Source organism: Bidens hawaiensis, unplaced genomic scaffold, assembly GCF_021521415.1.
Source record: "Bidens hawaiensis isolate Kalapana, Puna unplaced genomic scaffold, B.hawaiensis_p1.1 tig00005179_1, whole genome shotgun sequence".
NCBI classification, from domain to species: Eukaryota; Viridiplantae; Streptophyta; class Magnoliopsida; order Asterales; family Asteraceae; genus Bidens; species Bidens hawaiensis.
Genome location: NW_027491332.1, coordinates 1439713 through 1511801, shown reverse-complemented (window position 1 = coordinate 1511801; position 72089 = coordinate 1439713). Strand labels below are relative to the sequence as shown.

At 37.6% G+C, this 72089-nt stretch overlaps 2 protein-coding genes and 1 pseudogene across 2 annotated transcripts; 1 reads left to right on the top strand and 2 right to left on the bottom strand.

Moving 5' to 3' along the window:
• Positions 1 to 32367: 32367 nt before the first annotated feature.
• On the top strand, positions 32368 to 33540 carry LOC143629217 (peptidyl-prolyl cis-trans isomerase FKBP20-1-like). Its single transcript, XM_077098546.1, has 5 exons — positions 32368 to 32503; positions 32702 to 32835; positions 32919 to 32998; positions 33082 to 33174; positions 33291 to 33540. Exons 1-5 carry the CDS (start codon positions 32395 to 32397, stop codon positions 33436 to 33438), a joined length of 564 nt encoding a protein of 187 aa, XP_076954661.1. The 5' UTR covers positions 32368 to 32394; the 3' UTR covers positions 33439 to 33540.
• Positions 33541 to 33847: 307 nt separating this feature from the next.
• LOC143629218 (E3 ubiquitin-protein ligase SDIR1-like) lies at positions 33848 to 36883 on the bottom strand. Its single transcript, XM_077098547.1, has 9 exons — positions 36727 to 36883; positions 35628 to 35750; positions 35452 to 35506; positions 35294 to 35346; positions 34966 to 35194; positions 34754 to 34868; positions 34484 to 34529; positions 34236 to 34346; positions 33848 to 34154 (listed from the first exon to the last, which is right to left on the bottom strand). Exons 2-9 carry the CDS (start codon positions 35703 to 35705, stop codon positions 34023 to 34025), a joined length of 819 nt encoding a protein of 272 aa, XP_076954662.1. The 5' UTR covers positions 35706 to 35750; positions 36727 to 36883; the 3' UTR covers positions 33848 to 34022.
• A 21803-nt stretch (positions 36884 to 58686) lies between these two features.
• LOC143629216 (aspartic proteinase PCS1 pseudogene) lies at positions 58687 to 60467 on the bottom strand (annotated as a pseudogene).
• Between the last annotated feature and the right edge of the window lie 11622 nt (positions 60468 to 72089).

Here is a 72089-nt window from a genome sequence, read left to right as displayed (position 1 = left end):
GTCAAATCACATGACATGCATGCTCGTGAAGAGGCTAATGGATGTCTGGATAATTGTTTTAGAGGCCTGAGGCACACGGCATACATTCAGTACTACGTTAAATGTGTTGTTGCACGTACACTTAACATAACCAAAAACAACTAGTTTCAAAATTTTAAAATATTGCTTAGTGCCATAATGTGTTACCATTTTATTATATTAGGATGAATAATGTAATGATACATTGGCACTCCGTTCTTATTTCTTTATTTTGTTTAATTGAAGAATATGGGTATGTTTGGCATGAAGCTTTTAGGAGCTTTTAGGAGCTACAAGCTTCAAGCTTTTAAGAAAAAGCTCATACTCAATTAAAAGCTCTGTTTGGTTCAAGGAGCTTGAAGCTTTTAGGTCAGGAGAAAAAGCTTAAAGCTTAAAGCTTCTACTAGTAGTATTTAGAAAGAGCTACAAGCTTTTAGTATGATAATTTACTTAAATAACCTTTCAAAATAAATACGTTTACTATTATTAATTTTAGTTATGCCTATTTTAGTAAGTTTATACGTTTTATTAAAAGCTCCAGCTACTCTGCCAAACATCTAAATATATCTAAAGAGCTACAGCTTCCAGCTACCAGCTACAGCTTCCAGCCACCAGCTTCCAGCTAATAGCCAACAGCTTCCAGCTACAGCTACCAGCTAGTTTTGCCAAACATACTCAAAATGATAATTGAAAAAAATAAGAAATGAAAACAGTTTGGTACATCATTTTCTTTTATACATGTATACAACAAATTTTATAATTGCTTTTATTTAAAGCTACAATTACTTTTTAGTGTTTTTACTAACATAGTTTTTCATATTTCAAAATTTAAATTTATAAAATGAGTTAAAATTCACAAAATTTTATAATTGCTTTTATTTAAAGCTACAATTACTTATTAGTGTTGTTATTAGACATAGCTTTTCAATTTTCTCAATTTCAATATTATAAAATGATTTGAAATTCATAAAATTTTATAATTGTTTTTATTTAAAGCTATAGTTACTTTTTAGTGTTTTTACCGACATAGCTTTTCAATTGGTGGTGTGATTGGAATTTGAAAATGAAATAGTGCGTGTGGATAATATTGACCGATCTAAGATGAATTAGCAGATTTCACACCCCAAATGCATGTCTCATGGTTGGTGTTTCAACTTTCAATTAAATAATTTGCAAAGGGAGACAAATAATAAAAACTTATGTCTTGATTAAAAGGTAGTTGGGGGACAAAACATATTTCAGTTTGTTGCATAGATATGGATAGTGTTTTAAAAACCGGTTCAAACCGGCCGGTTGAGCCGGTTAAATCGGATTTCGCACAGTAGGCCGGCATTTTAAATCCGGTATTTTTGACCGGTTTGCTAGAATATCGTACCGGCGATTTTTGTCTTAAATACCGGTTTTTACCGGCAAAACGGTTTTAAGCCCAAGAAATTTTTGATATTTGCGACCCATAATTTTTCAAAATTATTTTTATCCCAACAATTAATATTAAACGTGTAAACTTTAGGACTATTTTTTTTGAAATTGAGTGCTTTTACATTATTTTTTTTAATATGGATTAACTTTTATATAATTTTTTGTTATAGGAATCATTTAGTTTTAGGTTATTTTTGGATTGAAGTTACATTTATAGGAAATTTTAAGGTAAACTATTAAACCGGTTGAACCTCTCGGTATAACCCGGTTCAACCGGTTGTACCATTTTTTAGCTCAATCCGGTACATGTAAAATACCGGTTTTTAAAACATTGGATATGGGTTAATTGATTATGTGTATTTATTTTCTTTTTTATTAAAAAAAACAAATACATATAGGGTTTCAATTATATATATGTGTCTACAAATACATATATAAATTGATGAACAGTTCCAAATTTCCTAACCGAAGTCCCAATACTCTTAACCAATAAGTTCTACGTATAATACCAACCACGGAGCAGGAGTGTGCGTTACACACGTCGACAACTAGCAGACGCAAGCAGAGTGGGATCGGGAAGGGCTGGATCCGGTCAGTACGACTTGAGGACCTGAACCTGACATAAGAAGTAGCAAGATTCTTTGTTTATAGATACACATTACCTTAATAAATGCATTATATAAGGGTTAATTGATTTTATTAAACATCAAATATGCCAAATGAAAAGTTCAATTGTTTGATAGGTGGTCGGCATATCCTCTTAAAAAACTAGTTACAACTATAATCCAAAGTTTTAATAAAAACAAAACTCTAACTAAACTGAATTAATTACTTAATTGTTTAAGTAATTTTAATAGCTAAACGGCGCATATGGGACAATTTCGGGAGATCCAGTGGTTTTTATAATCATTTAATCACTGTATTAGTTATATTGGCCACTCTTACAATGGATCATGTCAAGTTTGAATAGGGACCGACTTATAACTAAGATTATTTTTTTTTATTAACAATATTTCACCTTCATCTTATACCTTCACATTTGTGACCAATAGATAATGAATTAAAATTATTTCTGCATAACGAAATTGGTCATATATTAAAGTTTTCTTTTAAATTATATCTTTAGGTTTTAAGGTACTGGATCATTTTAGAAGTTTTTTTATAGCGAGAAGTACGAGAAGTGAATGTGTAACTCCATTAATCCCTAATTTCACTCCCTTTCTTATGTGTAGGTGCGTTGTGTATGTGCATATATATGTGTGTAGGTACGTATGTTTGTATATGTGTACGTATGTTTGTATGTGTGTACATATGATTGAATGTGGCTCGGTACATTTATATGTTTGTATGTAGGTTTGAATGTGTAATTAAAACATAAATACAACCAACCTACATATATGTATGTAACATCATATAAAAGGGAGTGAAATTAGGGATTAATGGAGTTATACATTCACTTCTCGCTGTAATATCACTCCTCGCATGATCCATCCCCTAGGTTTTAATATATATATATATATATATATATATATATATATATATATATATGAATGAAAAATTATATATAATAATTTGAGAAAAAATCAAATAAGAAGTTTGATTATCATAAGAAGGCTAGGAAGGAGGGTATTTTTGTCTAATACCTTAATATTGAAAACCCACTTAATTTCATTTCAAAAACCCACTTAATTAAACCCACTTAAATTTTTACTCATCTCCTACAACCACCACCGCCCACCGCCACCACCTTGACGGAAAAGTCTTCGGAAATTTCGTCGAAAAATAAAACACAATGAAAAACACAATGAAAAGACACAATGTAAAAAACACAATGGAATAAACACTATGAAAATAAAAACACAATGAAACATACAATTAAATTACACAATGTAAAAAACACAATGCAAAAAACACTATGAAAAAATAAAACACACTTGTATAACACAATTTTGTAAAACACAATTTTGGTAAAACGCACTTTGTAAAAAACCCACGATTTTTTTTTATTTTTATATAGCAATATGGTACTCATATAAAAGATAAAAAAACACTCGTTATTATGGTGAAATTGTTTTGAAAAAAAAATGTCGTATAAAAAAGTTATGGGCGTTTTAAAATGATGGTAGTAATTGACATGTGCCTTGCATGTGGAGAGAGAAAGTCAACAAATGTGTTATCCATATTATGCTCTTACCCTTGTTTTACATTTTATGATCTCTCTAATCTAATCTCAATCATTAAATTTTATAATGAATAGACAAGATTATTTCATATCCTTCTTAGAAAAACTAATCTTCTTATTATAACTCAACCCATAATAATTTTATAGCCATGCAAATGCTCAAACTGTTAATTGACTGAACATCATCAATGCATGTTGCTAAAAACGTTTATAAATCTCTTCACGTTAGCGATATATCTATATTTTATACATTAAAAGTTAGTGTTTGGCTTTGTACATCTTCGGTATTTTAAGGATTTTATGTTTACTTTTTAAGACCATGTGTTATACGAAATGTGAGTTGGCGATATGTAAGATACGCTTTGCGACATATAAGTGCTTAGTTGGGGCAAGGGGGCAAGGGGCTATCAAAATTTACACTCCACTAGCTTATGGGTGTTCACGCACGCCACTTATCTTGCGCCACCACCCTTAATTAGCGCTCTTTGACGGTGCTCATGTGACATTATTTTGCGCCCAAACATGGCATATATAGTAGACAAATTTGGCACCCCTCTCCTTCCACATGACATGCCCTGAGGATTTAGAAATTCTTCATACGTCACACCAAGTTCTGAATCAAACATAACATTAAGAATCAAACGTACATAACATTTATGAATTTCAATTCTTATTTATCTGAAAGGTAAACTTCATAAAAACCGCCTCATAAAAAGGGCAAGCAAACAAACACAAACAGACTACAACATAATTACATGATATTGAAATTACACCAAAATTCATGAACCAGATACAAAAACATAAAAGAGATTCCCTTTTTAAATGGAGGTAGACTATTTTCTTGTTTATAGTTTTTTTTAATGCCATTAACTTTTATAGTTTTATTCCATCAAAAAAGTTACTAAAACAGGAGGCATTCAAGTGATATAATTGAATACAATGTTTGAAAACTCATTTAAATCGACAAATTATCATTAATTTTTACTAAAAAGAACTATATTAGAAAAAAACCAATATGAGATCTACTTTAAGGCCCCATGTAGTCGAGAACACCGCCCCCGGGGTGATATGGGCGCCATGGAGGATGTGGGTGCTTCCCACACAGCGCCCGGGAGAGGGGGGGGGGGGAATGGGTGGAATGTGATTGATGGGTTCGTTTTTTGTTTATTTTTTAATAAAATAATAATAAAGTAATGATTTGAAAGGTTTCATCCACTACACTCATTTTAACCATAAAGTCTCTATGTTGACGTGACGTCACATGACACATAACACCCCATAAGACTCCATCCAATTCACATGTTCTAAAAAAGTTAACTTTAAAGACCATACAATCTATATATAATTAGTATATTTTTTCTTAACAAGACATAAGCATGGACAAAGATCTAGTTGGTTGAGATATCTAGACACGTGATAGCATTTACTTCAAATGCATGCAAATGTCCGTGTTTGGTCGACATTTTTCATTCCTGTTTGTTAATCCAAGTTTGGATAAAACTAAGGTATGTACATTCATGAATTATGATAGAAAAATAGCAACCATTTTTCTAATAATGAGTGACGCATTGTTGACCATTTAACTTCATCAAGCCAATTTAGATACTGGAGATTTAATAAATACTGCGAAATTGATTGATGTTGAAGGTGTCGAGTACACATATAATCGCAACTTTTATGATTTAGAGTATAATAAAGACACCTATATGGGAGGTGATTCTTAACAATAAGATTAATCATATATATTATACTTTTATGACTTCACCCCATATGTTTCTAGCAAGCATGCAAACTAATAACAAATGATTTGCATTCTTGTCCATCTAGTATTCTAGTTACACATCAAACACATAGTTTCGTTTGCTAGCCCCTTCTAAGGAGTGCTTCTTCACATGGTCGGATTCAGTGTTTTGGTTAGGAGCAGCGTAGGCATCACCTCAAGTTCGTATTTTCTTCAATAAACTTATAATCTTTTAGGTTCAAAGACCCCAAGTGCCCCATTCATGTTTTTTCAAGTGTCACAACCCCAACTTGTCAAGTGTAAGTTTAGTTTTATTTTTCATAGAATAACAATTAAAGATTATTTAATTGTCTAGCCACTTCACTAATTAGTTATTATTATAGTGATAAATTCTTGAGTTTAATTGAACCATTATGACAATTAGACCAAATATGGGATATTTATAATTTCATTTCCTTTTTATAGTTCTACACTATTTAACTTTGTAATTTGTTTATTGGTGTAGTAAGAGATTTGAGCTATAATAATTGTGAAAAGGTTTTCGTCAATTGTTTACATTTATATACGTGGTTTATTTAATGTAATTTGTTTTACCAGACCCATTTTGGTTTGACCCAATTTAGTTTGACCCATTTTGACTTGACTCGCTCTAGGTTGACCATCTTTGACATCCACTGACTAAAATTCATGGATCTGCCACTGCTTCTTTGATCAAAAAATGGTGGGCCTTCATCCGAAGAAGTCTACTTTTAACGTAAGCAACTTATATCGTTTCATACTCGAAACCCGCTTGGTCAGACGACAATTTGTCTTCAATTAATCTTTAGCGCCAATTGACCAAGAAACAAATAAGGGTGCAAATAAGCTGAGCTGCTCGCAAGCTATTCGAGATCGGCTCGTGAAAAAGCTCATTCGAACTGAGCTTAAACGAGTCTGAGCTTCACGTATCGAGCTCGAGTCGGCTCGTAAGCGTAAACGAACTTCATTTTTATATATATTTTTAAATATATATATTATTAAGAAAAAATGACTAACAAATATATATTATGTTATGTATAGAACTGTAATTGAAAAAAATATAGAAATAATTATGAATATATAAAAATTAATTAATAAGTAGTAAACGAGTCAAACTTAAGCTTTAAAAACTATTCATGAGCCGAGTTCAAAACTTGGAAATATAGATTGAAACAAGCTAAGCCCAACCGTTTACACCCTTGGAAACAAACTGTAACATCGTGAAAATTTCGAGTTCAAAGTGTCAATTTTTCAGAGTTAAGGGACTAAAATTGCCTATTTCCAAACTTGAGGGTTAAAAATAAAAATTCTGTTTTCCTGACCCATCGCGCTACGCGATGGATCAGAAGAGACTCCCATCACGTACCGCGATGGGGAGTCTGACAAAGTGTGACACGTGTGCCACGTGGCACACGGTGGCACTATGTGCTGCCACGTGTCACCACGTGGCAACGCTGTCGCCATGTGTTGCCACGTGGAGCGGCGCCTACACGTGGCAGACCTACCCTCTGCGTTATCAGGCCTATATCGCGGTACGCGATAGGCCTGCTCAGGGACCCATCGCGTATCGCGATGGGAGCCAATTTTTCGTCTATAAATAGCAGCCATGGGGTGTTCATTTTACACATCCAAATCTGCTCTCACATCTCTCTAGCCTCTCTCTAGAATAACCCAATAATATAAATGATTTGCCTCGATAAGCGTGCCTCGAACCTTCGTTTGTGTACAACGTTTCCTCAAAGTGCGTGCCACCCTCCACCCACATTTGACCAGGATGGTGTTTGATCTCGAAGTACGTGCCAACATGTGTTGAAGATTGGCGTTCGTCGATTTACGTGACGAGAGAAGTATTGATCGAGAAAAAGAAGCGGTGTTGGAGTGCTGTTGAGTCCCTAGGGTTTTCTAAACGCCAACGAGGTTAGGCGTAATGACAAATTCAATATAATTCAATATTATATTAAAGGCTTAAGCCTTAAATCGAGGTTATACTCGATACCTCGATAAAAGAAAGAAAACATAACAAAGAAATGAATAAAAGAATGAATATTGAATATTGTGATTACATATATGTGTGTGTAAGTATATATGTATATATTCTTTGTTATGAAAATATTATTTGATGAATAATGAGTATTCTTAAATAATAAAAGAAAATGATTACGTTTCTTAGAGAAGAAGAAACGTCGGGTTTCTATATAAACTGAAGGTTTATAATTTACTTTTAAACTAAAGGTTTTCAAGTAAATAAGAATTGAACTAAAGGTTCAATCGAGGTTGAGATATAAAATAAGACTAAAAGTCTTAAGCCGGATCGTGTATCCGACTAACAAATATTTATACCTGTACTATAGGTGCGAGATAAAGAAGGGAAAGACCCTTGGACGGTGAGTGAAGCCGATCCTAAAGAGATAAGGTGAATACGCCCCAAACTTTTAAACTTGTTTTTCAAATGAGTCAAACTTGTTATACGAAATTGTTTACAAGGAACTATGTGTTCCTAAAACCGTTATAACTATGGGTATGCATTTAGCCCTCAGGCTGTGGTATACGTATGTCTAGATCCTTACATAGGTGGTACAATGCGGTGAATGGGCACATCGCACCACCCTTGGCCGTAAGACGCTCTCCTGCAGGGAGTACGACCTTATGTGTTTATTTACGGGTACTTAACTAAGTCGAACGCTGCGGTGTTTGCTGAGGTGACCTAGAGTAGAGGCTCTAGTTTATAATGTGTTATTTGACTTTCTTATTCCTAAGCCACGTTGGGCCGAGGCATGCGTAGTCTCGAGGGGTAATAAAGTAAAATAAGATATTTTTGCGTCAGCGTGTTCACCAACATTCGTTGCTGACGTATTTTCTTACATTTTTGCTGGTGAACAAGTTTAGCACTTGGAATGTCGAAGTGCTACATTTTAATCCGATGGCTCGGATATATTTTGTAATAACTTAAAGTGGTGGTTTGTAATCATAAACAAAGTAAATGTTTTGTTAACTTAAACGGGTATTTTATAATCTCGTCTTTTGAATATATGTAAATATTATATTTCGATCCTTAAAGTTTTATAAGTCTTCCGCACACTAACGCAATTCTGATTTATTTATAATTACGATACCCACTGTTGGGTCGCACTCTTAGGCTTAAGATGGGTGTGTGACACAAACCATGACCATTTGTCGTTTACTTTCGACAATCGCCATTAAGAAAAATTGTCATACAATTAATGTTATAGCATGTATGGATACTTTTAATTGATAAACTAATAATTTTCTCTAATTTATATAAAAAGAACATTCCATTAAAGGTCAAATTTAAGATTTTGTTTATATGAAAGAATAAATGAATAATGAATGTATCGGGCAAACGAAATTTTAGGATAGTTGTAGACGTCACTCATGCCATGTATATATGCCAAATCCGTTGATATTAAGGAAGAGATAATGCATATAAATGATGGACAGATCAACTGTTTTAGCAACTTGTACAAGTAACCGCTACAGGCCTATCCTATACCATGATTTTCACCACATTTAAAAGAAATCGGTTGTTTAACGAAAATATCTCTGTTTTTTCCTAGAAACACGAGCAAGAAATATTTATTAAATTTAATGTTTTCTAAGAAAAAATAACTAAGTGGTTGGGTTACTTGGGTACACGGTTTTCTCCTGGGTGACACTCAAGTTTTAATCCTAACTTATGTGTACGTTTAGAAATATAGATTATACCACTATAAGGAAGATTCGAATTTTTTAAGCTGGGTTGTATATGAGTGGTAAAACTTTCAGAGTTCCCTGATAACCAGTTGCATTTGACCATTTAAAAAAAGTTATATATTTTTAAAGTTAAATGTTATTTTCACACATGTGGTTTGTTTAATTATATAACTTTACATGTCATTTTAGTACTTTATTCTAACCATGTTTATTTAGTCTGTTAAGTTAGGGTAAATTGGTAATTTCATTTATTTTATTTATTTTCACTTTTGCGTTTAGTGTTATTTTCATACATGTAATTTGTTCGATTATTTAACTTTAGTATCTTTTTGAATTTATTGCAACTACATAACTGGATTAGTTTTGTATACGTAGTCAAACCAAAAGAAGCAATATATATTTTAGAATTTTTGTATATACCTTATATTACAAATATTTAAGTATATGTATTATATATTTGTGTTAGATATTAGATTTTGTTTAAAATTGTAACGCGGGTGCTTCCAATCTCATGTAACATTAAGTCCAATGAATTTTTTGTCATGTGTTTCGATAATCCATTCTACATATACACATTTACATAACCTTTACATAATTCATTTTCTTATGTATGTCATTTTATAATTTATGCAAATTTTATAGTGTCACAATAAGCCCTAACCGTGAAACCAAACCATTAGTAATGATTCGGTTTCAATTTTTAACATTTGGGTTTCGGTTAGCGATGATTAAAAACTGATACTAACGATTTGGCTTACGGTTTAACCCAAAAACCGTTAAAATCGGATCTTAAACACACCCAAATTAACTAATTATTAACATTCTCGAAAAAATAATCACAACTTATGTTATGGTTAAAATATAGAATTGGAAAGTAGTTTTAGCCTGTAGGAGATATGGAGAAGTCGATCGATGGTCCCACAGAGAATGGGAAGCGGAGTGAGTAAATAGCATCCGTCAGATTTGACACAGTGGTGGGGCCCACCCATCCACCCTATTTTGATATTTGTCCGACGCAGCGCCATGTCATCACCTCTTTCACTTCACTTCACTTCACACACATTATAATTGTGCTACATTTATTTCAATCTTCTTAACATTAAGCTAGGGAGCACGATAAGACGAACATGGGACATTATATTTCATATATCAATTAATAAAATGTGTCTTATACATGCTATACATGTGTATCGGGTATGATTTTAATATGTTAGAATTCAACTATTGAGATAATTAAGTACGTTTCTTATTATTTAAACATTCATGTAATTTAATTATAGTAAAATAGAAATGTAAATTTAAAAAGTTATTGGATTAGTGGGTTTCTCGATTTCAAATGCTGGCTTCAAAATATTTTATGCCGGAGAGTGTATCCGTAATTGAATCAGACCCAACAGGTTTTCTTGACTTATTCATCAAAACTTTAGCCCAACCATTTCCATATAAAAGACACTAAGAGCATCCATTGTGGGATGCCAGGATGTAAGTCGGATGATGAGGAAGGAGGTGGACAGTTGACGCACGAACAAGGCCGTTATAGGCTTCAAGTCCATAGGCAAGGTCCGTAGGCACTAACGAGATGCACATGAGAAATTAATAAAAGAAATAATTACTTCAAGTTTTTTAAAAGAAGAAAAATAAACAATAAATAAATACTCCTATGTACTTCAAACTTACACCAACAATATTACTCGCAAAACATTCATATATACTTCAAACTTGAACTATAGGCGTCGTCGTCGTCATCATCATCATCGTACTCAGTATATCTCACCAATAGCAAAACTATGGTAGGGTCTGATGAGGGTAATATGTAGACAGCCTTACCTCTACCCTTTAAGAATAGAGAGGCTGCTTCTGGTGAGACCCCGACTCAATAATAGTTTTGCATCAAGCTTTGGACATAAGGCACATAACATTCAACTATCGAGACACCGCCGATTGGTGCATGTACCCTTGTCTTTTGGCTATCAACGCCATCACATGATGCCTGATTAACCTTCCGCCACTTTACATTATTTTCACCATTAATAAAATAACGTCAAAATTAATGCAATTTCACTTTTGCCCACTCGAGGGTTCACACATATATACATTATATGCGCGACTATGGATCGATTACTACCCTCTGAAGTCGGTGTTCCATGATGGCTACTTTAGACGTTGCTTCTGAATCATCATAATTCCATAACACTGTCAACGATTTGTAAGAAAATTATTCATACGTTCAACAAAGAGTAGATGTGGAGGGTAATAGGTCTTTCAACCATCCACAAATATATCACAATGATTTGAGACTTCTAGATCTTTGCTCATGCTTCATCCGGTAATTGAACCTGGTAGTAGTAATCAAATGGGCATCATTTATGTTGGTATCACCTGTGACTGCTATCCATGCTTGTATCTAGCATTCTAGCTTCTGTTCTCATTTAATATTATACAAAGAAATTAGTCAACTTAATTCCTTATTGTATATATGACAATTGGCGTATCTATCTACAATAAAAAAAAGTTACATAGAGCAACATATGCAATATTAATATTGGTTGTACTATTGTAGGATTAAAGTTGCATATTTTTACGTTAAGTTGAGGAAAGAAACAAAACAAAAACATATAATAGTGTGATATAGTTGGTTCCCAATGCAAACGTCACGGTGAGGCTTCTCTATGAGTTTTACGAGAACATTTAACGCCACCAAATTCCCACTCTACGTTACCACTGTCGGCTTCTTACTTTTTTTCTTTTATATAATATTATTGAAAGTTTATAAAATAATCGGTGAAGGATAATTTCTGTTGTGAATTTCGTCTTTATATTAATTGTTATATGCCATACAACGGTCTAGTTGTAAAAGTGTATGGCCTTCAATTAACTCTTTTAATGGTAATAATTTGAATGTCATTTTTGTATTTCCTATATCTCAAGAAAAGAAAATATTTTTAATTTAATTTTTTCCTCAGATAGACCAATCCGTCTACTTGGCATGCTACAGTTTTAGTTATTGGGAGAACCCAAGTATTCTTTTTTGGATTCAGGAGCGAAACGATCAACCTATCGACATTGGAAACCCAAGAATGAGACCCATTATGGGACAGACAAAATATTATAGACGTATAACCATGACGCTTCAACCGGGTTGGTGAGGTAATAGTTTATCAAGACGATGATCAGTAGCTGGTCCGAGAGGATGATCGGCCACATTAGGATTGAGACACGACCCAGATTTTCCAAATAACAACCGTTCTCAAAATCTTACTCAAAAGGTTTAAAAGACACTGAGTTGGAATCTTATTATAATTCTAACTAAGGATTCTTGTTATTCCGAATTGACAACGGATTCGAGCCATAACACTTGGTTTTGGTTCTATAAAGTCACGATTTTCTCGATGAATTCTAGTGACAATTAAAACTTGATGAAAATGTTAGATGTTAAAAATTGGTTATATGTCATGAAAAGACAAATAATAATAAAAATTTTCATTTTTTGTTTGCATTATAACAGACACCAATACCACGTCACGTCACCGAAATCGTGCCGTTGATATCTACAATTGAAAACAACACGATAAAAAGAGAATTCCATTTTACTACAATGGTCCATATATAATATTATATTGATGCTTGATATTTTTAGCGACAAAAATTTGATTGAAAAGAATTCGAGCCCTAGAACTTGTACAGCGGACTGATTGATTACTCCTTTAACAATAGAGGGTGACATTTACGTTTTTGTTTTGATTGATGATTATACACGGCGTTGTTGAAGGCTAAAGGTGAGGCTTTTTGAGTTTTCAGGAAGTTAAAGGCGTTGGTTGAAAAAAAGTTGGAAACAAGATCAAGACGTTTCACACAAGTTCAACCAATTTTCTAACTAGGTAGGCATTCAGAGACATTTATTACCTCACACGAGTTTAACCAATTTTATAACATGAAAGACATTCAAAGACATTTAATGGCGTCATAAGCACCACAACAAAACAAGGCGGGTTAAAGATGGAACCGAACACTTTTAGAGATGACACAAAGTATGCTAAAGTGATAAATGTTCCAAATTACTTATGGGGATAATTTTCACGCAATTTTTATTGAGAATTAGAATTCTAGCCATTTGTACATTGATGGAGTTAACGTATTTTGAGATGCTCAAATAAATAGAGAGAGAATATTAGTCATCTCAAAGTATATTGTCTTGTGGCGTATGCAAAGATGGTGATATCTCGATTGAAGAACCTCATTGATCGATTCTGGGTCAATGTCTACCACCAGATTACTTATTAGCGACCAAAAGCTTTTGTTGTTGTAAGAGCACACTATGGATCAGATTAGTGTTTAGAAATTCTCATCGCAAAAGAACCAAGTTTGAGGAGATGAGGGAATTACATGGTGTTTAGGACGTGCGTAATTTGAATAGGAAATTACGGGGTGATTATAGGTAACTTCGGGTTGTACTCACGAGTCGGTGAATATAGAGGATCCGAAGTTGACAAGCCAGTTAAAGTTGGTCAGGTATCCAGGTTAAACCACAAGTTGGTTTAGTTTTTTTATCTTAGTAATTCATTCACTTGACCCACAAGTTAGGTGGCACTGAGTTTACTTATTACAAGTTGGTTAAATCTTAATTAATTAACAATTACCGGAGTCTTAGGAGGTGTTTTAAAGTCATAGTTTATAGCAATCTGAGTCGTAGTCTAACGTGTTTAGGTCGGTCCACATGTACGAGGTAATGAGGTTATGATTTTTACTACAATGAATTAAGTCCTTTAGTTATATTTTCTTTATTATAATAAAGATTTAGAAGGATCCAATTTCGTATTACTAACACTTTACGACTTTGTTATAATATATGTTGAATATTGCTATAAAGCCATATAATTGTTGTGAAACGCACTTGAGAGGGGGGGGGGGTACGATACATACTAGATAGCATTAGTAAGGAAAAAACAAACTCGAATCAAACTCTTGACTTAAAAGCATTTGGATGGATGATGAGATGGGTGTTTGAGTATGGGACGAGTATGTGATTCTTTTTACAATTTTAGTTGGTCTTGGTGTGTTTAGATTAGATAACATCCGTAACATTTACCTGCATGTCCAAATTATACATGTAATATTTTGTTTTTACTTGTTTTTTTCTTTGGGATAAGAGTACTTTTAGAGCATACTAATGTTATACTTAATGACATAACAAGATAGTGTATCGTAACCAATAGTTAGATCTGCTGAATAAAACAAAACGATAGTCACACTATTAAGAGATCTGTTTGATCAAAACATCCATAAATGATAAAACCATTAGTTGTTGACTGTAACACGTTACTAGGAGTATAAATCTGAATCAACGTGTAAATGGGAACTGGTCCGTCATTATACACGTAATTCGATTCCTTATATATAGTGTTTTTCTGCCTTTATTGAAGATTGCTTATTTAGCAAAGATAAATTGTGAAACATTTATATATTTATTTATATTAATATCGTATAATCATCAAAAAATTGTAAGGCTAGAGAAATTCAACATCCTCTTACTATTTATAATTAAATACTTTAGTACCCAAGTTTTGCATATAGCAATGCGTTTACAACATGTCAATGTCAAGTTAGTATTAGCTAATAAAATATTCTTCTCGGTGTTCTATTATTTTTTGTTTGTCGTCTGGAAACACATACCTCACTTAGTACATGAGCGCCGAGGAGCTTCTACATGCTCTTGTATCGCCCGTTAAGGGAGGGGAAGATGAACGTGTTGGCTATAAGTGTCATGTGGTGCTGAATATGACAGGGAGAGATATAAATAATAAGTCGGATATGCTCGTCAACTCCGACTTATCTTATGACGGGAAACCACCTTCCTTTGTACAAGAAATTAACATTCCATATTTTGGTCACTTAGCACTGTAACCGGTGTTACACTAAGTTGTTAAGAGTTGTAAACAACTCAACCTTGGCTCGTATGACCCTTTAACGAACTAGTCAATATAGAGCAAACCTTTCCCATGCTAGCTGCAAAACTTTTTTAAACACAGCAATGTGAGATATTACACATTTTTCTAGTTACATGATATAGAAGTTAAGCTACATCTTTTTTCAAAAAAATCTAGAGAGAACTTAAATAGTGTTACTTTTGTCGCCTTACATTTTTTATTAATTGGTCCAACAGTTCTTATCTCTACACAAACAGCCCCTTAAATAAAAAAACCGATTAATAAATAATACTAAGACATCGGAGCAAAAGACGTACACATCCAACCTAAAACAAAAATAAATAAAGTAAAGTGAGTCTGTCAACGTTAGACCCAGGTGAGATACCCGCTGCCATTATAAATACCACCCCACACCCACAATAATAATAATAATAATAATCTCAACACCCCCATCTCCGGCCACCATCAATGGCTACACCACCACACCTCATCTACCTCAACGACCGATGGAAGCTCTCCAAGAAAGAATCCATCTCCAGAAACCCTTCCACCGCCTCATCCGCCGCCTCCGCTGCCGGAGTTACTCACCGGCGGTGTGCTTTCACCAGAAAATGTGCTCGTCTTGTTAAAGAACAACGAGCTAGATTCTACATCATGAGACGCTGTGTCACAATGCTCATCTGCTGGCGTGATTACGGCGAGTCTTGAAGACAATAATATTTTCCGGCCGCCGTGTAGGTTAAAAAAAATTGTACAGTTATTTTGGTAAATAGTTTTTTTTTATTGGTAGTTTTTTTTTTTTCTGGTTTGAATATTTTTTGGGTGTCATTGATATGATTGAAATGTGAAGCAATTAACCAGAGAATTATTTAGTATTTGTGTTGGTGTGTTGTGGGTGTTTGAGCTTTTGATATTTTGATGATTGAGGTGATTGGTTTTTTAGAGAGAGAAAGTGTGAAGTGTGTGAGAGAGAGAGAGATTCCAATTAACATTGCAGAAGCAGCACTGTGATCCAGTGTGCTTGCTTGCTGACAACACACATCTTCATTTAATTTTACAATATTTTCATTAAGATTTTGTAAATATTAACTACAATACTCCCAATCATGGTTGTAATATCATTGTGAATATATATCTCAACTAAACATCGATTAATCCCGATTAATTTCAATTCATTTCGATTGATCTATGATAAATCGTTATTCATCACCTCACTGGCTGTTTAACGAGTAGCAATTACTACAACACTGCTCCTAAAATTTCAATATAAATACATTCTTTGTCTTGGTTGGAACCTACTATTACTATGACACTGCTCCTAAAATTTCAATATTAGACTTGGTGCCAGTATTTTGTTTTCTCATGTTTTTGGTTTGTGTATCATTTGGTTTTGGTATTTTCGGTATTTTCAATGATACCGACACCAATAGGACTACCAAGCCAGAAAAATGAAAATTTATTCGGGAAATGGTTTACTCATTTTCGGTATCAGTATTTTCTGATACATTACTGGTACGATAACGATCACGATCTCATCAAGAAGTGGAGCAATAACTTTTACTAAGTGGGCTTTAACAATATTGACAATATAAACTACAAATAACCTTTACTAAGTGAGCTTAAACAATATTGGCAACGCAAACTACAAATAACCGGTAAAATATTATATAATAAATTAATAATATTTTATTTAAATAATATTTTATTAGATTAAGAATCTAGGTGTCTATGGGAAATTAAGTTTAATGGATGAGTAAACTGTGATTTTCGTCTCTGTGGTTTGTCCAAATCTGTAGTTTTAGTCCAATAGTTTCAAACTTGCGATTTTCGTCCCTGTAGCTTCATTTCACCTGCAATTAAAACCGAATTCATTAACCCCGTTAAGTATGGTCGCTAAACCCATCAGCGTACCTTTCACGTGAGGGGCAGTTTTGTCGTTTTTTCCCCAACTACACCCGAGCCCCTCACGTGAGGGGGGGCTTGCGAATTACGACTGAGTTTATTTGGGGAGAAAAGGGACAAAAATGCTCTCGCATGAGGGGCACGCTGATGGGTTTAACGAACAAACTTAACGGGAAATGAATTCGGGTTTAATTGCAAGTGAAATGAAACTACAGGAACGAAAATCGCAAATTTTAAACTATTAGATTAAAACCATGTATTTGGACAAACCACAGAGCGAAAACTGCAGTTCACTCTTAATGGATTAAACGGAAAGTAGGAAGAGGACCACAATAGCGGTTGTAATTCCTAACGGGGATATCTTTGACTATAAAATGGACCACTTTGACTTTGGAAAGATATTAAACTTTACACGTTGGGTAAATCCGTTTTACCCCTAAAGTTGTTACGGGTAATTAGAACCCACGGTTCATAGATCACCTTCACTCCTATTTACTTTTTTGACACTTTTGGTAAAAACAAGCTTCTCTTTTGCTCCACCAAATTTCATCTTAACGTTATTTGGGGCAACTTGTTGCATTTATGTTTGTGTTTTTCACAATGTTTTCCGTTTCCCATTTATTTCATCAACGTTTTTTTTAATATTTTTTGCACAAAATATGTTTATATGAATTTGATGCTTATCCTGTCAACGCCGTTAGATCATGTTACTTGCCGGCGCGGTTAGCCTTTTTGTCTAATGGTATGAGGGTGATTGTTAAGTCTTGGAATCTCATGGTCTCAAGTTCAAAACTAAACTAAAGGGGGGTTTTTTAATGGTGACGAGTTTTCTCCTTAACTGTGTTTTTAGGTAAGTTGGGCTTGGAACGTCAAATTTAGTATGGATTGTTGATATTGCGCCTCAAAAAGACACGATCGGATATTGGGGGTATTTTCAAACACGATCAATAAAAAAAATTTGTTGCCGTGTGACAATAATATGTGATTGGCGTATGACAAAAATACGTGATTACTAATTATTATAGATCTTTATGATTGATGAAGTGCTTGCCAATTTAAATTCCAAAGTAAACAAAATATTACAATTTTGTAACAAACGAACCAAAAGTAACGACATTGGAAAAAAGTCTAGAAATATAGAAAAAGAAGTGTCGTGAGGACTTTGATTTAATTTTAATAAATATGACTGATTTGTTCTTATTTGTTCATTTAAGTTTAATTGAATAATAAAATGAAGCCTTAACGTGCGAATTAACACGATTTCCGTATTGATTAATTAAAAATATAATCTCGTCCATGTTTCTTTTATGTTGGTCGTGTCACCACACATTTTCCGTATATGTTCAATTGTTTATTCAACAACGCATACGTGTACACGCATATTTGAATGATAAGATTCAAGAAATGAGTTTTTTTAGAACAACAATTGCATTTAAAAAGGGACTTCCAAGGAATTAACAAAGTCAATACACACTAATAGGAAAAGAAAAACGAAGAACAACATCAATGTGACCAAGATTAGCTACAAATCTTAGCCCTATTTTTTTATCCATTTAGATGAAGAATTTGATCCCGTTCATCGTGTTCAAAGGAGAAAAAACGCCATGTCTCACAATTAGTTCGTTTCATTTTTCCAAAACAACCTGATAACAGAGTGGAGCCACGCAAATCTCAGCTTGGAATTAGGCTCCAACGCACCTTCTTGAAGAGAAGAAAGATCAAATCGATTTTGAAGGGATGATTGCAAAAGACTACTCCATATCTAAAACTAGCTCCATTTATCAACCAAAAAATCGCATAAAAAGATGTGATCGCATCTTTCTACCAACTCACATAAGGTGCACTTTGTAAATGGAATAGGCACACCTCTTTGGGTAACAATCCGAGCGAGTGAGATTGAGTTGTAAAATACACGTCAATCGAAGCAATTAACCTTCCGGTGAACTATATAGATCTTTTATTGCAAAACATTTTTATTTTTGATAAAGATTTACTGAAAATACACATAAAAACCAAATCGGTAAAAGGAGTCCTCGTACTAACTTTGTGTGGAAGTCATTTTGAACCACGTAATTAATAATGTGGCAGATTAACACATGATGCTAAAATATAAGGACCCAAAACGTATAGTAATGAATACTGTGGGTCTGATTGTAATTACGATTTTGTCCTTGAGTGTGAATTATTGTCCAAAGGGTAGTTCCAGCTGGATTGTTACAGTTTTGTAGGAGTTGGAGTGGATCTGACTTTTTGCTGATCACAATTTTTTTTGGAAACGAAAATAGTACTGATTTAATATTATTTTTCTCTTTCTCAACCATCACGGATCAGAATGTTTCTTACTTTTTATTTTTTAAAATTACACAACAATGTTTAGTAAGGTTGTGTGTAGCGGTGTCATGGAGGGGCGCCAACCGACCTAAGTCAGTAAATCAGGGCGTTGGAACTGTCACGTGGTTGCCAAGAAGGGATGACAAGACCTCCATCATTGCTTAAACGAGCGTGAAGGGGAAGAAAAGGTAGCGGCTTGGGGGTGGGGTGGGGGTACTTTAACAAATCCAAACTATTGTTAAAACGCGGGTTAGTTAAAATCTCATATCTACATAACACTTTAACAACAACCAATACACGTCATCTGAATTTGAACAATTGATAGTTTGATATTTTCCTCTAAATAATAGAGAAGCTCAATATAAGATCAATTATATTATACGATATCATTTAATCTGAAATAAGTTTTTAATTGATAACTGTAATAACCATATAAATATTGTTACGCGTATATGTTTCTTTAAATATGACACACGGGAATGTTATATACCGTATGCGTGTGTAATCATCTTTTTTATTCTCTCATGTTATATATAATATGCACGTACTATGCGCGAATGCTATGTAAATGACTAAATTCACATTATTTTAATTAAAAGAAGGTTTCGTAATAAACTCACAGTAGATAATATAACTCATAAATCTTACATCTCTTAACAAGATGTGAGTTTACAAGAACATTTTTTTGAAAATCAGTCAAAGACAATTTTTGATGTTAAGATTTGGTTAACTTTACATGCTCTTTTTGACATTTTGTTTTCTTTGGGAACAAATACCATAGTCAATGATATGGAGATCTAAGTATGATAACAATGATGATGATTAGATATGATAAGATCAAAAGTGACCCCAAAGTAAGACTCCATGAGAAGAGGCCCAATCAATATAGTTCATGATTAAGTGGATGCATATATAGGCATGCTTTGTAACACTAACACAACTTTTCAACATAAAGCGAAAGCAATCAAGCATGCTGTTGTGTTTTAAATTGTAATCCTCAAGTGTTCATTTCTTAATATAAAATAATTAATTAAAAACTTGACTTTTGCTTAATTGCAAAAGTGATCCTTGCAATTTTGTTATTGTGATTTTGGCTCATTCGCTTTTATTTATAGCAACTTGGGTTAATTTCGCAGTTTTAAGAATTATGTTGGTGATTTGATAAGCAAAAATGCATAAGCATACTTGAATTAACAAGTTGCATATACCGAATGATAGTATGGTGTTAGTATTTGGAAATGATGAACAACTTCGGGCAACATGTAAAGTTGAGGGACCGGATTTAATCGTATAGATTAAGTGAGGACTATTGCTGTTCTCAGTAGTTAATTTTTTAAATTAAGTAGTCTACTAGTCAACCCCTTTAGTTTATTTCTTCACCACTACGAAGATATATGATTTATGTTACCACTTTGATTTTACAAAATAATCTAACTTAAATGATTGAATAAAGATGATGATTGATGAAGAATATTATATTTTTGCATTCTTTAATTATGTCGTTGGTAAGAAAAAATAATTATGTCTATTGTGTTGCGTTGCTTTAGTCTTCTTGTAGTGTAATAACACATATTATTTGTATAAAAATGTAACTAAAAACCTAAAAATGTGAATTTGTGGAATCTTAGACTATTAAAACAAAAAATGTAAAAAGAACAGCATCCAGTAGATGGGTAAAGTAATTTGTATGATCTACCTTAATAAAATACAATACATAAATACATATGTACCAATGTTTAAATCTTCATTGGTAAACATCGTGTCGAAAGATTAAAGACTAAGGAAGCAGGGCTGGCTCTGAGGCCATGCAAGCCACAACATTTGTGTAGGCCAGGTGTAGCCCGGGTCCATTATCAGCAAGAAGACGAAATTTTATTACAATAAAAAGTAAATCAAGCTCACAATCAACTTTTAAGCCATTTTTTAAACAAGTAATGACAATAGAGTAGGGTATTAAGATTAAGATTTAACAACCCGGAAGACCCTTGATATAAGAGAGATTAATTAGCATGCTTTACAACTGACAATAAATTGAGTGTATATAGGTACCAAACTATTTGTGGTTAAATGTGAACAATATTTTGCTACATAGTTGACACATAATACACAACCATTCACAATAAAAATATATAGGATGAACATTTTAACATATATATTTTTTTCTTAAAACAACATTTTCAATTTGAATCCTTTTTGACTAGAACATGTATGATCCGAACTAAAATGATATCTTTTTAAATAATCCGTTTTAACTCAACTAATTTTCATCATAACATGTGTCAACCCGTGAGTACTTTACAGACTTACCCTAAGCTCTCATTCATGGTTCACAATTTCTTTTCTACATTTTATCATGTGTTTAGAATTTAACTATTTGTCATCTAAGGTGATTTATTACTTTAATTAAACATTTATACCACTCATCACTAGTCTAAACTAAATTTTTATACTCATATTAACGCTACTAAGAAAAAGGGAATATATGTATCTAACTATCTAAGGTCCCCATAGAGTTAAATAGTTGAGGCGCTTATCAATATATATGGGTTCCCTTACGTGACATACATGATTCTAAAAAATATTATATGAACTGTATTTGACTTTTTTTTTTGAAAGGTTAAATATATATTTTAAAAATGAGAGGCTAATTGCAAACCGCATGAAGCCAAAAGCGAGTACAACCTACAAAATCGAAAAAGACAATTACAAAGGAAAGTTCACGAGATTGAACAAGCACCAAGTTTCCCGATCTAAATTTTCACCCATAAGAACGAGGTTGCTTTGATGTCACCCACCACCTTATCCACCGAGACCGGGATGCCTCTAAAAATCTTATCATTCAGAGTCTTCCAAATCGACCACAATGGCACAATGTGACAAGTGAGATAGCTTGGATTGTTTTGACATTCCACCTTGTCACTTTTATGTTTATTAGGGAGTTCTAACAACTCTTTCACCGAATGCAACCCCGAAGAGGTTGGAACTTTAACCCAATTATGAATGATGGACCAAATCCAATTTGCTACCCGATGTACCATGAGATGCATTGAAGTCTATGGAAACAATCCGCATAAAGCACAAATATCCCCATCAAGATGAACACACTTATTTATGAGAGAGGTTTTTATGGATATTCTATCGATTAGAAGTCTCCATATGAAGAAATTCACTTTATAAACCTCGGGATCTAATTTCCCCGGGATCTAATTTTCCAATACTTTTCCATGTAGCCCTCAATTGATTTCTTGACTGTAAGCCATGTAACACTTTATAAACTTACTAACTATATGAGCTGTGCAATGTTGACATGATTATATATCTTCATACATTGTTTTCTTTTAACTCTTGTGTAGAAAAAAAAAACGAAAATCATATGTGAATAACTTGAAAACTAAATTCAATATAGCGTGACACTAATAATTAAGTTAAATACATCATTGTGATCACCACCATAGTAAATATAAAATACTTATTGTAATTGGTATCAATACTATTATTATTAACATAAAATAAATAACGACTATAGCTCCTAGCTTACATACTTTAAAGCACGTAAACAGTTATTTCAAACTATCAACTATTTATAATACTATAATATGAATAATTACAGATAAAATATTATATAATCAAAACTTCTAACCATAATAAATCTTATCTATATAATATAAGCCCTATCTAATCAATTAATCTCAATTGATAGGTTGTTATATTTAATTCTTTCATATAGAATACTCTTATGGGACCGTCGAGAAACAATTAATTAACATGTTTGATATAAAAGGAGCATTCAGAGATGAACCATGTACAAATGTATATGATTATAAATGCTCTACGTCAATGCATTATGAAAGATAAGACATAAAAAAGCTTAAATGGACTCAAAAGATCAAGCAGGTGGAACACTGAGACAAAATATGTTTAAAAATTATTTAGAAGCACTGTGGATGGGGTCTAGTTGTTCTTTCATATTTCAACTTAACTCAAGCTTCATCATATCTAGTTTAGTATAAAGAGCAATGGATACTTGTACTCAAACCACAACTAACTATGTGATAATACACTTTAAATAAAATATCATTTAATGACACATAAAAAGTGTCACTAAAAACCATGTTGGAATGAGTGTGACACACAAAAAAAAATGTCACTAGAAGCGTTACCACTAAAATCTTTCAGAGACACTATTTTTTTGTGTCATTACAAACTTTTGGGCTTTTTATAACACATTTTTCGTTTGCCATTAAAAAATTTTTTTTTGAACTTTTAGTGGCACTTTTTAAATATTTTTTATTTGAAATTAGAATAACAATATAAAAATAGTAATAGTAATAATTAATAAAGATAACAATGGAATAATAATGACAACGAGTAACAAACATGAACACGGAAATAACGTGAAGAAGGTCATTCAATTTATCCATCCGTGACTATATAACTATTTATTTAGGCTACATGTTGTAGATTTAATTATTAGAAAATATCATATAATTAAATATATTTTTTTTTGGAATAAGCTTGAATTTGAAGATACCCATTTGAGGATATGATATTTTGGAATTAGTTTGGATAAAATGTGTCGGGACTCGGGTGTTATTGTTCATTTTGTCCTTTAAGCACTTTTATTGTTAGTACCTTTGGTGAGTCACATGTCATTGTCTTAAAGTTGATTCATTTACAACCAATTTATTTTGAAACTTTGTGTGTTGAATAAATGTTTATAAAATACCTAAGAGAAATTTTAAATAACCTCTGGTATTTACAACAAATAAAACCTAAGTGGTTGAAATTTGAAAGTTCTAGTTTTGTTATAAGTAAATTTTAGAAAGAATGGACAAGTAGAACTAAAAAAAATTATAGTAAAACAGAATGCATTTCTTGATGTGTCACAAATAAAACCAAGTGACTGAATCAATGGGTTTCCGGATTTGGGTTATCGTTCGAGCTGAAATCATAATTGATTTATGTGGACTTTGTTTATATCCATACTGTGTTTGAGGTTGTTATGTTCATGGGTTTAGAAGTGGTTTGACTGTTTTAAATGTTTCAAGAAAGTTTATTTCTGATTTTATGTTATACTTATAAATTGATCAACTCAATTTGACGTTCCCAAATGGTAGAGTAAGATACGCATCTTGTTAAGTTTCTTTTATGATGATTCCTAAAAGTTGAATTTTGAACCAAAAAAAAATTGATTCTTTTTTCTAGATCCGAGTTCCATATGGTGTATCTGAGATGTTAGATTTATGTTACATTGTAAGTTTATCAAGAATCATGTGCTAAATCGTTTGAATATTAAAAATCACAATTATCGTTTTCAAATGTCTATGACTTTTGTAATATTTTCTACTGTCATTGCCAAAGAACGACACTGGGTCATCTTTCAAACTAAGTAATTGTTAGAAAGTCAATAACTTGAATGAAACAATATTAGCAACGATCAAACATCGAATCTAAAAGATCGGTATGTTCTTGGAGCTCAATTAGGACGGGCGATTTGGTTTGCTGTAATTATATAACGCTCAGATAAATTGACCGGTAGGGTACTCACGTGTAAGTCAATTTTAGATAATCAACTTATGACATATGAAGATGTAAGAAGCATTAAACTCGAGATTGAGATAATAACTCAGCTATCAAGTCATCCAAACGTTGTTAATCTTAAAGCTTTTTGTGAGGAAGAAGGTTATATTCATTTTGGTTATCGAGTTGTGTGTGGCTAGAGACCTTTTTAATTAGTTGGAACAACAACAATCTTAGGTTTATGAGTAGGAAGTGAGAGTTTTGTTAAGGATTTAATGCAAGTGGTTCGGTTTTGTCATGATAAAGGTATTGTTTGTAAAGACTTAAAGCCCGCAAATATTTTATTAGCAACGAAAGCGTATTCTTTGCATATAAAGTTGTTTGATTTATAAACTTACATTCTCCATTAACCCATAACCTATTATCATAGATGTAGAGTTATGATTGAGATTGTTTGATGAAAGTGTTTAACATGATTCCGCAATATGGATCCTGTTACGTTCAGCCATAGAGTAAACGTTAAAGCAAGCTCACTTCACAAATATCAAATTCCGAAGCATTGGTTTAATTTAGACAGAATTACAAATTTTGTCCTTTAAAATAAGACGAATTACGGTTCGTGTCCTTTTCTAAGTTTCCTTGCAGGCGGTGTACTTTAAACTTTTTTTTTCTACACGTTATGTCCTTTACGCTAACTGGGTTAGAAAAACTCAGTTAAATGCCCTCACGTGAGGTACATGTGAGGGCATTTTTGTCTTTTCACCTATACCTGCAACTTCTTCTTCCTCTTTCCCCATGTTTCTTTAATCTCCCTTTCCATCCACCACCAACAGCCATGAACACCACCACCACCACCACCAAAAACCCACAACCATCCGATCTCCAACCGCCATCTCCGCAAACACCACCATTTCTACCTCCCATTCCCTTCTCCGTATGGTTCGGAGCCTTTATATTAATCTTCACCCGACCATCCACCACCGTAACCACCACCTTTTCTACCTCACAGTTTTCAACCAAATTATCATCATCATCATTATTATTAGTATCATTATCGTTATTAGTATTAATATTATTATTATCGGACGGTCCCGGTTCTACTACTAGGGTTTGGTCGTTATTTACGGTGTCGGTGGCGGCGGCAACGGCGGTTGTTTTCGGGCGTCGGGTGTAAACTTTATTATTATTACCTTCACCCCACTTGCTCTTCTCTTTGCTAATTTTATCAGCATCTAATACCCCTGAATCCATACATATACCAAAACACAAAATTCACAAAATCCACCAAATTCAAACGCTAGAACTCCGATTAACGGAACCCTAGCATCAGATCTACGCAAATCCGAACCGGGTTATCAATTCCCCCAAAAGAAATCAAGAAATCGAACCGGTCAACGAAGCTAGGGTTTCAAAATCACGAGAAATTAAGCATCAAGACGTGAAATTGAAGGCGTATGATTGCAATTAGTTGGGTGATAGTGTCAGATCTGGGTTGAATTGGGTTGGAATTGAAGGATTACGGAGATTGAAATCTGTACGGAATTGGGTTGAATTAGGGTTTTCAACGGGAAGATGAAGATGATGATGGAACCATACGGAGGTGTTTGCGGAGATGGCGGTTGGAGATCGGATGGTTGTGGTTTTTTGGTGGTGGTGGTGGTGGTGTTCATGGCTGTTGGTGGTGGTGGTGTTCATGGCTGTTGGTGGTGGATGGAAAGGGAGATTAAAGAAACATAGGGAAAGAGGAAGAAGTTGCAGGTACAGGTGAAAAGACAAAAATGCCCTCACATGCGCCTCACTTGAGGGCATTTAACTGAGTTTTTCTAACCCAGTTAGCGTAAAGGACATAACGTGTAGAAAAAAAAAGTTTAAAGTACACCGCCTGCAAGGAAACTTAGAAAAGGACACGAACCGTAATTCGTCTTATTTTAAAGGACAAAATTTGTAATTCTGTCTTTAATTTATATGTATGATTTGTTCGAAGTCGGGTTATGGTAGTTTTTTAAGCATAATCTGGAACCCGGATTTAATGCTAATTAAGAAGTTTCGATACGCTTTTCAAATTTCAAAATTAGATTATGGATTTGTAAATAATTTGTTCAAAAGTTAATAACTACTAATGATTAAGTTAGTCATAATTGTTTCTTTAAGGGATCTTACTCCGTGAAATATAGTTGAATTGCCTAGATTTAGTTGATAAAACATAAACCAACCCATAAACACTTAATATCATATATGTGACCCATTTCTCTAAACAAATCAAATCGCTCAACGACTTGTAGATGAGTTGTAATCAAGTTGCAATTTGGTTAAACACGTCATAAAAATGTTGATATTGGTTCACCTTACGAAGAATGCATATGCTTTTATTTTTTTATTTTTATTTTAGGTTTAAATGGATTGAATGGTTAGTTAAATACAATAAACATGTAAACTCGATAACATGATACATTTAAACTGAAAAAAATCGAACATACCATACTTTTTAGCATGGTTAGACATGACAATGATTAAAACTTTGACACACCATACTGTGACATCTGCCCCGATCCGACCCGACCCAGGTACCCGTTTCTCCGATCCGATCTCTTTCTTTTATGATTTAATATTTATACTTATATTTTACTTTTAATAATAATATATATTTTCCTTCCCGCCTCTTTCTCTCTCTTTCTTTCCGCCGTCCCGTCCCTCTCCTTCTCTCTTTCCGCCTTCTTTTCCCTCTTGTCGCCGTCCTGCCCTTACGCCTTGTTTCCCTCTTTCTTCTAACTCTTTGCTTGTCCTTTGTTCCTTCCCGCCTAAGGTTGTCTGCGCAGCTCCACGCGCCAGACCCCTTACAAGGAATCCTGCGTGAAGACCACCTGTTTCAGCGATACGCGAGACGAACTCTTCTCGCAGCGCGCTAAGAATTGTAATTCTTCTCGCAGCGCGCTAAGAACGGTAGTTCTTCCCGCGACGCGCTAAGGATTTGTAGTTCTTCTCGCAGCGCGCTAAGAATCGTAGTTCATCCCTCGACGCGCGAAGAATTATAGTTCTTCTCGCGGCGCGCTAGGAATTTTAGTTCCTCCCGCGGCGCGCTAAGAAATGTGATTCTTCCCGCGGCGCGCTTAGAAATGTAGTTCTTTCCGCGACGCGTTAAGGTTGGTTCTGTCTGCCTTCGCGCTCGCGCTCTCTTGACCTTCTGTGTCTGCCTTCGCGCTCGAGCCTTCTCGCGCTAAACCCTTTGAGTTTTCTTCTGTTTAATCTAGCCGTTTGCTTTTGTGTTGTCTTATCTTTTGTGCTGTTGACCTAATCTGCTTTATGTCTGAAAAGTTACTTTCGGCGCAGCATGCGCACCAACCCCATTGGTTGGCAGAAAAAGTGACTGACATTATCTTTTGAGATCTGCTTTTTCCCTGTTTGACCAGTACCTTTTTCTGAACTGCCCATGCCTTTTTACTGTTCCCTGTCAGCTTTTTCTCTTTTTCCCTGCTGCCATATCTTTTGATATCTTTTGCTTTTGGAATCTTTTGCTTTTTGGAGATCTTTTCCCCTTTTCTAGGGATTGTGTTCCCTAGGGTTTCTCTATAAATAATAATCTTATTTTCTTTCTAACACATCACACACAAACACTTAATTTAACCTCCTCCTTGCTCTCTCTGCCGCCTCCCTCTCTGCCTCCGTCTTCCTCCCTGTTCTGCCCTGCTTTTCCGGTAATATATATTATATATAATAATTTACTTATTAATTATGCAAACTTATAATCAAGACTTAAAACAAATCATTAAAACAATAATCTTTAATTATAGGTTAACTTGTGCTTGTTTAAAGTTGGTTCTTGCTTTATCTTACACCGCATCGTTTATCAAGTGAGTAATCTCGTACCTAATCCCTTTTTGCTTTTAATGTTTTGGGATGATCATGTGTTCATACAAACTTAGAGTCTTAAACTTGTTTATGAACTTTAGTCGCGCAGTATCCCATGTGTTGAGGACGTTTACTTGGCTGTTTATTTGTATGTGTGTATCATTAACCGCTTTGTTCGGCCTATTCCGAAGTTTTCATGGATCCATTAGATGAACACGGGAGACCTATCGTTTACGGTTTTCTTTGTTTACACTTGCACAGATGTTTTCTCGTTTTTGTGCTCAATTGGGAGCACGGATTGAACTATGAACTATGAGCTATGATCTATCTAGGCTTGATCACAATCTGATTGCACCCTTGTTAAACACCAGACATACACGTGTTGCGCGCAGATTTATTGTTATCTATTATTATCTATTAAACTTGATTTCTCACCAACACGCAAGTGTTTGACGTTTATTTTAACACATGTTCAGGTTTGCAATAGCTGTTTTGGAGCTTGTGGACACGTAGGAAGTTTTCATTATTTTGGACCTAGATTAAAATGTATCAAGACAAGTCTTTGCTGTTCGAATATTATGATTTATAATATATTGATTTATGATGTTTTATGTTATCTTGTTTACTTTGCGCGTGCGCGAATAAACGTATTTATTAAATATTGACACCCAATAGTGTCACGAGTAATGAAACAATATGTGGCGCCCCGATGTATAATCCGCCTTTGGTCGGGGTGTTACACATACGGTGTTCACTAAAAAGAATGCACATTACTTAGGACACAAAACACCAAGATTCATATATATGAATATAGTTAAGATAACAAGGGATCATTGCCTTTGTATTGTGGAAATGCAAGTATGGTGGTTCACCCAAATGTTCCTAGGTTAACCTGTGCCTTTCATCCGGGCACACTAACAACGAAAGAAGATTGAGTTAAATGTAGATTTTTGGTAACTTGGCTTAAAAGGGGTTGCGACACAACTTGTTGTCCGTTTGTCTTTTGTTTCGATGCAATCACTACTTTTCATTATTATTAGAAAATAATTATAGGTGATTAAAATTTAGAAAAAATATGTTATAATTTTGTGGGTTATTAAACCAACAGTGATTATCTGGTTACTCCATTTTATTTGTGTGATTTAAATTTGGAAATTGAATCCAAACTCGATTTGAATGCCCATATGATTCGGAACTTTGCTTGAATAAATCAAATTAGCAAAAAACATGTATTAATATTTTTTCCGGCGGTAGTCTGTTGCAGCAACTTAAATTGCCGGTGGTTGGTGGGTTCATTTTCATCAAAATACTTTTTATGTCGTCCGACATTTTACTCATGTTGGCGTGTTATACATCGAGACAAGTGTAACAAGCACATTACGCCCTTACGATGTTCTTTTTTTATTCCAAAAAAAAATAAAATTTGGCTAGCGTATACTACCGCAAGAATGACTTCCCTGGAATATTTTGTCAAACGATGTCACGTGACAAGATTTTAGGTTGTTCACGTGGCCGAAGTAAGGTGCACTTGGTGTCTAAATGTGTCCATGCGTGACGTGTTTATTATTGAAAACTAAAAGGTTACTGTATGTTTTGGTAGGTTTATGTTGTTAAATGTATTATGATGAAGTTTCCTTGTGTAGCATTCTTAAAGGAAAATGTTTTTCATCCATCGTACTCATGCAATGCCTTCTTTCGGACATGAATCATGACTATGGTATATTCTGTGTGCCCTGAGGCCTTGTGTTTATGGGCCTGTGTCTTCCTTTTATACTTTAGTTTAAATGTATTGGGCCTATTAATTGGGTCATCATGCATTTAAAAGGTGTAGAACATTTTAAGAGTGTTGTAAGATATTGATCAACATATGCAACAAATCAAGACTTTTCTTTTCACTTGTGAGTCAGGTATGGAGGGGTTGAGTGGAATTCAAACTCTTGTTTTCGAATAAGATTAATTACTTTGGAAGTGTTATTACGATAAGTATTGATGTTATTCAATTAACAAAACACACGGACAAAGAAAGGGAAAAAAACACACCATAAAATGCGTATTTTTTGTGAACTCTAAACTCATACACCCCTAACTTACTTCTAAATTTACACAATTATTTTACTAATAGTGTGATTTAAACCATCACCACTTTAGGGAGATTTCATCTTATTTAGCACTTTGTTACTATTAGGCTACAAGCCACTTGGTATAAAAGAAAACATATACAATGCATACTTTTAAGTTTTAACCCTCACCAATAGATAGTTAAAATGTTGGATTCGATAATTGTTGTTACGCTAATGAGAGGAAGCTACACCGAATTCCACATCCTAGTAATAACATTGTAAATACTTGTTATGGGGATCCGACGAGGCATGTTTTATTAGTTGAAGATACAGCCGTTGGTCCGTTCAATTATGTTGTTAATGGAGATCGGGCACAAAAAAGGGAAGAAAAAAAACCAACGCTACTAAGCATAGCAGACAAATTGGTGGAAAATCTGCCCTAACCATTATTTTTAATTAATGCATTTCAATCTTCAATTTATGTATTTTTAACCAACAATTTTAGTCTAAATTTGGTTTTGGTTATTAATCGAACTAAACCAAAAACCGACAAGCTAACCAAATAAACTAAACCAATAAACCGAAAACTGATTGATTAATAAACTAGATTAACTTATAACTTCGTTTTCAATTAAAAACGCGAGGGACTGGTTCTGAATATCCATAAATTACCCGTGTAAAACATGAGCACAGTGTGTTAGTAATGACTTTTTTTCAACAACGTTTTGAACCACTCCCGATACCAGGTAAACTAGGGGTGAGTAATAACTGAATCGTTAATCGAAACCGAACCGAAGTAACCGAAATTTACCAAACCGCACCGAACTCTTCATTTTTTTCATATTTTCTAGCTTTTTTTTCTCTCTATTTTATATATTATACGTATTAATAATTTAGTACTGTCATTTTCATGTGTTTATATCTAAATTCCATGTACTAATATCTCAATTTCATATATTTATACATTCATTTCATGTATTTTTAAGTAAACTTTTAGCCCATGTTTGATATCAGTTATTAACAAAAATTAACCAAACCGAACCGATAACCGATCAGTTTGGTTAATGCTAATAACCAAACAGAATCGAACCGTGCACACCTTTACGGTAACCTTTTTAAAACGGGATGTCAATTGTTGGTAACTTGGTACCGATATTATTCCGAGTATAAAAGAAGATATGCCGCACCTTAAAAAAGGTAGAATCGGAAGGAAGGGTATGGCCATCGATTTTTCCGTCAAATCGTCGCTCCGATTTCTTCTTCATCAGCAGCAGCCTTTCAACGCTTCTTTCATCGTCTACTGCAACTGGTATTTATTTATTTATATTTCACACTCTTAATTAGGGTTTTTAGATGTAATCTATACTTCACACTGTTAATTAGGGTTAGGGATTAACAAATTCGTTTATTATTTATAATCTATATACATTCTAAATAATAATTTATATATATTTTGAAACGAGCCTAAGCTAGGTTCGAGCTTGTGTGCAGTACCTGAAACAACGAGTTAAAGTTTGGCTCGAGCTTGGCTATGTAGTGTGAAATTAATACATAGAAGCCGAAAAGAGTTGAAACATGAATGTTTAGCTTTCTCATAAGGAAGAGCTAGTGTCTGTTTCGTGCGTAAATAGTAGCAAAAACAAATGATGTTGCATGTTTGAATTCTATCTAATACTAATACAATTCGATCTTCATCATCAGGCCTGTGAACATTTAGGTGATATGGCTGAAACAATTGATTTGACTGGAGATGGAGGTGTCTTAAAGACAATTGTCAAGAGTGCTAAACCTGATGCGATTGCTCCTTCTGACAGCCTTCCTCTTGTTGATGGTAATATTATTATTCAAAACTTCTAAACTAATGTGAGCCGCTCTTAATGATTCTTACAAGGCACTAATCATGTTGATGGATTCAGTTAGTTCTTATTATTTGTATGACTGACACACAACAAAACCATGTGGATAATATTAGTGCACCTGTAATTATGAAGATGAGTTCTCACTGGGGTGTGTGTGGGCTTTTGTGCAGTGCATTATGAAGGGAGTCTGGCTGAAACAGGTGAAGTTTTTGATACTACGCATGAAGACAATACAATTTTTTCCTTTGAAATAGGCAAGGGCTCTGTTATAAAGGCATGGGATGTTGCTCTAAGAACAATGAAGGTTGACCAATTTATATTCTTTACCAGGAATTAAAACCACACTTTCAGTTTAGATATGCTCGAGTTCATATCGTTAATTTTCAGGTTGGGGAGATTGCCAAAATAACTTGCAAGTCAGATTATGCATATGGTAGTGCTGGTTCCCCTCCAGAGATTCCACCAGAGTAACTACTATCTTATAACCCTTATTGTATTATGACCGGCCATATTATGAATATGGCAATTGAGTTGACTTCGAAATGTGCAGTGCAACTCTTATCTTTGAGGTAGAGCTGGTGGCTTGCAGGCCAAGGAAAGGTTCTAGTGTGGCTAGCGCCTCAGATGAAAGGGCTAGATTAGAGTAAGTCATTTGTGAAACTTAATCTTGTATTGTATGTATGTATGTGTGTGTGTATATATATATATCTTTCTTTTTTGGTTATTTGGACGCTTAAATGTGTCATGTTATATAATTAGTGAGTTGAAGAGGCAAAGGGAATTGGCAGCAGCACAGAAGGAAGAAGATAAGAAGAAGCGTGAAGAAGCAAAGGCAGCAGCCGCCGCTCGTATTCAAGCTAAAATGGAGGCTAAGAAAGGAGGCAAGGGAAAGGGCAAAGGAAAGTAGTCGACAAGGCAATTTGTTGACCATTAATAAATAAAGCAAGATTAGTCTTGTTTAGATAAAACATGTTTCAGACGTTAACTTATCTTTTGAGACAAGTTTCGTATTTTCTATACATGAACATGGTTCGTTTGCTCTAATCTCGGTGTATGACGTTTTACGAGTCTTAGATAAGTGTAGTTGTGACGTTATGATTTTCGGCACATCTTATTAGCTAAGAAGTGTTCTTACTTAGCAAAAAGATAATCTGTAGTTGGTGATCAAAAGGTTGAAGGTTATGATAGAAAACTAGTGAAAGTCGTTTTAAATTTGAAACATTTTAAGTGAAATAGGATGTACTGTTGTACTATTTTCTAAATTTGAAACCTTCAACGAAAATAAGATGTCTACTGTTGTACTATCCCCCCCCCCCTCAAAACGAGTTTGCGCGAATGACATGCTAAAATTCTTTGGCTCTTATGCATTTACGCAGCCAAGATGCAACCAAGTATTTCAAGTCAATTATTGTCTCAACATCAAACATTTTCTTCCCATAAGAAACCTAAAAGTAGTGTACACCAACCAGTGCCAAGAGGCAGTTAAATGTATCAAACCCTAAGCAAACCATCCATCTCATCCATCTCTTCGTCATTGTCTTGCCACGCCGATCCAACTCTGAACTTGCAAACAGGGCAGGTTCCTTGCTGGCGTAGCCATGGATCAATGCAACTTGCATGAAACTGCAACATGTACACACATATTACTATCTGTAGTAAAATGCTTTTGTATTACTATCTGTTATATATATACATAAAGCATACCTGATGCAAGCATGGCAAACTGCGAACTAGTTCACCTACATTAACTTGCTCCAAGCATACACTACAAGTCAACTCATCTTCTGAAGTTTTTCCAACGCCACTCTCAACTTTCTGCCACCACAAAAAGCATAATCAATAAAATTGCAGTTTGTAACGGTGTTAAGATGTACATGTGACAAATTTCAATGCTGGAGTTTCAATAGTAGCATATCAAATACTGCCATAATATAATTAAAAAAAATGATTACCTCAGATGTGTCTGAAGATGAACCTTGTTCCACTGATGAACTACCACTGTTATTAAAACAAATATCAAAACCTTGTTATCTAAAGCATACATCTAACAACCAGGTTATAAAGCCAGCAATTAAAATTCAAAAATGTTGATCGGATAGTTAATTTACAATATAAAGATATTAATGTAACATCAAACTTTTCACATTGCATGTTGTACATGTTAAATGGAAGTAGATTTGGTACAGGTAAGCAATCAATAAATCATATAAGATATAACGTACCTTTTAGAGTTGGCTACCTTGTACTTATAAATAGGAAGAGAATTTACATCTTCCTCACTCATTGAGTTGGCAGTTGGGGCATTGTCAGTATCCAATGCTCTCAAAGTTTCATAGTCTGAAAAACACGTAACAACCCACCTTATTAAATTTTAATATGCGAATCTCACAGGCCAGAAACATAACATATTAATAAAACCACATAAAAAATGTACCTAAATCATCAAACTCCCTGTCAAGAAGTGCCAGTTGTAGTCTGAGTCCTTGTAACCGCCCTCGTGTTGCAAGTGCTATTGAGCGTGGCATTTGCAGCCTAAGTTCAGTATGGCCAAGAAGACCACTAGCTACCACAGCATTTGCTTGAGCCTGGGCTTGGAGTTGCTGACAGGTGGCATACATTCTTAAGCTTGTAGCCATCAAAAACACACCAAGTACTAGCCAAAGCTTGAATCAAGAAAAAACAACAAAGATACTTAGATAAATAACATATACAAAAGAACAGTAAACATAAAGATAATCAAAATAGTTGAAGTGGATAGTTACTAGGAAGTTTGGTGACATTTGGTGTGAGTTCAATATCATGAACAGCAAGAGAACTGTAACATGAAAACAAGTAATTAGTGGAATTGTGGGTATTGACTAAAACCACTATTTATGAAATGCTAATAAAAGTAAGTTGAAAACTAAAAAGCCTCATGTACCTGTGACAAGAAAGGCAAGAGAATTGGTATTTACAGGTCGAGGTGCATGAATTCGCTGATAATAATATCACAAACAAAATACATAGCTAGAATAACATAATGGTTTAACCCATGGATACTCAAAGAAATAAGCTCCAAAGATAAATATATGAAAAAAAAAAAAAGAAAGGATATACCACTGTCCGACGTTCAGGAATAAATCCAGGAAACCCGGTTTCAATGTCTCCCCTGGTTCCTCGAAATACAAAGCTCATGATTGTTAAGTTTTATGTTAGTCTTTTGTCAGCTAATAACCAGTCCTGCATCATAACATTCAGCAAATCAGCAAATTCTTGAACACATTCATAAAGCAATCAAGATCAATCATAATCTATTTTATACAAGTTAAATGGCTTTAAACTCAAAACAGCTCCAAGATACTGTTAAAAATGCAGAGATTAACAACTTCTAAAACAAAGTCATTAAGTTATAATATTCAATCACAATCAATTTTATACAAATATGCCTTTTTAACTCAAGATAGCTCCAAGGCATTGTTAAAACGGCACAGGTTCACATTAACCACAGATATATCACTTTGTAAAAAACTAAATGACAACTCAAGATTTACATTAGTCTAAACAAACAGACGTTCATAATTAACTCAACCAAGTAGATCACGTTCTATGCCAAGAAACAGCCAGATATGAGAGACTAACAAATGATCATATGAAACTCATGACATGATTCATGAAGTAATTAAAGTGTGATCAGCTAATTAATGGCCAATTTAACTTCAATTATTAAAAATGTGCATAAACTAACTCTGTCACTGACACCTTCTGCAAACCAAGTACACCTACACAACAGTCAGGACCGGACCATCGTAATCCTTTCCCGATTATCAACCAAATCACAGTCCGTGCCAAGAAACAGCCAGAGATAGATAACACTAATGACATTAAATATTCAAATGTGTTAAAACTTTAATAATTGAAAACTTGCATAAACTAATTTTGTCACCAACAGCTTCTATGTGCCAATTTGTATAACTGCAAGATCCAACAATCCATCATGACATCAGCATTACTCCAACATTCACAAACAAGAAACTGATCCGTACGATCACAATAAACAACTGAAACAACCTAATCAGTCTACACAAATCATTCACCTGCCGAATTACAAACAAACCCTAATTCAATTTGATGAAAGAACAGAAACAGAAAACCCTAATTCAGCAAGATAATTGCAAATTTGAGTTAACGAAGAGAGCAATTAGAGGTTAATACTTACAGAATTGAGTGATTTGTGATTAGAGAATCAAGCGATTATTATTATTTATGAAGTTGAGAGATGATGCAGTTGTAATGTGTTGTGAGTCGTAACGGTGGCTGTATGTATGTGTGTAATAATATGTATCAGTTTCGTGGACAGCTCTTTTGGACACTAGATAGATATACATTATACATACATCTTAAATAAACATGACTTGTATTATTAATATTTAGAAACTTAATGATATTAAATCAAATAATTAATCAAGTTTGTTTTTCCTTGGACCAAAATTATTTATGGAAATCACTATATCAAGGGGTGTTTGGCCTAGCTTTTATTTTTTGGCTTGTGTTGATATTTTAAAGTCACTTATAACTTATTTTTAATTAGCTGATAAACACTTTTTAAGTGTTTAAATTAGCTTATATTCTACAAGTTGTTTATGTGCCTTAATAAGTTAAATCCATCATTTTTTAATTTGTTATAATAATAAGTTGCTTCAATAATTATTAATCCATCATTATTTTGAGGACAAATAAGTAACTTATACCATTACACAAATAAGCTAAAAAACCATCTTTAAATAAGTTTCTTCTAATTAGCTTATATAAGCTCATAAGCATAAGCTTAAAAAGCTAAACCAAACACCAAGTTAAGCTTATTTAGTAAAAAAAAAAAACTAAAAAAGCTATGCCAAACACCCCCCAAGTGTAAAAGGCCAAAATGAAATGAAAATAATACGCGTTGCACTAATTTTTTTTAGAAACGGGGTATATATGAGATTCCTAATCACTTGGGGGCTGACTTTGTTTTTTAATCACAAATAGGGTACTAGTTTTTAATAGTGACGAATAAGAAATTTGATATATGGTGTAAGAGAATGTAAGAGGTTGTCAGGTAAGAGAATCTTATTTGTATTTGATAGTGTCGAATAAGATTAGTACCATACGAACTTTAAAATCCTCCACTAACTAGAACCATTTTGTGGTCTCACGCTTAGGTTTCATTTTTGTATAACTATTAAAAAATAAAATTTTAAAGTATTTTATGAAATATAAACAATCTGTAGAATACAAGCAGAGTCTGGCCTCTTACTCACCAATATCAAGAGATATTAAGGCTATTCGTCAATACTAAGTGCAAAGGGTACCTGGTCACGTGACATCACTCTTACTCGCCACTATCAAACGAAATTAGCCTTACTCGCCACTATCAAAAGAAATCAACCTTATTCGTCACTATCAAATACAAATAAAATTCTTTCACCTGACAACCCTCTTGCGTTCTCTTACACACATATACCAAAATACTTATTCGCCACTATTAAAACTTCTATCCTATTGTGATTAAAAAACAAAGTCAACCCCCCAAGTGATTAGGAATCTCATATATATACCCCATTTTTTAACAAAAATCCGCGTTGCACGGGTTTCTTAAAACAAGAGTATTCATAATGTGATACTCGACTAAAATGTTTGGGTTGTAGAGATTTTATCTGATAGTTGAATTTAGAGACGGACCAACAATATGCTAACACGTGTCATTTTTTTAGAGGAACGTCAACCTAGACGCCTTGTGAGAAGATCTATTAAAGCCTTAGCCGGCAAGTGGAGATAGATTTTGAGCCCTGTACGTTAAGTGGAGGTAGCTTTGAACCATAGACGATAAGTGTAGATAGCGTTTGAACCCTAAACACTAAGTGGAGTTGATATCTGGATTAATTCTTTCACCAGAATAATTTTTGTCACTTAGTTTAGTTATGAATTTGTGATGGGCTGCTAAAAAAGGTTATTGTTTTGATACTTTTGAGTTACTCACTTTTGATTCTGTAAAACTACTTAGTTGAGTGTAATTGACTATGCATGGTAATGTTATAACTCAAAGATAAATCAATATATTATAGTTTATAAAAGACTTGGTTTTGTAATCCAAAATATGTTAGCGACGCAAATGTTTGCAAGTTAATTGGCTTCTATTTCGACGTAAAAGAACTAGTGATTTAGTTGAAATCATATAATAAGACATTTCCCGGTTGGAGTGGTGAGATTTTCATCTCCCCCTCCCCAGACCCCTCCCCCCTCATTTTAAGGTCGATTCCTTACTCAATTCATTTTACTTGGTTCAACTCTATTTATGATATTTTCTCGTTGTTAAGGCGTATCAAATGTTAAGGTACTTGAATATTTTAATTGATGAATATCTGCTAAATAATCTATAAAACAGTTTAAGATCAGTGAACATAAATTAACTAATCAAGTTTTTTTTTCTTTTACCAAAATTACTGCAAATGCATTTTTGCCTAATCATAAACAAATTTATAATGAAATTTGTTGATGCAACATTTTGAGTTTTTGACAACCATCACTATTATCTTTTCATATCTCTTGACTCTTCTCTATTTAATATTTTTATTGTTCCACTATTTGTGTACCGTTTCACAATTATTGAAATCTTTTTGTTTTCATTTGAGAACTAAATAATGCATACACAACTACAAGTGACAAGACCCTGATCCTTCAAAGTTCAAATATCATAAATTAACACTTCTATCGATCTACAAATTCTAGTTTGAAACATTTCACATCAAATTATAAGTAATAAACTTAAAGATTTATTTTGTCAAAGGATTATATTCAAGATTTCAAGTCAATAACCATTGATTAAAATCTTCAAGCGCATTGACCTTTGACAAGCCTTAAAAGAAATTTAAAGTGCATTGATATTTTATCAATTTCAAACTGAGTGAAAAAAATCAATATATACAGCTAGTTATTTCTTATAATAAGAATGTATTTGTTTAGTTTTTTTTATAAATTACAGTTACTTATTTTGGCCCAACTCGTTCTAACTTGGCTTGTTTTGACCCTTTAAAAAATCTTGTATCCAACGTTACGTGACGGAGGAAAAGGAGTATGATGGTTGTCCGAAGCGTAGAAGCAACAAATAATGGGATGGGATGGGATGGGATGGGATGGGATGGGAACGAGCGGGAGCTCCACCCCACCAGAGGATCTAGGAGAGCGGTATCCATTTTGTACACCCGCGATAGATATGGAATTAGAGGATGGAAAGAGAATGATAGATAATTTGGTTATGTGCAATGGTTGTCTCGCTTCTCGGACACACTGCTACCATCGCATAAGGGTGGCAGTGTTCCCACACCCCTAAACCATCCACGTGTTGGAAGTTTTAAGTGTGAATGAAGTCTCAATTAAAACCTGGGCCCGCGTGAGGAAAATTTTGAATTTGTTTGAGATTCGAATTCGTTTGAGATTCATTTCATAAACTGAAATTGTTGGTCAGTTTTATTAATAATCATTATGATGATAATGATTATTTTCGGTTTCAACTCTACACTAATGACCATTATTATTATTATTAATGATCATTATGATAATGGTTATTAATTTCGGTTTTGTAATGCACTAATGGCTATTATTTGATATTTAATGGTCATTATCATTATTGATTATGATTCTATGGTTATATAAGCGGACCATCTCTTGAGTTGATAAAAAAAACCGAAAATACACTAATATACACACTTCTTCTTCCTCTTTGTTACAACAACATTGTTACGGTTTTCGTTTCGGGCAAGTGATCAAGTCCGGTAGTACTACGCTTCTGTTTCGAACCGGAGTACCCTGGGAACAGACCGCGAATCTGTTTAAGGGAATTGTGTCAAACACAAGCCCGGTTCACCGTTTCTTGATTATTTCTTTTCTTATTTTTGGATTCTTTTATACAAGATTTCCAACACCACGTTCCCTCACACCCTCAGCTTCTTCACCGTTTTATAAAATGTGTGGTGTTTCTCCCACACTTTCCGTCCCATTTCACGGCACAGTAATTTCCTTACGTAGTGTTTTCACCCCCACTTTCCTCGTGTTCGTGCAACAATCACACATGGTCTAAGTTTATTTGCTCGGTATCTTTTCATTTTTTAATTTTTATTTTTAAACATAGTCTTAATTCAGAACTATAACAACATTTTTCTCTCATTCACTCATAAGCACTTTTAAAAAATATATAAAAAAATTATATGGTGCTACCAATGTTTTCATAACCAGATCGGACGTCGAACCGGACAGGCTACCGGGTCACCGGTTCAACCGGTCGAACCGGCCGAACAATTTCGGGAAAAAAATGACAGGAAAGGCTGAAAAAAAGTTTTTAGAAAAAAATATATCATTTTTCATTGAAAACCAGTTCAACCGGTCCGGTTTTCCGGTCGACCGGTTGAACCGGTTCAGACTGGCTGGTTTACTGGGAGCCGAGCGAACTGCACATAACCGGACCGGTCGGTGGACCAAATCCCGGTCGGACCGGCCGGTCCGGTCTCAACAACATTGGGTGTTACAACAACTTTTCAAATATACAGAAAAATTATTGCATTTTCTCTCACATCAATTCATAACATCTTAAACCACTTCATATATTATAAAAACTTCACTCACAAAATATAGTGAATGGATTGCGAATGCTCTTAGTTAATACCCAGCTCAATTACCCGATACACACATACCGGTTTACCCAAACTATTTACTTTTATTTCATTTTCATGTTCGTGGGTAATATAGTAATTTACTAATCCATTGACCCTTTAATTTCTATATTCTTAATTTATTTGAGTTATAGAATTATTTGAAAATTAAAATAGTCTAAAGTACGTTTAATTAGTGAGACTTAAGACATAGTTTTTTAACAAACTAACTGTTATAGAAAATTCGTGCCTGATGTATATGATTTAGAGTATATCATATAAGACATGATTTTACACTTAGATATAAGACTAAGATTACCGACACACATCTTGAACCCGCGTTTCATTTACTTCCTGGTTATAATGAAATGGACAAATATGTTTTAATAATAGCAATGAATAGGAATGCAATTTGTTTTTGGAACATATCAAAAGGTTACGTGATTGAGCAAAGCCAAAGAGGAAATAGACAAAGACCGTGAAGCATAAGTCAAAAGCAGGTGGGATTTGACTGCGACATGCCACGCGGTTATCCATATCAGCCGATTGTACCATATATGCCAGCTTATATTTCTTCCTTACATTTTTTATTTCAAGTCAAATCATGCATTCTCATTGCATGTTTCTTATTATTCCAACATTAAATCTAAATAAAAATTCTTATTTTTGTATAAGCAAACCGGTTTTACTAAATATTAAAACTACAAAGGAATTAGGTATGTAATTTAAACTTTATTAATTGGTTTACATAGCTTTATTGTACACAATTCTTCAATTGAATTAGTATTTTTTTTCATTTGGGTCCTTGAAGAGTGACAAATATAGAGAATACAAGTCTAAAATTCATATAGGTGTTACATGTTTTTATGTTAAATTATAGTTTTCATAAAGGAAGAGAATTGCAATATGAGGGAGCAGGTTCCTGAACAAAAGGCTTGTAGGAAGTTAGGAAGCCACCAAAATGCGATGCATATATTTTAGACAAGTGACATAAATGTTTGTATATAATCACACACCATATGTTTTAGTTATGCATCATGTACAAGGTTATATAATCACGAACCACTGTCATAATTGTTTAAAAACTATAATGACGATTTTAGCGTTTGTATATAAGCGTTAATTGTATTTACCGATTTTAGAAATTTTAATAATGTGCACATATGCATAAAAGAAATTAGATACACGCATGCATGAAGGAAACATAGGAGAGTGCTGAAGAGGTATGTACCCGCCTCAACACCGAGCAAGGCGGGTCAACCCACAAGATAAACACATTATGAAGGCACAAAGCCAAAACCTATGCGCATGGCGCATACAAAACATGCTCAGGCATCATATGCCCAGGCACACATATGCTCGTGCATCACATATGCGCGCGGCGCATATCACATGCTCGTGCATATCACATCTGCCCAGGCACACATATGCTCGCGCATCACATATGTGCGCGGCGCACCAGCGCGCGGCGCATATCACATCTGCGCATGAAATATCTGCGCGTGAGAATAAAGAGAAGACCTCGCGCATCCTCAGGATGGGCGCATATCACACATGCACATAATCGACCTCGTCCTTATCCAAATCAGGATTAGGGCAACCTTGATTGTGCACGTCAGACAACCTTCCAGAAGGCATCTTTTTAAGGAGTAAGAATATGCTGATGTTGACAGCTGCCAAATGAAAGGTCGACAACTCAGCATGATACATGTGCTACCACGTGATTACAGCCAACGAGAAAGCGCCAGGTGTCCCAGAGGACACGTGGCGCAGTGCGATTGGAGGAGGCCAACGAGGTTGAGCCTAATCAGTGGAAACCCTAGCACTATAAATACAGCATCAACTCCACTTTGATGGGGGACATTCATACTCAATCATTGACAGTTACAGACATTGATTCACATTGAAGCATATTCAATTACATTCACTGACAGGCAGCCCTAGTCAGTTACTTTCTCATACACAGAGAGACAATCAGAATAATCATACAGAGTAACATACAGTATTCAGCTATTAAGCAATACTCTCCCAATTCCCTTACTCTCACATTATTATCTTCTCCTACCCATACTTATTCTCACGCCGGAGGGTTACCCCAAAGAGGACCCCTCTGTCCCTTTCTGAGGGGTAAGTAACGGCGCTGTTCATTTTGTAGGTGGAAGAACACCGATCCAGAAGAACCATCGGTGAAATAGTATAATCACACCCGAGGAAAGTAGATCTGCTACCAGTGAGTAGATCCACGTTTCTTCATTGGCGCCATCCACTGTTACAAACGGCAATCAGATCTCATCAGATCTACATAAAAAATCAATCACCATGGTTTCTGGCGTTCGTAACGTTGATCAAGCTCTGGAGGATATTGAACGTGAGGGTGTTAACGACGGACAGCAGGTTCTGAGGGTTCCGCGTGATTCTACGCGTACCACCAGCAACCGTCCCTTCGTCACAACCCCTCACGGCCAGACTGAAACTCCTCCAGACGATCTCACGTTACAAAATCTTGCCGGCGCGAAACTGAAAGGACCAATGGGTCCAGAAGAAGAAACAAATGATCCGAATGAATGGCTCATAAACGAGCAGCGGCGTCTACTGGAAAAGTACAATGAAATGGTCAAACAGAAAAAGCTAGCTGACCAAACACAAAGGCAAGCGTTTGATAAGCAGACTACAAAAAGGCCGCGCGCGCCGGAAGAAGGACATTCTGTTCACACTGCACACACTGAGTTCAGTGATGAAGAAGTGCATAGCATGAGGAAGACACGGGATACTCATGCAGGAGGCTCACAGCTCCGCGCGCCTGTGAACATGGCGCCTGGAGCCAGAGCAGATCTGGATCTGCACATGCCGTACAGCCCACCGGTCAGAGGGCAAGTGGACGTAACCACACCCTACAGACCAGCCATCTTGGTAAAACACTCAAAGTTTACTGCGCGCATCGCGCAGGCTCCCATCCAGCACAAGACCAAGATGCCAAGTGGTCTGGGCAAATATGATGGCACAACAGATCCATATGACTTTTTGCAAGGTTTCTATAACACGGGAAACCTAGAGAGCTGGACGATGCCAACATGGTGTCATATGTTTGCTCGCTGCCTCACGGGCGCAGCGCGGGTATGGTTCGAGAGCTTGCCGACTAGGCAAATTGATGGGTTCGAGGAACTATTAGAAAAGTTCCAAGCCCACTTCGTACAGCAGCGCAGGCACACGCGCGATCCTGATGACATCATGCACTGCGTACGCAGGAATGATGAAACGATTGAAGATTACATCACTCGTTTCAATCAGGAGTCCCTGGCAATCGGGGGCATAACTGAGCAGCTCCTGCGCGTGGCCTTTATACAAGGCGCGCGCAGTGATCAACTCCGCCGAGCTCTCGTAAGCAAAGATGGTATGCCCACCACTTGGGCAAAACTAATGGAAGCATCGCGAGTCTTCGCGAGAAATGAAAAACAGATTGCCCAAGATAGGGCAAGAGAAAGAGCGCATCAGGCTGAATCACCGCGCAGCAAAGAGAAGAGGGCCAAACAGAACTCTGTATGGTCCAGGTTGCAGCCAACAAGTTTTTCTTCCGCAGAAAAGCAAGTGCAACCAAGCTCACCCCAGCCCCAAAAAGATGTTCGTAGTCGCGGGGAGGGTGACAAGAGGGAGGGCGGCAGAGATCCTAGCAGACCTCTGCCAAGAATATGGACTTCCCTCACTAAAACACCTTCACAGGTGTTAGGTACTGAGAATGTCCAATTCAAGCCCCCCAAGCAACTACACTACAAGGGACCGCAAAACTGTGGCAAATATTGTGAATTTCACAAGTCCCCGGGCCACAACACCGACGCATGCCATCATTTAAAGGATGCGATCGAGAAGGATGTAAAGTCAGGCAGGCTGGCTCACTTGGTGAAAAACCCAAGAATAGAAGATGAGCAACCGGAAGGAGCCTCTGCCAGCAAGAAATACAAAAGAATCTGTGTGGCTGAAGGGGGACGACAAGGGCAGACGTCAAAAAAGAGAAGCGCGCAAATCAACGGAGATTGGCGCGAGCAGCAAGTTATCTTCTCAAGAATCAGGGGAGGCCCTTCAATAAGCAGTCCTCTCGTCATCACCACACACATTGCTCATTACGAAGTGTCAAAAGTCCTAGTGGACACTGGAAGTGAATCTGACATTATGTATGAGCAGTGTTTCAGAAAGTTAGACCCGGCAGACCAAGCGCGGCTAGAAATTGTGAACGCACCAATCTGTGGTGTTTCAAATGAAATCATCCATCCCCTTGGTCAGATTCAGTTTGAACTAACTATGGGGGATGATGAGCACAAGCGAGCCGAAGTTGTCAACTTCTTGGTCTTGCCCACCACGTCATGCCACAGTATGATCCTGGGTAGGGGAACGATTGCCCAATTTAATGCTGTACCGTCGCCAGCGCACGGCGCATTGGGGTTCCCTACACCAACAGGCGTAACATTTGTTTACCGCGATCATTTGTGCGCAGTGACAAGTACGCCGCGGGAAGGGAGAATGAAACTTCCAATGGCGGACAATGCGCCAGAGAAGTGGATTTTAAACCCAAAATTCCCAGAGCAAACGGTCACAATTGGCGCTACCATTTCAGAAGAAACGAGATTGAGAATGAAAAGGTTGCTCACAAAATACACGTCGGTTTTCGCGTGGCAACACTCCGATATGACGGGGGTCCCGCGAGACTTGGCGCAACATTCTCTTAACACGTTCAAGTCGGTGGAGCCAATTGCTCAGAAAAAGAGAATCATGGGGGATGAAAAGGCGAAGGCCATGAATGAGCAAGTGGAGGACCTGTTGCGCGCAAACATCATCCGCCCGATCCGATACCAGACGTGGGTAGCCAATCCTGTGATGGTAAAGAAAAGCAACGGGTCATGGAGGATGTGTATTGACTTCAAGGACCTCAACAAAGCATGTCCGAAAGACTGTTACCCCCTCCCAAACATCGACGCAAAGGTGGACTCCGTGGCGCCATTCAAGCTCAAATGTTTCCTGGATGCCTACAAAGGCTATCACCAGATTCAAATGGCACCACAGGACGAAGACAAGACTGCCTTCAGAACCGACAAGGGTGTTTTTTGTTACACAAAAATGCCCTTTGGTTTAAAGAATGCGGGCGCAACCTATCAGAGACTTATGGATTCGGTTTTCAGTGAACAAATCGGAAGAAATCTAGAAGTCTACGTTGATGATTTGGTGATCAAGAGCAGGGAGGAGAGACAAATGCTCAAAGACATCGAGGAAACTCTTCAGCGCCTAACGGAAGTTAACATGAAGCTCAACCCGAGCAAATGTACTTTCGGCGCGGAAGAGGGGAAATTTCTTGGTGTAATGGTTACTAAGGATGGTTTCAAGGTGAACCCTGAAAAGGTGGAAGCCATCCTTGACATGCCTTCACCATCCACCATGAAAGAGGTTCAGAAGCTGAATGGTAGATTGGTGTCAATCAACAGGTTCCTAGCGAACCACGCCAGCAAATCTACTCCATTCGTTAACACTTTGAGGAATTGCTTGAAGAAGAGCCAATTCAAGTGGACGCCTGAGGCTGAGCAAGCTTTCAGTGAGATAAAAGAATGTCTCATAAAGCTGCCCGCGCTAACAGCTCCACTTCCTGGCGAAACCCTTACATTGTACCTGTCAGCTGGAGACCGCGCCATCGGCGCAGTATTATTGGTGGATCGCAAGGGGATCCAAACGCCAATATACTATGTGAGTCGGGTGCTGACAGACCCTGAGACGCGCTATTCCATCATGGAAAAGTTAGTTTTGTCACTAACACACGCGTCGCGCAAGCTCCATAGATACTTCAATGGTCATCCTATTGAAGTTCTGACTGGTTACAACATCCAGCAAGTCTTGCGACGCCCCGCGCTCTCCGGAAGGCTGACAAAGTGGGCGCTGGAATTAGGTGAACACACGATCACCTATAAGCCCCGTCCAGCAATAAAGGGTCAAGTTTTGGCGGATTTCATCACGGAAATCCCAGAGGGAAAGATTGAAGAAGCTCAGCGCGAGGTAGACCCTCCGCGAGCAAATGATGAAGGAGATGTTTGGAGGCTATTCACTGATGGAGCCTCCAACAGCGAAGGGTCCGGCGCAGGCCTCAAACTGGTGGACCCTGATAATCATGAATATACTTATGCTATTAGGTTGGACTTCAAGAGTACCAGTAATGAGGCAGAGTATGAAGCCCTGCTGGCTGGTCTGCGCATTGCGCGCAAGTTTGGAGTTAAAAGGCTAGAGGCCCATGTTGATTCTTACTTGGTAGATGCTCAGGTCAACGGCCTTTATGACGCCAAGGAGAACACAATGCCTCTATATCTAGAGCAGGCAAAAAAGCTTGTTGAGCAGTTTGACTTCTTCAGAATCATACACATCTCGCGCAGCGAAAATAAGTCTGCTGACGCGTTGAGTAAGATGGCTTCAACTAATTTTGATCACTTTGGCAAAGATGTCAGGGTGGAAGTGATGAGCAACCCGTCAGTGCAAACGCAATCTGTCCTTGTAATTCATACAACCCCTTCATCCTGGATAACTCCAATAATGGAATTCCTGAAGGAGGGGAAGTTACCGGACGATCGCGCACAGGCGAGAAAGATAAGACACAAGGCGCAGAACTATGAACTACTTGATGGTACATTATATCGACGCTCTTACCTTGGACCGCTCATGAAATGCCTGGAAGCTGAAGAAGCAAGCTATGTGATTAGGGAGATTCACGAAGGAATCTGCGGAATACACGCTGGCCCGCGCATGGTGGTTGCCAAGGCAATGAGCTCAGGCTACTACTGGCCAGGCATGTACTTGGATGCGCTAAAAGAAATCCAAAAATGCAAGGCATGTCAGAGCTACGCGCCAAATACCATGCGGCCAAAGAACAACTTGATTCCGGTGACCTCTGCATGGCCTTTCCACAAATGGGCCATTGATATTGTGGGGCCCCTGCCGCAAGCGCAAGGGCGAGTGAAATTTTTGGTAGTGGCGATAGACTATTTCACAAAATGGGTTGAGGCCAAGCCACTAGCAAAAATCACAGCTGAGGCGATGAAGCAATTTATCTGGAGCCACATCATTTGCCGTTTTGGCCTTCCTATGGAAATTGTGAGCGACAATGGCAAACAATTCACTGACAGGAAGATATCCAGCTGGCTTAAAGAATTGCACATCAACCAAATCTTCACTTCGGTCTACCACCCTCAAGGGAATGGCCAAGTGGAACGCGCGAATCAAAGTTTGTTAAATGGGCTGAAGAAAAGGTTGGAGGGAGAATCCCATTCTTGGGTCGAAGAGTTACCTAATGTCCTGTGGGCGCACAGGACATTAAGCAAAACTAGCAATGGCGAATCCCCGTTCAGCCTAACCTATGGGACAGAGGCTATGATCCCAGCAGAAATTGGATGCCCATCCCATAGGGTACTCATGATGAGCAAGACTGATAACGAGCGCGAAAGAAGATTGGACCTCAACTTGCTTGAAGGACGCAGAGAAGCGGCTATCATCAATGAAGCCAAATACAAGAAAAAGCTAGAAAAATATTATAATCAGCGCGTTAAGGAATGTCACTTCAAGAAAAATGATTTTGTCCTTCGAAACAATGAAGCTAGCCACGCGATACCCCCAGGAAAAATGTCCCCCAATTGGGAGGGACCTTATCAAATTTCAGAAGATTTGGGGAAAGGCGCGTACACTTTAAAGGATTTGAATGGAAAAAAGATACCGCGCGCGTGGAACGCGGCACAGCTTAGAAAATGCTTCATGTAAAAGTTCAAATATGTAATCAAGGCTTTTAAGCCATCATGAATGATGATTCGCGCTATCTTTCAATATTTGTTCTATTACCTTTGCATACATGTTTCACACTTCCTTTATTAATTTGGAGCAATATGACAACACTATATTGACTTCAAAACAAAATAAAACGAAGTAAAACATACATGCGCGAGCCTTAGCTCAAACGCGTTAACGAGTCTTAACTCTAAAACGTCAGGGCCTTAGCCCAAACCTACGAGCCTTAGCTCAAACACGTTAATGAGTCTTAACTCTAAAAACATCAGGGCCTTAGCCCAAAACAAAGAGCCTTAGCTCAAAACACTCACAAACATCCATCTTACATCCCGCGCAGCCTGATCATAAAAATCCTTAAACACAACTAAGGCAAAGTACATGCCATATCATAGTTGTTAAGGTCTCAGGTCGAGGTCGCGCGCGGAATCATAGTGGATATCTGGGTAACACATGCTGACATGTAATGGCTAAAACTCATACTTCCATATAAAAACCGCGCGACAACGAGGCGCAAAAAAGGAATAGTGAAAAGTCATCGCGCGTGTCAGCATAAACAAGATACTGCGAAACCACTTACAAAATAGGACTATGGTTAAGTGAATAATTTCCTTACAACCTTGTTCTTATTTTAACGTGCAAGCATATCTTATATCTATACAAGCAAACATGAAGAGATGAATGGAAATGCGCAAGATGTGAAAAAGGGAAAACAAATTTCATTCCATAGCGTTGAAATTTACAAGTATGATGAGTTACAAATTACAAATAAAAATAAAAACAAAAACATGAAGGGCTTCTCAAGTCTCCACGTTGACATTAGCCTCTTCATCATCCTCATCATCGCCCTCGGCATCTGGCGCAGCCTGCTCCTCTTCATCTCCAAACTGACCATAGTCAAGTTCTTCCTCCTCATTGGAGTCTTCTATCACGACGGTGTCAGGAGCAGATTCTTTCGCCGCGCCAGAACCGCTGGCAGGGGCAGCATCCCCCGCGCCACCATCATCGCCACCAGCCCCCTCGCATTCATCGAGCAACTTCTTTAGCGCGCCGAGGTCGGACTGGTCAGCAAGCGCAGCAATCTGCAAATCAATAGAAAAGCATTGAGTACAAAACACTTGGAAAATTAATCAAGTAAAACTCATTAAGGTCAAGGTACCTGCATAAGGATGGGGATGGGAGTATTCATATACTTCTCCCCCACCGCGGCCATGTCCGCGCAGGCCGCGTCGCTCTTGTAAGGGTACTCGGATGGGTTTTTCTTCAACATGCCATATTCATACCCATCCGTAAACCCTTCAGCTCGACCCACCAAGCGCGCGGCAGCATTGCAGACCATCACAAGGGCCTGAAACTCGGCAGAATATTTCATCGCCAAAGCGCAACGAGTCATGCCCTGTGACACCAGCCATTGGCGATCCTGCGCGAGGCCAGCAACAGACGTCTCGAGGGCAGGAACCTGGGAGTTTAATAACTCAACAGTTTCCTTGGTCTTTTTTAGCTCCTCTTTATCAGACGCTGCTGCCGCCAAAAATTTTTCTTTCTCCGCCTGCGCAGCATCAAGTGCTTCCTGGCTGGACGCTGCCGTCGCCAAGGCCTCATCTCTATCGGCCTGCGCGGCCGCCAACTCCTTCTTCAGGCGTGCAACCTCGCTCTCCAGTGATGATTTCTCAGTGATACTCTGGACGATAGCTTGGTCACGCGCCTCAGCCTGCTGTTCCAAGACACGCACTCTCCGCGCGTACTTGGCAACTTCGGCCTCCGCCACCTGCTGCTTCTCCCGCGCAGCTTGGAGCTCATGCCCGCGCTTAATAAAGGCGGTGTTGGCACTTGCTCGGTTTTCGCTGAGCTCCGCCTGGAGTTTCTCAGCTCGTGCGCGAGCATCAGAAAGGTTCCAGGCAGCCACCTTAGCCTCTTGCTGGGCTGCCACAAGAGCATCGCGTACTTTAATATAATCGCGATGAAGCTCTTGGGAGGCAGCAAAGAAAGCTGACCCAGCGAAAATGTGATCGTTGAGCAAGTCAGCGCGGGTGCGCTCCTCCTGATACCTCCTTTCAGTAGGAGGCACGGCATGAGCCCAGAAGTCCTCGCATACGCCCATGGATTGGAAGGAACTGTATTCATTAATATTCCATCTCGGGCGGTAAACGTGGTCACCTTCCTGCAAAACACAAGAAATGTTCTAAGTCATAAAACATACTTATATGGAGGTACGCGCAGTGGAGCAACAAATTAAAACATACCTGCGGGGATGAAGCAGAAAAGTCAGCGCCAGCCCCACCAGAAGTCTGCGCTGCGAAGTCTTGTGGCATCGCAGGGCTGGCGCGATCTCCCAAGGAGTCTTCAGCTTGAGCCCCCTCATCCTCCTCATCTTCTTCAATAGGCCTCTTCTCCTGCGACCTGGAGGGCTCCAAACCAGCCTCGCGGAGAGGGCTGCGCGTAGGAGGAGGCGAGGGAGGTCTCGACGCCGCCAGTTCGGCGCGCAATACGGCTTCCTGCTCCTTTGTAATCCCAATAAGGGGAGACTCAGCACTAGCAGGAGCAGGACCAGAACCAGCGGCGCCACCAACGGCGCCAGGAGTGTCACCAGCAACTTGTACGCCAGCTACAACTCCTATGAACAAATCAACAAGGAAAATTGGTTTATGACTGGATCCAAAAAAAAAAATTCAGAAGACAAATGTGCAAAACATACCTTGGCGCAATTCTGTTCGCGCGGCGAACATCGCCATAAAGTTCATTCTACCCTTCTCAGAGGGTAGAACGGGGGACTTCGAAGCAGACCCCGGCGCAGCCTCAGCACCTTGTGGCGCCTGCGACTGATCTGCAACCGTCGCCGGTCCTGCAAACATTCAAAGGAGCAAAGGTTTAATAATAATTCAATCAGATGAAGATAAGCAAAGTATACCTGTCGCAGGCGCGGCACTGCTTCTCTTTTCAGCCGCGCGAACGGAGGAGGTGACGCCACCATACCTCAAGTGGACAGGAGGTCTGCCCACTTTCACAGGCAGGGAAGCTAAAGAACCCATGGTGGTAAACACCTGGGTTTCCTTAGGTCCCTTCGTTTGAGCATGGGGATGAGCGACAGGGGTGTCATCTTTCTTTTGTCTCTTACTGCCCCCTGCGCCAGATTTCCCCTTAGCTTTGCGCTTTAGTAGGGGCGCCTCCTCTTCCTCCTCCTCCTCTTCCGCGAGCTCCAGCTCGTAGTTTTCGAGCGCATCTGCAAAAACAAACAACAGAACTGTTAATAAACTTTGGTATTCTAAAGGAATGAGCATAAGTGCGAAGGCTTACCAGGCGCGTCGCCATCAAAGTCAAATTCCAGATCCACTGGGATGAACATGTCATCGAAGCGATCTGGGAAACCAACCTCCCCAGCGCCAAGCGCGACGGAGCCACCCTCCACTTGATCATCATAAGCGGCGTGGATATAATCCTTGGTGACTGCGCAAAAACAAGTCAAGTGATATCAGCAAAAGAATTATGTTCGCGCAGAAAAAGAAATAAAGCAATGAAATAAACTTACACAACCCGTCGACTTGGATAACGGGCTCAAGCGAGCTGTCCGCCCACCTCTTGCTCATACCAACCCCCACCAGCGCCTCCTCACGAATGCTCTTGGCGGGGGATGGTTCAGTGGACAGCTTCTTAACCCAGGCGCCAGTTGGGTTCTTGAGGACACCCACATTCGCAGGCGCAGAAGAGATGGAGCGCATGGTCATACGGATGGGTATCACACCAGCCCTAATGTAGAAGAACCTCTCAGACCAGTCATGAAGGCTCTTGAATGAAACAGTGGAGCACTTCACCTTCTGACTGCGAGGAATAAAAGAGAACCAATTGTCTTGGATCTTGGCCTTATAAAAATACTGAAAGCGCCGAGGGGTAGGCTCCTCGCGCTGGGATTTGCACATGAACTCAAAGTGAGTCATGCGCACAAGTCCAAAAGGATGAACTTGGGATATATGAATCCCATAGAACTGCAGCAGTGCACCCACAAACCTTGTCATCGGGAGACGAAGGTTGCAGTGGGTGAAAAAATGGCTATATAAGGATATATAACCGGCAGGCGGGTCCGCCGCCGATTGCCCGGCCTCAGGCAACATGCAGCCAAACAGGGTGGGAAAGCCCTGAGAGGCGATAAGGCTGTCAAGATCAGCCTGCCTCAATTTGCAGGGGATTTCATTCCACCTCCTCACCACCTTGGTCATCCTTACCTCCTCCGATGAGCCCTCAGCAACCTTCTTCCCCTTGCCTTTCTTCTTCAACGTCGACATCACTACGGATTTAACGCGGCGTTTTCGGGAGACGATTGAGGTGATCGACAGGTTCGAGGAGTCCGAGCTATCAGACATACAACTGAACAATCTAACAACGGAAACTTCTGAAGAACAGATATTTCAGAGGACAAAGAAAGAAACACTCAGAAGAGAAAACAAGAAGATGAAGGATAAAGAACTCCAAGGGCTGGCTTTTATAGGCCGAGGAGAGAGAAATTTGGGTGCTGAACGGACTTCACGCGCCCCCACTCGCAGGTATAAGCCAACGCGAGCGCGACACGTGCCCCTGACAACTGTGTGAGAGGACACGAAAAGAAAAATACGGCGGGTGCCAGAGTTCACGCGCCCCCACTCGCAGGTCTTGGCCAACACGAGCGCGACACGTGTCCCTGACAGCTTGTGAGGGGACACGAAAGGCAACTGTAGCACCTCGAGCACACGAAATGTCTGACACGTCTCCATCACTGACCCACGTCAGCAACCGTCACGTACATGGACGATTCGTTTTCAACCAAATGGATAGAACTTCGCGCAACGATGGAAACAACCAAGAAAACGACAAAACCCCATTAAAAGACCAAATCAGTAAGTCTAATATCTATCTTACCGCGCTCGCGCGAGATAAGACACACATTAGACTGGGGGGGCTTGAAGAGGTATGTACCCGCCTCAACACCGAGCAAGGCGGGTCAACCCACAAGATAAACACATTATGAAGGCACAAAGCCAAAACCTATGCGCATGGCGCATACAAAACATGCTCAGGCATCATATGCCCAGGCACACATATGCTCGTGCATCACATATGCGCGCGGCGCATATCACATGCTCGTGCATATCACATCTGCCCAGGCACACATATGCTCGCGCATCACATATGTGCGCGGCGCACCAGCGCGCGGCGCATATCACATCTGCGCATGAAATATCTGCGCGTGAGAATAAAGAGAAGACCTCGCGCATCCTCAGGATGGGCGCATATCACACATGCACATAATCGACCTCGTCCTTATCCAAATCAGGATTAGGGCAACCTTGATTGTGCACGTCAGACAACCTTCCAGAAGGCATCTTTTTAAGGAGTAAGAATATGCTGATGTTGACAGCTGCCAAATGAAAGGTCGACAACTCAGCATGATACATGTGCTACCACGTGATTACAGCCAACGAGAAAGCGCCAGGTGTCCCAGAGGACACGTGGCGCAGTGCGATTGGAGGAGGCCAACGAGGTTGAGCCTAATCAGTGGAAACCCTAGCACTATAAATACAGCATCAACTCCACTTTGATGGGGGACATTCATACTCAATCATTGACAGTTACAGACATTGATTCACATTGAAGCATATTCAATTACATTCACTGACAGGCAGCCCTAGTCAGTTACTTTCTCATACACAGAGAGACAATCAGAATAATCATACAGAGTAACATACAGTATTCAGCTATTAAGCAATACTCTCCCAATTCCCTTACTCTCACATTATTATCTTCTCCTACCCATACTTATTCTCACGCCGGAGGGTTACCCCAAAGAGGACCCCTCTGTCCCTTTCTGAGGGGTAAGTAACGGCGCTGTTCATTTTGTAGGTGGAAGAACACTGATCCAGAAGAACCATCGGTGAAATAGTATAATCACACCCGAAGAAAGTAGATCTGCTACCAGTGAGTAGATCCACGTTTCTTCAAGTGCTATGTAGAAAATTAGAAAATGAGTAGTTATGAGGGTTGAAATAATATGGGTTGACTAAACACTCATAACACTCTATTATTATTTGCTTAGTTAATACTATAAATTTAACTGTACTTTTTTTGGAACGGCATAAACTTAACTATATACATAAGTATTAAAATGGTTCTTCGTATACTTTTAGTGTTAAATCAAAGATGTTATTTACTATTTTACATGTAGTTTAGGTTCAACTAATTACGTATTTGTTAACAAGAAAAATAAATTGACTTCCGTGGAAGTAATTAACTTGACTTTAGCTGTAGCTTATGTAATAAACAAATTTTATACTTTTGAATAATTAAGTTTACTGAACAATCGGATGACATATGAAACAGGCTTACAACAATATTTTAGTAAATCAGATTTGGTCAAGAAAAAATAAGAAATTATGTAAGTTGGGTCCCTCATGTTACCAAACAACTGGCTTAAACCCTCACTTGACGCACCCACCTCAACCAAACCAACAACCTCCTTTCCATCTTCTAGTTCAGAATTTCCGATAAAAGTTAATTCTTTATAAAATATGTTGACACATGAACACTTACGAATTTATATAATATAATAATACATTAATTCATTTCCACTTCACATATTATTATAACTATTTTATCTATATATATATATATATATATATGAATCTTAAATCTTGTTGAAATTCATAAATATGCTTTTTGTTCTTTTCACTAAATACGCAAAGGTAAAGTCTCTTAACAATAAACACCTTGGGTTTGGAAGGTATTGGGTTTAAGTCTCAAACCAAATAAAAATTAACCAGCGTTAGATTAACAAATAGAACCACTAAATATTTATAAACAATTACAAAACCGTTGTCTATATAGGGAAGTACCTATATTTCATAGTGTGGATTCATGTGTTCACTAAAAAGATTATAGTTGAAATGATTCAACATAGTGAATAAAATGATTTTTAAATAGTTAGTGATTCCTCATTTTAATCCACTCAAAAGGCATATATACTTCCGTATTCACCTTTAGTTGATTGAGACCGTGTATGGAAAGTATGTGTCGTTTTTTACTTTGTTGCCAAGAGTGGTTTATAGCATCACCTAAGAAAGGAAATGCCATCATAGTGTCTCAACTAAGGGTGGCAAACCCAACCCAAATGAATTGTTTTGGGTCAAGATGGATAAACTTTAAAAGTAATATGGGTTAGGATGGATCATAAAAATTCTTCAAGTGGGTCAGGATGAATTGGAAATATACAAGGGAGTTTCATTTATAGGTTAAAATGGGTCAAAACAAAATATCCAAGTTATCCAAAATTTATCTAATTCAAAATACCCAAACTATCACGTGCAAACAAAACTCATCTGAAACACAATAAACGATCAAAACGAAACAAAAACCCCGAACCGAATAAAACGAAACAAAGATACAAAAATAAAACTAAACCGAAATAGAAAAACGACCAAAACAAAACAAAAAAAAACGAAATGAAACCGAAAAACTGACTAAAACGAAACAAAAAAGAGAAATGCAACCGAAAAGCCAACCAAAACTAAACAAAAACACCGAATCGACCAAACCAAAACAAAACTGAATCGAAATAGAAAAACAACCAAAACGAAACAAAAAAACCGATATGAAACCGAAAAGTTGACCAAAACGAAACAAAAAAAAACGAAATGCAAATGAAAAGCTAACCAAAACAAAACAAAAACACTGAACCAACCAAAACGAAACAAAAAAACCGAAACCAAACTGAACCGAAATAGAAAAATGACCGAAACGAAACAAAAAAACTAAAAAACTGACCAAAATAAAACATAAGAAAAGTAAATGCAATTTAAAAACTGAACCAAAACGAATCAAAAACACCGAATCGACCAAAACGAAACAAAAAAACTGAAACGAAACTGAACCGAAATATAAAAACGAACAAAACGATACATAAAATACCGATATGACACCGAAAAACTGACTAAAACGAAACAAAAAAAGCGAAATATAATAAAAAAAGCTTACAAAAACGAAACAAAAAAAACTGAAATGTAGCCGACCAAAATAAAACAAGATGAATCGAAACGAAACAAAAAAAACGAAATGAAACCGAAAAAACTGACTAAAACAAAACAACACTGTAACCGAAATCATTGAAACCGAGCAGATACCGAAACCGACCGAAATGAAAAAATAAAAAAAAAACAAAACCGAACCGAAAAAAAACCCCGAAAAACTCGAACATGAACCGGTACAAAACGGTTTTTTTTATGAACGATGATGACCGGGGAAACATTTTAATTATTTTATATTTTGCGTTTTTTATTTATATTTTGAGTTATTATTTTTTTTGAATATTTTTTTGAGGGGTTTTTAAAAACCCTTTGTATGTCAACCTTCACTTGATCAAGATGGGTTAGCTTTACCTATTTTGATTCATATCCATCCTAACCCTCTATTTTAAAAATCTATCATGACCCATACCCAGCGTGACCCATCACCCAAATCCAACCCAACCCACTCACATTGCCACCTCTAGTCTCAACTCTCAAGACGTGTGTATAGATAGTCCATATGCGACGACCAAGGTAGATGAGAAAGCATTGACATTGAGAAGATAGTATTCTTTAAGAGAAGAGGGTGAGGCGTTTGGTGATACGTCCCAGCCGTTATTTTGGCTTGTTATTGCCCCCAAAGTGTGCACTTGTAGCGTTTAACTCTAGACATGCCGTATCAAGAATAGGCCACAAACGAGAATAAGATAATGTGACTCCATAGTTGGCATGCTTATGTTATGGGAAGGCACGTTTCCATCAATTATCAGAGTCACCAATTTTTAGTACACGCTTCAAGTACCCGTTTCGATTTGATATTTGAACCAACTGACTCAAGTGGCTCTTTTATTTCATGTGTTTCAAGGACTAAGATGGTGGTTGGTAGTTGGTACACACCCTAGTGTTTAATGCATTGGTTGATGCATATTGAATGGAATCCCATTGTCCTAGTAAGTGAAAATGTTCCCGACCATTGTAATTTAGTCGTCACTTGTCACAAATGACTTTACGAGGTTGATTTTTTTGTCTTATTAATTGCATTATGTGTTAAGACGGTGGTGTTTGGAAAGTAACTCGTGTGTTTGAGTTGTCGAAGATTGGTAGATGGTGTTTGATCAAAACATGACTATGTACGATACTGAGTTATTCTATTTCTAGTTGTAGGGGAGTCTTAATGAACTTGGTTTTAAGGATTATTTGTTGAATGCAAAATCAATACCACATTGAGAAAACTAGAAAAGATCGAACAAATCAAACACATGTACAACGTTTATGAGTTCCTAATATCATTACTCTTTTTAATAGCTGCTTCAAAATTAAAAACAACTAGCGAGACGTTACAAAAATATAAATAAAACAACAGGTTTTAAGCCAACGGTCCATAAACAATGGTCATCTATCATCTATGAGAAGCTTAAATGAGATTTTTATAAAATAATTCTTTAGGTGGGACTATATGTATGTGTTTGCTAATAGTGGCTACAGCTACTATCTACTATTTACATGTGAGTTATATGAGAATCAGAGAATGATGTCTTTATAACATGTGTTACACACAGACAAAAAAAAAAACTGATGGAAATAAAAGTCATACGTCATACCAAATGAAAGAATAGTATTGATTCCATAATATTCAACTCTAAATACAAAACATATACGGAGTACTTCTCTAAACTTTATAAGTCCGGTCATGTCACGTTTTATGAAGTTTATAAAACAAACAAACAAAGTAACAAATTATAAGTCAATTCCAAGCTTTTGGCTAGCAGAATCACACCTAACCTCAGCAAACCCGACCCGATTATTCACAAGATCATACTCCATCCACATATCTTGTTGATGGTGATGTCCGATCACATACGCTTCAATCCCTAACAAATCCGAATTCCCAAACGTTAAGCAATACACGTCATCGCTCCCCGTCACCAAACCCGCAACTTTAACCAACAGTTTCGCACCCGAAACCACAAACTCCGCCCCCCGAAACATCATACTCACACTCGGTAACACGGGTAACCCGACCCGACTTTTTTCAACCCGGTAACAAAGATCCATCACACCCTGATACACAAAATCCGGATCCTCATATACCCGTAACATGTTCCTGGTTTGGTTCAAAAACTCGTTTCTCAAAGCGGTATAAACCGGCCCGAGAAGGAAAGTAAACTGGGTACCCGAGTCAATCATTGTTTGACCCGCACCAGTATGGTCCGGTTCATATACGGTTTTAGGTAACGGTAAAACCGTACCCGACACCTTTATTCCCTCGAGCTGGACCGTGTACGCGACCCGGTCGTAATAAGGTAACGGCGTTGATATTTTAACCAATGCCGTGTAATTTAACGGGCGTGTTAAATTATTATAATTATTATTATTATCTCCTAACATTAACACGCCCGTATAGTCCTGACCCGCAATACAATACGAAAATTTCGGGTAACCCATTTGATTAATAAACGATAAGGAGCCCCGGTTCATTCCAATTAACCCGGTGGATAATAAGTCCTCATTTTGGTTCGAACTCGAACCGGTGTCCATGCACCCGAACGTCACATTTCGGTTCGCGTACTCATCCGCGAACCGAAACGTCTCCGACGCGAGGTTTCCTTCTACGGAACTCGCGTCGGCGTAGGAAAGCGTGGCGTGACATAAATTATTATTGTCACAAGAAGGTGGTACGGTGAAGTCACGTGTTTGTGTCGTGCAAATGGACGAGGAACACGGGACAGGTGTGTACGAGGTAGAATGTAACGGGTCGTACGATGATGGAGTGGTTGGTGTTTTTTTGCAGTGGAGCCATGAGAGCTCTGAGCCGGTGTCTAATACCATGGTGACCGGCTGGGCCGGTGAGCCGACGGTGAGGGTGATTGTTAAGGAAACATTGTGGTGAAATGAAAGCTTCTTTGGAGGGTTTGTGAGTGGCAAATATGTAATTGATTGAATCTTTAGGGGCAAAATTGAAGATCTTGTTTGTAAAAAGAATAAAGAAAATATGAAGAACAATTTACAAAGAAGAAGATGATGATGAATAGTAGTAGTCATGTTACAGGGTTTGTGTAAGGGGTGGTTTGTGGGTTTATGTATAAATATGAAATAGACAAAGATTGGGTTTTTATTTTTTTTATATTATTATTATTATTAATTGTTTTTTGGTGTTGTTTTTTCTCTCTCACAGAGAAACACAGTGAGTGTGTGTATGCATTGCTGGCTATGTTTTGTGTTATACTGTGGGTGGTTAAATAGGACACCATATTTTGTACGAGGTGTGTGTCGATTTAAGGATTTGTGTGGGTTGTGGAGGACCTACCAAAAAAGGCACATAGTAGAGGTTTTTCTTGTTTTTGGAGTTGTTTTTATGGTCACTCTTAATTTGAATTTGAAATTGCATACAAGAGGTGTATAATGTATGTTAATATATATGCTCACACATATACGGGAAATATTAGCGAAATTATCGTGTGTAACCAATGAGTGATTATATAAAGATCTGTAAGATATTTAGAGCATGTTTTAGTATGATGGTTACTGGTTATGTAATTGTTCTATGTATTACTAGCTTTTGAACCCGTGTATTACACGGGATTTATTAAATGATAAAAATAAATAAGTTCTGTTATTTTAAAAAATAAACAAAATGAAAGGTAAAAATAAATTAAAAAATCATGTATGATATTTTAATTGTGATTCTTAAAATACTTTTCATGATTGAAATTGCGTGTAGCTTAACATACCATATAATAAATCTAAAATATTTAGTGATGATGATAAACCAAGTTGCTATAAATGCAAGTGTCTATACAGGCCTTTGAGGCTATATTAGTTTTTATTAAAGTTGTTTTGAAATGAACCAAAGTCACCATTTAAAAAAAATGATCCATACGTATTCGATGATTGTCTTATGTCAGATCAGAACGAAACATGTGATACAATTCTAGTCTGAAATGCGACAAACACAATTTGGTAATAGGATTGCATGTCTAAAAGGTGTCTTCACATTAAGCGCAACATATACAAAGAAGTATTTTCAAATTTGTAAACATCATTTTAAGGTCTCATTTACCATGTAAATTAATGTATTAGACAAAGTAAACAATTTATGAATTATAAATTTTTCATGTTTCACGACTTATAAAATGTATCTTCTTCATGTTTTGTACTATACATGGTGGATAACATGAACTTAATGTAATTTTTCGTGTAACAATGTTTAAAGATGATGATCAACGTGCATATAAACAATAATCTATAGTATAATGTCATCAGATTATATATATGCACATCTAAATATATACTTTATGCAATGTTGAAAAGCCACCATCAACCTAATAATTGATTATATTTAGCATCAATTATTCTTGAATGGTGACTATAAACGTGGCATTTATACACCTTTAAATGGTTAATAAAATCCATCTAATGATTCTATAACCCAATTGAAATGGTTTTGACTAATGGATAGTTAGGATGAATAAGATGAGATATTATGAACTATGATGAAAAATTAGGCTATGAGTGAATGTAGACTTGACACCTAAGCATGAACATTTTGTTTTATTAGTAGAGTAACATAAGATTTGTTTTGTTGAAATTGATTATGTAATAAATGTTTATGAAATAAAAAAACGAATTTTTACTATTTCCAAAAAACAAAGAATTCGGTTTTATAACTTTTTACAAAAAATCTAAATTACAGGACTCCAAATTTCTTTAGGTATAACTGATCGTTGTTTCAATGCTTAAAAGTTTATTTTAGAATGACTATGTTTATAATTTTAAATTAAAGATACAAAATTAATAATCGCATTAATTGAAAATTTAAATTAAATAGCATAATTAAAAATTTATATATATATAAAGTGAGAAGTCTCGCATAATTCAAATTGAATTCATGAGTCTTTATTGTTAAAACATGTGTTGACATCTTTAATAAAAAGAAATGTATACATTGAGCAAAATTATGTTTTAGGTTTTATATTATTGTAAATAGTCATTAATGTATGCATTATATCTTGAGATATAACTCATGGGTCAAACCTTTTTCACCAATGACCCATGTATAGCATGGATTAAGGAGAAGAAAGATTAGAAGATTAGTATAGAATTTTAATCTAGGAATGAATGTGGTTAAGACACTTAGGCATCATTATTTTTGTTTATTAGTATTGTAAGATAGTTTTAGCATTTGTTGTTTTCTTTATAATTGTTTCAACAATAATTGAACAAATAAATGCAATTTAATGTTTATTTGAAAAAGGCAATCTTAGAAGTTACGAACTGGATAAGTGACGTAGAAGTTAGAGTATTTTGGTATTTGATTATATAATGGATTTTGTTTTAGCTACTTATGATGAAACCTAATTTCGGGAATTATGGTACAAAATAAAATTGAACTGTGTATGAACCGATATTGAAAGGGACAAATGAAATGGATATTTTCTAGAAGACCTTTCTTCTCTAGGAAACAAATATTTTATTGTTTCAAAGCTGTAAACTGAAAATAACATTTTGGACTAAGATTATTTTACAGGTTGTCTATATATTTAATTTTATTATTTTACCAACTAAAGTCTAAATTATAAAGAAAGGATGTTTACAAATTACCATAACGTTGTGTTGTGAAGGCGTTAGTCCATGTCATATGGACATAATTGCGTCATGAACACCGCATCCTCTCAAGCATTCTAGGCGTTACGGAGGCCAAGCACCTTGTGCATAACAACGCCAACACAAACTTTATGGCGGGTCTACCCCGCTAAGAACTAATCACAAGTTATTTTTTAATTTTTTATTTTCTTTTAAATAGTTCAATTATTATTTTAATGCAATAGTGGTAGTTATTCTATAACATAACCTAGGAAAACCCTGATTGCAAATTCATTGATTGTTTTCGTTATTACTCCTATTATTTTAGCATAATACTCTTTTAAGTTGTCTCTCTTCATTTTTTTTAATAATATTGACCTTTCAAAAAAGAAAGAAAGAAAATAACTCTTTAAAATTATTATTTATTTATTAAAGCCGGTTTACATCCCCATCCAATTTCCGAAGACCGTTCAAAATGAAAAAAAGAAATGGTACTTTAAAGAAAAAGGTTAGACTAGAACTCTAATTAAATAGCTTACATATAAAACTGATAAAAGTAATAATAGTTTAAAGAATAAGTTTTCATGTGTGATATATTTTTTATTTTCAACAAATAAGTATTTACATGCCACTTGTGGCTTGTGAGTACGTTTTAGATGACCATAAATTTTATTTGAATACCAAGGATTTAGACTTATTTGGTATAATATTCAATCTAATATACTTATCTATATAATTGTCTACCATAAAATCTTAAATATAGCTCTCATGTTGTTCCCCCCATTCTCTAGAGCCACCAGATTGCTTGATTTTTAAATGAATGATTCTCATACATTTGACCTGAATTCGCGGGTATGAGTCTCACCAAACCCGGATAATCTTTAAATGGGTTATAACATCTCATTTATTTGTGAAACTCTTTCATAATCAAATAATAATGGTCATGGGTCTCACCAAACCAGGATAACCTTTAAACGGGTTATAACATCTCATTTATTTGTGAAATAACCCCTTAATAATCAAAGAATAATTTCCATGGGCTATGGGTCTTACCAAACCCTAATAGCCCTCAAATGGGTTATAAGATCTCATTTATTGATAAACGATTTCATCAAAAAACCCTAATTTAATGTTATTTGCTTTACATGTTCTCCGTTGCTGGTATATTATCTCTATCGCCGGTTAACTTCTGATACTACTCACAATCGTCAATTACATCAGTGTCCCCTCTTTCATTAGACAAATATTTGTGTTCATGTTTGTTCATTTAAAAAAATCAACATGCTCGTGTTCGTTTATGTTTGTTCGTTAAAAATTTAAAAAACCTACACATCTGAATTAAAAAAACTCAAACGTTAAAAAATATAATAACAAATTAATATATATGTATTAAATTAAAACAAAACTATGTTATAAAAATAAAATAAATCATCATAAAATAGCAAAACGACTAAAAACAAAACTTTAAATAAACTCCCGTAACACGGGATGATCAAACTAGTCTTATATAGTTATATGACGTTCTTTCCTTATTCAACGTGAATACTTTTTGAATTAAAATTCGTATGCAAATACCTTTTAAAGTAAGAAAACATACGAACAATTAAAGTAACTGAACTATTGTAATTATATCATACTTCATATTTTGTAGTATAATTACTCTAGTTTAAAACAATAAAGTAATATTGATTACTCTATATATTTATACGTTTATTAGGTTAATTTCAATTGTTTAATCATATTTTTTGTAAAAATTTATATTGGAAGAGCTAATTATATAAATTGTGTAAGTTTCGCACAATCATTTAGACAATTTGTTCAAACTTACCACTTTTTCCACCTTGCGTTATACGTCTCTCTCTCTCTCTTCGCGCGCACGTGCGCGCGCTAATATCCACTACCTTGTTTTACTCATTATTTGGCTCAAGATCATTCAGGGACTTCATTCAAGCATACAAACTCGCCTCCAAGCTCCTTTTAACTTCTTGGTGATTGTTCTTGATGTTATGTGCTTATTCGTCATTTCCTAGTTGGATTTTGAGGATTATTGCCTTTTTGATTGCTTGTTTTGGTGTTTGGAAGCTATTGTGAATCATCTCAGTAGTTGCATATTTCAAGTATTGTACAACTATAGGAATGTGGTAATTGGACACCATCGCCTTCTTGTATACACCAGCTTGTCAGGACCTATATGACTCGTATGAGATCGTGTGCACGACAATGGCACGAAAATGTCAGTGCTACAGTTTGGCCTGTCGATACGCCTCATATAGTTTTTCGTGGATAAAGTATACGCCTCGTGTAGCGCCATATGACTCATATAGTTCTTCAGTGATGAACTACATGCCTTGTATAGCCCTAGAAGTCTAGAACGCCTCATATAGGCACATGCGACTTTCATAGGTTTATATGACTCGAATACATCTGCACTACTTGCATATTTAATGGTTAACGATGCATGACAAAAAAAAGCTAAGCCTATAAAACTCGTATAACCCTATATGAATCTTTTAGATGACGGATGGTATGTATATAAGGTGTGGCATATGGTCAATATGAACCTGTATATATTGTTGTTTAATAGTGTAACAGTCGTCTTTACTTATTTTAGTTTATATTAGCGAAACCAATTTTAATTATGGTTTTATAATTATATTTTTCTTAAAACTTAATATTTTATATTAATCAATTTTAATAATTTCTCCTTGTTTTAGGGAATTTTGAATTTTGTTTTGTTTTTCTTTTGCCTTTTTATTTAAAATTATAAATTTGGAAATCCTTTTCTTTTTATTTGTTTTCTCTTTAGTTCGTTATCTTTTGTTATGAAAGCATTCATTCTGTTGACTATTACGACAAGTTTAATATATTATTCACCTCATGTTGTTTGTTTTTGTATTTTACAATAATTTGACTCTTCTTATGAATCTTGTGTTGAGGATACGTTGAGCATCATGGATGCTTTCTTTAAAGTTAAACCATCCAGAAAGTAGAAAATGACACTTTAGAGAGAACATTTTGTTGCTCATCTTGGGAATACAACTAACTTTCATTTTTTCTTTTACCATAGAGTTCTCCTTTTGTCGACAACAATTTTGATTGAGGTATTATTGCTTATGGCTCATTATCTCTCTTGAGCAATACGTAGCAAAGCAATAAGGTATTTGTATAAGGTGTCATAAAATCATCATGTCAATAAATATTGCCCACCGTGCATACCAAGAGTTGATAAGAGTTTTGTTGCTCGGGTGAAAGATTTCATAGATGGGCATCCATCAGTTGATTACTCAAATAATGTTTGAGCAGTTGGTTATTGCGCAGACGTCCCTATTCAAGGTGAGTCTTGCGGGTCCAACTGGGCTCTGCTGGGACCTACCTCTTCAAGTCCCCCCAGTCCAATGTTCTTCTCATGAATTATTAATAAGTGAGGTGAACTTTTGGACTTAGCAAGGAGTTTTTGAAAAGGGTTTAGTTTTTCGGTTTTCCGTGGTGATTCTTCCCGCGGTTTTCCTGATGTCACGCAGAAATTCCCGACTTTTCTGCTTGATCTTTGAGTGTGAAGCGGGTAGGTTTGTAACCTCCTCGTACGTCAGGAGCGTTGAGTCCCACTTGTGTGGATTCTCCGTGGGGTTTTGGTAGTTTTCAACATACTGATCAATTATGCTAAAACCACCAATCCCATCACGGAGTTTCGAACAATATAGTTCTCGACGTTCCCGTCATGCGGGGATGTTATTCCCGTTCCCGCCAGCATGGCCCAGAAGATCCTTCTTGGTTTCAATTCCCTGCAGAGTGCTAAGTATGTGAATTGTTTTGCCTTGACACTGTACCCGCACTTGTCTTACGGTTACTTTACTTCCAAGGTATTCCTGGCGTCAATTCCCTGCGGGTGCTAAGTATGTGAAGGGTTTTGCCTTAACACTGTACCCGCACTTGTCTTATGGTTACTTGGTTACCGAGGAATTCTTGGCTTCAATTCCTTGCAGGTGCTAAGTATGTGAAGGGTTTTGCCTTAACACTGTACCCGCACTTGTCTTACAGTTACTTGGTTGCCAAGGTAAGGGGTATTTTCCCGCTTACTTTTGAATCTTTTTGAATTTTGAATTTTGAAATTCGAAGAGTTGGTGGAAGGATAAGAACAGTCCAAACCTCTGACACGTCGTGCGACGGTTTCTTCTGACTGTGTCAGGACGTGCAGGAAGTTATGGTGACGTGACAGTACATGGTCATTCCAGACGCTTTTTCAGGCGCGTGGGCGCGATTTTTCGGGCGCGTGGCCGCGAAATTAATGGTATGCGTCCTGTCAACAGCTGTTGCCAGCTTGCTTTTTGCCACGTGTCATAGTTTCATTGCACCTTCGTTTTCTCTCTCTTCCGCATTAATTTCATCGCATTAATTGCGATTACTATATAAAGGGGGAGAGGGTTCTTTGTAATCCATACTTTCACTCTTCTCTTCATCTTCTTTGCGATTTCCGGCGAATACTCACCTTTTCAGGCAAGCATTCTCCCGAAATCGTTTTCTTCTTCTTTTACAAGATGTCTCGTGATCTCGAATCTGCAGTCGATGACAAGAGTACTGCTGGCGAGTGCCAGTGTGCTCTGCCTGGCGATCTGTATCGGTACGTCGTCAGGAAGTTCATGCTCGAGTCTCTCGAGCCTGAGTTTCCTGAACCCCACCAGACGGTGTACGATGCCCCCAGAGGCAAGATCGGGGTATATGCTGCATTCTTTGTCTATGGGAATCTTAGGTTCCCATTGACAAAGTTTGTTTACCGTGTCCTTGAGAGGCATGGTGTTCATTTGACCGAGTTGCACCCCATGGCGATCGCCAAGATTCGCCACTTCGAGTGGGTGTGCCGGATTTTGGGCGTTGAGCCCTATGTTGACCGTCTGATGACCTTCTACACTTGGAGGTGCATCCAGGGGTGGTATACCCTGACAACCCGAATCAAGGGTTTAAAGATCTGCGCGACCGAGCGCAGTCTTCGCTCGTGGAAGCGGGAGTTCTTCTTCATATCCGCTCGCGCCATCCCTATTGCCATGAAATTCAAGAATGGGCAAGCACTTCCCAGCCTTCACGCCTCCAACTACCAGGAGGCGGAATGGTTTGCGAAGATATCTCGGGTCCAATCTCCGGTTTACCGGTTTGCGGAGTCCGGGATGGTGATGCTGGGGATGAGCCGGGTGTGGAAGGCTGCGGATGCGCATAAGATCCCAATCGTCCTCGAATACGGTTCGAACTATGTTCCTTACGGTATGCTTTCTTTCTTTTTGTTGATTTAGAATTTCTTCTAACTTTTTTCCTGTTTATTTCAGAGGGGAATGACTTGCAGTCGCTCCTGAACCCGCGGGAGGCTGACGGTCCCGCACGGATGGGTACTCGCGCTCTAGATGAGAACGAGTTGCCCATCCTAGAACAAACGGCGGATCGGTTCGTGGAGGTCTATCCGCTAGGCCATGAGATCCTTAGCGCCCGTCGGCCAGGTAAGGCGCTCTTCGACCCTCGACCCCTCAATGTTGAAACCTCTGCTGGAATTCCTCTAATCGTATGTTCTGATGAGGAATCCGCAGATGGTCCTCCGTTGGTGCGGAAGAAGAAGGCTGCCGGCGGGAAGGGGAAGGAGAAGGTGGCCTCCACAGCCGATCCAGCGCCTCGGTCTGACTCGGAGACCGAGAGCGAAGAGGTGGCGGGGAATCCCGGTGGTGACAAGATCACCATTCCGGAGGCTGTGACAACTGTCACCGAAGAGCCCAGGATGACAACGGTGACCGGCGTGAAGAGGCCGTCTCCATCGGGTTCATCCCCGCCCGTCCGTACTTTCAGGCTCAAGAAAACCCGTAAGTACAAATTTCCTTTAGCTTTTATCTTCATAGCTTAATATCATTTAACACTTTTCTTTGTGCAGGCGTGGATGTTGACGCATTCCAGGGTGGAGCGCAGAGGAGTACCTCCCCGCCAATGACGGTAGGCCCGGTCAGCCTACCTGAGGCGACGACCCAGGCGGCTGCGCCTGCGCCTGCTTCCACTGGTTCAGTTGCTCACTCCGTTGAGCCGACTGTTTCAGTTGTGATGACGTCACCGCCGGCTGTGAGTGCTATTTTTTCAGCATCTTTCACCGAGCCGGCGGTAACTTTTGCTGCGGATTCCGCGGCGGCTGCTACCATGCCCCCGCCATCGGCAACGACTGCCGATCCATCAGGTACGCATGGGGCTTCTCGCCAATCTCTGCCACCTTCCCATCTGCCTGACCTCTTGGATGGATTTCCGTTGGGTTCAGGTGATGGGTTCGGCGGCTATCGGCCTGTAATTGACCCTACAGGTGCGTAGGGTTCTTTTGGCCCATTTATATATATTTTTTCTTTATCTTTTCCTAACTGCTTTATGTTTTTTGCAGTGTCGGATTCCAATGAAGTGTATGTTCCACGATGGAACATTCGCCGAGGAGCAACCCTTCGCACCCCTGTGGAGTGCGTGGAGTGGGCTCGTCACGCTGCTCCTAGTGGTGCGTTGGGGGAAGCCATGGCTAGCTACCAGGAGGGTAGGCTAAGCAATGAGCTTCGGGTTCTCCTGGCCCGGATGCAGCCGCGCGTCGAGCTGCTTTGTCGTGAAAACGACAAGTTAAAAGCAGCTCGCCTTCAGGAAGTAGCTCATGCGCGGGCTGTCCGGGAGGAGAATAGGAGGCTTTCCGCCGCGGCGGCGGAGAAGGAGAAGGCGTTCAAGGCCCTTGAAGTCGAGGTTCAGGCCCGTCTCGAGGCTCGCTCCAAGGCTGCCCAAGCTGTTAATGAACAGCTTCGGCTGGCTAAGGAGACTGCTAGGAACGCGACTGAAAGGGCCACCAAGGCTGAAGCTGTTACCGAGCCTCTACGCGTGGAGAATGAAGAGCTTAAAGCCAAATTAGAGGCTCTCCAGCAGGCTCATGATGCTTTGGCGATGGAGGACGCGAAGAAGCTTCAAGAGATCCTGGACCAGAGGGGCGTGCTTGACCACACTGAGCGGAAGCTAAAGGGCGTCGAAGAGGCTGCTGCAAAGGAAGTGTTGCTTGCCAACCTTAATAAAAGTGAAGCCGAACGCGCATGTACCCAAGCTCAAGCCGCCCTCCAAGAAGCTCTGGTTGCCAAGGAATGGCTTCTTCGAGAAGCGTTGTCTCGGGTAAGTCTAGCTTCATGTCTTCACGCTTTTCTTTATAAATAGAAAAGGTTCTGATACTTGTATTTTTTCTTTGTAGGTTGTGCATCGGGTCTTCTCAGAGACGTCTTATGACGATGCTATGAGCGCAGCCCTCAACGCTTCTCATGAGGATGGGGAAAAGGCCGGCTTCCTGCTTGGTCTAGGGTTCGTTGAGAAAGGCATCCCGCCTTCCAACTTCCCTTTGTACGATGTGGATACTGAAGCTATTTACGACCAAGCAGTGAACCAGTATGCCGCCTTCCCGCATCCTGTGGTGGAGAAGGTGAACGAAGTCGCTGCTGCTGATGATGGGCTAGCTATTCTTAAAGCCTTCCTTGAACCACCACGCTCTACTGATGGAGCGGGTCCAAGTGGAAGTGGTCCTGAAGCCTGATTCTGAAGATCCCTTTCCACCATTAGCGTAGATTTTTGCTTTTGTATAGCTATCTTTGTAATGTTTGAATTTGATGAAATAAAGATTGTGTTTGTTCTTTGCCTTGTTTATTTTACGCATGTTTTGATCTAACTTAGTAATTTCTTTAGTACTTGGATAAGTTAACTTTTTAACGTGGTAAATTATAAGTTTGTTTCGCTTCCTCTTTCATGATTGTGCGGGTATGACCGTCACTTACACTTAGTAGGATGGCTTAACTTTACTTATATCTGACCTGCGTGGAAGTTTTCCTCATCTTTTCCTTTGAAATTTTCTAAGTGTTCAGAATAAGTTAACCTTTGAACGTGGTAGATGATAGGTTGAAGTTTTGCTTCCTTGTTCGTGATTGTGCGGGTAAAACCGTCACTTGCACTTACAAGGATGGCTAAACTTTACTTACATCTGACCTGCGTGTAGGTTTCCTTATTTTTAGCGTTGTGTTTATGCGGGTTTTGCCGCCTTCCACACGTAATGACTTACTTCTTCCCCCATTTATGCGGTGAATACCGGCACCAGTGTGGGAAGTTCATAAGTATAAAAGTAAGGCTATCAACACACTGTGAAAGGAGAATCATTTCCATTAGAAGTGGCTCTAGGCCTTTTCTTTACAAATTTGGAATTGATCTACATATAACATTTGCGTAATTGAGCTCCATTCATGTTCTTGGGATAGGAGTGCCATCGAGCCTTTCGAGCCGGTATGCGCCTTTTCCCAGGACTTCTTTGATAATGTATGGCCCTTCCCAGACTGGGGCCAGCTTTCCTGGGCGTTCTTGGTTCGAAGCCTCGTTGTTACGCAGTATGTAGTCTCCTTCATTGAAGTTGCAGAGTTTTACCCGCGTGTTGTAGTACTTTTGCATTTGTCGCTTGTAGTTCTCTTCACGCACTGCGGCTAAGTCTCTGCGTTCCTCGGTTAGCATAAGGTCCAACCGTCTTTCCGCATCATTGTCTTCTGGCTGAATCAAGACCCTTGGTGAGGGTAAACCAATTTCGACCGGGACCATGGCTTCAGTGCCATAAGTGAGACTGAACGGGGTTTCTCCCGTACTGGCCTTCTTCAGCGTTCTGTTTGCCCAAAGGACGTGCGGAAGCTCGTCCACCCAGCCGGATCTGTGTTCCAAGAGTCTTTTCTTTATGCCTTCGACGATGCTCTTATTTGCTCTTTCCACCTCACCATTACCTTGCGGGTGTGCCACTGAGGTAAAGGTGTGGGTAATTTGAAGTTCTTTCAGCCACTGCTGTAGCTTCTTGTCAGCAAAGTTGGTGCCGTTATCGCTCACCAAATTCTGGGGAATGCCGGTGATCATCGCTACACCCTCAGCTGTTGGCCATCCCATCATGCCGTGGACTGAGGATACCACGGCGTTGAACCTTGCCATCCCGTCTCTCCCGAAGAGGATGTCGTATGTATGGTGTGGCTTCCTCATCACGACAAAGTCCACATCTTCTGTGCAAGAGTGTTTCCCATCCGTAAGAGTGACGGGGAAAGATAGGATACCCAGGGGGGTGTTTGTGCTGCCATCAAACCCTTCCATCGAGGCGCAGATCGTTTCCAGGCGTTCCTTGTCTTCGTCGTCTAGCTTGTCAAAGAACTGCCTGTACATCACTGTTGACGATGCGCCGTTGTCAGCAAGAGTGCGGGAAGTGATGTAGTGCCCCAGCTGGCTTTTGATGACGATAGGGCCTTCTTTGCTGGGTCCTCCTGGCACTCGCGGGAAGCGCACCTCAGCTTCCTTCCACGCACATGGTTCTGGCGTTCGCCTTTTTCTTCCTCTGATCTTACCATGGACCATGTTGATGCTGATGTCAACGGGCTTTCGTCCGTTGCCTCGGTACCGGTTGTCGTTTCTTCCTCCCTTCTTGATTGATGCCACCAGGTGTGCCAGTCTTCCAT

Bases quoted from the DNA above. Each gene is read 5' to 3' on its own strand.
- LOC143629217 (XM_077098546.1), top strand. From the start codon at position 32,395: ATGGCTGAAACAATTGATTTGACTGGAGATGGAGGTGTCTTAAAGACA. The intron at 32,504-32,701 runs GTAATATTATTA...GCTTTTGTGCAG, and splicing joins CAGCCTTCCTCTTGTTGATG to TGCATTATGAAGGGAGTCTG. The intron at 32,836-32,918 runs GTTGACCAATTT...GTTAATTTTCAG, and splicing joins TTGCTCTAAGAACAATGAAG to GTTGGGGAGATTGCCAAAAT.
- LOC143629218 (XM_077098547.1), bottom strand. From the start codon at position 35,705: ATGAGCTTTGTATTTCGAGGAACCAGGGGAGACATTGAAACCGGGTTT. The intron at 35,507-35,627 runs GTATATCCTTTC...TATTATTATCAG, and splicing joins TTCCTGAACGTCGGACAGTG to CGAATTCATGCACCTCGACC. The intron at 34,869-34,965 runs GTACATTTTTTA...CGTGTTTTTCAG, and splicing joins CAGGGAGTTTGATGATTTAG to ACTATGAAACTTTGAGAGCA.